This window comes from Mangifera indica, chromosome 20 (genome assembly GCF_011075055.1).
Source record: "Mangifera indica cultivar Alphonso chromosome 20, CATAS_Mindica_2.1, whole genome shotgun sequence".
NCBI classification, from domain to species: Eukaryota; Viridiplantae; Streptophyta; class Magnoliopsida; order Sapindales; family Anacardiaceae; genus Mangifera; species Mangifera indica.
The window spans coordinates 11,481,161-11,552,664 of NC_058156.1; the positions used below are offsets into that span (position 1 = coordinate 11,481,161).

A 71,504-nucleotide genomic window follows, 5' to 3' on the forward strand; every position below is an offset into this window, starting at 1 on the left:
AAACATATCCAGAAAAGGGTTAAAAGCAATCATATGCAACTTTAAACTTAAATGGTCGGTCTACAAATACGGTCAGTTTAGGGAAATCATGCTTTAATACAATTATTTTGAAACTGAAATGTACAAACCAATTCAACCGGAAACTAGTCTATGGCTTAATCTGATTCTTACTAAAAACTGGCTTAGTATAAGACTTAATCAAACTCGGGTTAACCAGTGAATTAATTAAAAACAGATTGGGCTTGACTAAGTTTTATTGTCGTGAGTCGTGACTCTTAATTTTAATTCCTATTCTATTTTTTAAGTTTTCTTCTGTTTTAATGAATTGACATTTATGTTTCAAAAAGTACATTTATTTTATTGGTATTAATAATTGTATAAATTTGATTCCAATGAATTTTATATAGTTTATATTTAAAATAATTGTTAAATATTCGATATTATTTAATAAATTTATTATAATTTGATGATAAATTAAATTGATCGAATCATGAACTAATAAGATAATCGATTTGATCATCAATCCGATTTTAAAAACATAACTTTAATATTAACTAGCAACTACCCTGACAAAGTTGCCCTCGGAAGGAAAATGTTATTACACTTCACTAGCTAAATAAAACATAAGAACACTTAAATCTTTCGGAAATTAAAAAACCGTCATTAAATGACCATAATACCTTTAATCACATACACTAATGAATCGTCAAAAGACGATTATATATACGAGTCCATTAAATATATTCAGAGAGTTGTTGTAACATCTCAAGCAATTACAAAACATAAACAAGTGGCAGAAAAAATATATAAATTCAATATTACTATTTACAGCTGATTTCGCATCTTAGGTTGTTCAAAGCTTCCCAAACGTAGGTTCCTCCGGCGGCCATTCCGCGCGAGCTTCGAATGTTGCAAATCTAAGAACCATGGGATATAATATGCTGCAAGCCCACTTACAAACAGAAAAAAGATAAACAAGGAGTGTGGAAAGGAACTTCCGTTGTAGTCAAAAGTTTCAAGAATAGAAATATAATAAGAAAATTGCATCAAAAATATCAGTGCGTTAATGTTCATGTAAAATGGGAGGCCAGCTACAAGAGTGGAAATAAAGCACACAGACGTAAAAAAGCCAAAGAATTAAATGCCAAAAATGATAATTGGAATGAAGACCCCAGAATCATCATCCCTGCTTCATGTTCGTGGTCATCTTGCCAATATCCTCCGGGGGGCTCAGTGCTGCTTGATAGGTGGCTGTGGCTATCAATATAGCCACCACAAGTAGTACGTTCCGGACTTCAAGGGGAATTTCATCAACTCTTCGGTAACCTAGCGAGAATCTTTTCAGAATTTTTTCTGAAAACGGTAAGCCACCAGAGAAGTACTCGACTAGTAAAGGTTTTTTTGAATCTCTTAAGGACGGACGATGGAGTTGACAAGCAGTTTTAGCATTAGCAGCAAGTAGAATGTCCCCAACTGCTGCATCTACCAAACCTTGACATCGGCGAACGTAGAAGATGTCCAAAGCTGTCAAACCTTTACTGTTGTTTATATTCACTTTCAGATATCCAATCAACAGCTTCACCATCTTCACAATTGAGTAGAAAATGAAATTTTAGAAGCTTATATAAAGAAAATGACAAGGCAAATCGGATGCTTACCTCAGGTTGATCTGCAGACACTGCAGTATGCAATGGATTGTTTCCTTCCTCGTCCTTCCACTTCAGGATCTCCTCTTTGTTGAAGCGTCGAAGCCATCCTAGCAAGACTTTAAAGGCTTTGAAACTCCCGTTTTTTACAGCCACATGTACAACAGTTTCAGATTTAACAGTCAACTCTTCGATTGATAATGGACAAACATACAAAAAGTCAGCCACACTGGATTCATCGTCTAGTTGAGCTGCATAGTGCAGAGGAGTAACCATCCCCTTTGCTTTAACACGGACAACCTCACTGTCATGTTTTATCAACCATGTTACAAGTTCCTGGTACTTCTCTTCCAAATCCAAATCACGGGGACTAAGCCCTTCCTGCAGGCGCTTTCCCTCCAAAGCCAAGTGGAGGGGGCTACGCCCAAGATGGTCTCGCTTCCAAGCAAATGAAGGCTTTAAGTTTAGTATCTCCTTGGCGAAATGGATCTTTCCCTCCCTTGCAGCTGTATGCAAGGGAGTAGTCACAAATGGTACTTGATCAATACGCTCTAAAACGTAAGGATCCTCTGCAAGTACTGAATATAATGCATCCACATTTCCTTCTATGGCAGCATTCTGCAACCTCTCATCCATGTCTGTGTGGGTGTTTAAAGAAATCTTTTGCAAATTTTCTTTCAACTACAGGAGTAACAATGGTAGTTTGGGTTATAAGATTGAAAATTAGGAGTCACTGTTTGCCTTGTGAACAAGAAAGGAGAAATAAGCACCACACAGATTCCTATCTCTGGATAAGAAGCAACGAAGAAGCATCAAAACAGTGAGTCTTGGTCAATGTTTTGGACAGCTTCTAGAGTATTCCTTTCTCATTTTCCCAAATATCATAGCCATGGAAGACTAACGTCCCAATTATATGGTCCATCATCCAGGAATTTCGAGGCTCTCAACTCATACTGTCAAGATTTGTGAACGAATCATTCTTCAGTATCATTCCCTTCAATTTTGCAGGCAATTTTGCCTAGGCTCACGCGAAATAACTATCCCTTATGCGTGATACCACTTTGTACTTTAAATCCTAAATCTTAAAATCACACCTAATAAAAAATATCCCTTATAGATATTACCTCTAATGAAATTAAAGGTTTGGTTCAAAATAAATTGGTTTGGTTGGATAAAAAAGGAGGTATGATAAGGTGGAGTGGAAATTGTGAACGTGAGGTCATGAAAATACAGTGGTGGGCCCTCCATGCCAATAATTTCAGAGAAAAAAATATAAAACTTGTATCTTGATCCTTAAGACTTCATTGCAATAAAAAAGTTGTATTTTGATCCTTTTGTCGGTTCATAACAATTAAAAAATAGTCAAACAATCCAAAACAGTTCAAGTCTAAAAGTGACAAGACAAAGAAATTTGAAAGTCATCTCTTTGTTCTTCAGGGCAATAAAATGAAAGAGCTCCAAAATAAGCATGAAAGTAGACCATCCAGCAACTTAATACAATGGAATTAGAGATGACATCCTCAACATAGAGATAATAAGGAATCTCCATCCCCTTCCCCCTAAGAAAAAAATTCTCTCTCCTTCTCCTTCTTTATCTCCACTAAAAAAAAATTAAAATTTTATTATGTGTTAACATATATTTATAATTATTCAAAAGATATGTAGAGTAAGAGACAAATTGAAAAGAGGATGGGTCAAAGATATTTCTATTATAGTCCTTAATTACAGATATTTTAGTCATTTTCATCTTTGTCTCATCCTCATTCCTATTGAAGAATTAAGAAAGATAGGCCACAGATCCAGTTTAATAGATCAAACTGTCAATTCTAAATGAAACTTGAGGAACTTAAAACTATCTTCATTGAACTTGACCACATTAACAAAAAACAAGAGAAACAAGAGCATATCACTTAACAATCATATACTTGTTTTTTTCAGGGATTAATTCTAATCTCAATTTCACTCCTTTACGCATCCAACCAATATTGTAAAGGATGTTGTATACACTTGACAAACTCTCTGTTATCTTCCATAATCTTCTTCATGGCGTTCTTAGTGTTTTGGTTTCTATTCTCTTTACTCCAGTGGTGAGTTTTGTTACAATTTGTTGTTTCTAGTTTGGTCAATCAATGATTGAGATTTGATAGTCTTTTGTAAAGATATCTAAGATGTCTTGTATTTTAGAATCAATAAAAGAATTCATATATTTTTGAAGATCATTTGATTGGTTTATTGATATGTCCACCTCCATTTTGTCACCTTCAATTCGATGAACCACACTCTAATTCAGGTAAAATTAAAAAACCAGATCCCAATCATAATTATGTGTTTTGGAAAAGAATTGATATGATAATATTTTTTATAATATTATAAAATACATTTGTAGGCCGTCTTTTTATGGGTCAACCTATTCAATTATAATTTATAATATTTATTAATATTTAATTAATTTTTAAAAATATAATTTATTAATATTTTTAAAAAACCCACCCACAGGTTTTACCTGTTAAGCTTGCAAGCCTAACACAGCCTACTAAGCTTGTAGGCCTGACACAGTTCGCTTTGATCTATTCCGAGCCAACACAGGCTTTTTCAAAATTGCAGGGCCAAAGCAAGCTGGGGTTGGCGACTTTGACAGCCCTAAATTATCATTTGCAAAAGTGAAAGAAACAACTTTATTAGGTTTTTTCGGAGCAGATGTAACATTTCAAACAATGTTTACTCCAAAAATAAAACATAAACAAGTGACACAGAAAAATAAATTCACTAGCTGAATTCACATCTTGGGTTGTTCAAAGCTTCCCAGACATAGGTTCCTCCGGCGGCCATGCCATGTGAGCTTCAGTTGTTGGTAATTTAAAAATACTGGAATATAATATGCTGCAAGAAAACTTACAAGCAGAAAAATGAGAAGCAAAGGCCCTACAGAGGTCCTTTCGTTGTAGTCAAAAGTTTCAAGAATAGAAACATAATACGAAAATACCATCAAAGATATCAATCGGATAATGATTCTGTAAAATGGGAGCCCGTCACGAGGGTGGCAATTAAGCACACAGACGTAAAAAAGGCTGAAGAATTAAATGTCAAAAATAATAACTGGCCTAAAGACCCCAGAATCATGTTCCCTGCAAGGTGATCAAAAGGCTTTGTAGTACAGATGGTGCTGGCCGTGGTGTTACTGATAGCGCTGGTGGTGGCTGGAGGCTGCAGATTGCTGTCCTCTTGCCAAAATCCTCCAGGGGGGCTTAATGCAGCTTGATAGGTGGCTGTGGCTATCAATATGGCCACCACAAGTAGAACATTTCGGACTTCAAGTGGAACTTTATCAACGCTTCGGTAACCCAGACCAAAGCTTTTCGGAATTCTTGCAGAAAATGATAAGCCCCTGGAAGAGTTCTCAAATAGTGAAGCTTCTTCTGAACCTCTTAAAGACGGACAATGGAGTTGAGATGCACTTTTAGCTTTCGCAGCAAGTAGAATGTCCCCAACTGCTGCATCTACCAAATCTTGACCTTGGCGATCATTGAAGATGTCCAAAGCTGTTAAACCTTTACCGTTCTTTTTATTCACTTTCACAGAACCAATCAACAGTTTCACCGCCTTTATTATTGACCAGATAATGAAATATTAGAAGCTTATGCAAAGAAAATTACAAGGCAAATTGAGCTAGCAGTAAAAAACATATGGGATGCTTACCTCAGGTTGATTTGCAGAAACTGCAGTATGCAATGCATTGTTTCCTTCTTCATCCTCCCAGTTCAGGATCTCCTCTTTTTTGAAGTATTGGAGTCATCCTAACAGGACTTTAAAGGCTTTCAAACTCCCGTTTTTGAGGGCGACATGGACAGCAGTTTCAGATCTAACAGTCAAATCTTTGACTGATAATGGACAAACATACAAAAAGTCTGTCAAATTGGATTCATCGTCTAGTTGAGCTGCATAATTGGATTCATCGCCAAATTGACAAAAACTCAGGTTGCTAACCATAAGCCTATCAATCGGGCCTATTGAACCGAATCTAACTTGTTCAAGCCTAGATTAGAGATAAAATTTTGGGTTTGGGCTTAAGGTAACTATTTCGGTTAGAAATTAAATTTTTTTCGAGGTTCAGTCTTTGAGCTTATTACTGTATGAACCTACCACTTTAAAAACCTGCAAAAAAAAAAAAACATAGAACTTGTAACTTGATTCTTGAGTCCTTGGTGCAACTTCGGTGATGGTAAGGACTTGTTTTCAGAAAATGGAAATCATTTTTATTTCATGTTAGCTTCACCTAAATTTCCTAACTATTTCCTTTTGTTATTTCATAACAATTAAATAGTCAAAAAATCCAAAACATTTCAAGTTTAAAAGTAACAAGACCAAGAGAGAAATTTAGAAGTCATCTCTTTTTTCTCAAGGCAGTAGATATGAAGGAGTTCCAAAACTAAGCATGAAGGTAGACTATTAACTTAACACAATGGAACTAGCAATGGCCACCGGACGGGGAGAGGCCAAATCCCTAATCTCGATCCCCCTCCTTGATACATAAAAGATGAGAAATCTCCATCCTCTTACCTACAAGGAAAATTTCTTTCCTTTTTCCTTCCATTCCTACTAGAAAATTATTAGAATATATATTATGTGTTAAGGTGTATTTATAATAATTTGAAACTTTTAATGGGTTATCAATATTTAAGGATTTAGAGGATATGCGTGGTAGGAGACAAATCGGAGAAAGGATGAGTCAGAGAGGAGATGAGTCAAAGATATATCTATCTCTATCTTCACTTTTAAGGATTTTAGTCATTCATATCCTCATTCTCATCTATGTTCAATCGGCAAATCCTCTCTCCATTTGGAAAGGAGCAAACTAGAGATTTGGTTTGATGGATTGAATTGCCATCTTTAGATGGACCTTGAGGAGCTTAAAATTATCTTCAAAGAACTTAGCCACATTAACGAGAAACAAGTTTGTTTCTATGAAATGAGAGCATATCACATAACAATCATGTCCTTTTTTTTTTTTTCCAAAGATTGACTCTAATCTCAGTTTCACTACTTTCTACATCCAACCAATACTGCAAAGGTTGGTGGATACACTTGACAATCTCTCTATAACCAATATTGTAAAGTTGGTGGGTACTCTTGACAATCTCTACCGTCTTCCATATCTTCTTCATGACTTTCTTAGAAGTTGCAATCCCCTACGACAATACTCATTATCAACTCGGTAAGAACAACCAGAAGCAGCAAATCATCAACGAACAGATACAAATAAGCATAAGCACCTAGTGCTCTATAAGAATCATAGAATCTTCCAACACTAAGACCAGGCCAGTCCATGAAATCGTACAGATCTTATAAAGTTTCAGGTTTGAATTGTCTAAATTCGATAATTTAATGGATAAATTTTTTGCTAGTCTGAATAGTCCTTTGGCCTTAGAAAAATGAGTATCTTGTTAAATAATTGGTTAGGTGATTTTAAATTAAAATAAAATGATAATCAAGCTTATAATAACATATTATTTATATATTTAATTAAATAATTAAAAGTATGTAAATATAGAATTGCTTGACTTTATAATATATTTTCCATCTCTTTGCCAAACTACCACGCTCTTTGCACATACTCTTCCATTTCCCTTTTCCTTTACATATATTTATTATAATTAAGAGAAATTCATTAGCTTATTAATAATAAATTACCTTAGCTACCACAATTGACTATTAAGGTTTTTGTAATTGAATCAAATACGCTAGCTTTATAACTTTTTCAAAAATACATAATTATGATTTTTTTTTTTTTTAAACTGAAATGGAGTTTGGTTCATCTGATTAAACATAACAAAATGGAGGTGGACATATCAACAAACCAGCCAAGTGATCTTCAGGATCATGAGCTCCGATTGCAGACAAAACCTGTGACTTCTAGAAAGGATAGTTACTCCATATAAGTTCGGGTGAAATAGCTTGAAATTCACGTTTCGACCTAGTGTTTCAAATGACTCAATAACTTATAATTTAAAATCGATTGCAATGAAGCCAGAACGTTTCTTAATTCAAGTCCGTTTCGAATAAAAACTAGTTTAATTTGATGTTCATTTAAGTTTGTTGAACCAATATTAACAATGACTCATGTTTGTTTGAATAAATAATTATTTGGTTTAATTTAGTTCGAGTTTAGTTTAAATTCATGGTTCGAAAGAGTGTCCAAATTCTTAGCTCAATTTTGCTCGAATCAATAGTTTGAATTTATGGCTTATTAATAAAATACATCGTTTTACTCAAATAATAGGTAAAACCACTTATTCGAGTTATAGATTTGAGTTAAATCGAACCATAAATTTGAATTATGAAATCGAAACAAGCCATAAATTTAAATCACTAATTTAAATCATGAATTTGAATTGAATTTGAGTCGATTCAAGTTGAACACATCCTAACTTGAGTTTGACTTAGTTTCAATAATGAGCCAAATCCTTTTATTCGAATTCAATCCAAGCTAAGCAAGTTAAGTTAACTATTGAGACCGAGCGGCTCGGTTTAGATCTAAACGTACCTTCATGGCTCCACCATTGTTCATTAGTCAAATAGTGAAAACTTAAAAAATAAAAATCACCAATCCATGAGTAAAAGAAACAAGAGAAAAGAAAAAATATAACAACATAAAGCAATATTTTAGGTGGAATAAACCTTTTCAATGTAAACAGGAAAAAAAAAACATAGAAATCTAACGATAAACTTAAATCTAATATAATTAAATGTTTTTATATAAGTTATAATCCATGAAAAAGATTCTATACAAATTTAGAGTTCAATCACAATTTCAATACAAGTAAAAGACACAAAGGTTTATAAAAAGATTGATTAAATTTACTAGAAAATTAATTGATATTTAAGTTTTATAACTTTGAATCTAGTTGTTAAATCAAAACTTAATTATCTAGATTGAAAACCCATATGTCTCGTTATATATTGATAAACAAAACAAGTTAAAATAATATATTTAAATATTTGAATATCAATTATTTAGTTTAACACTATTTTTTCAAAAGATTGAAACTCTATCTCTGGAAATTAAATTCTGAGGAATGGTTGCCAAAATAAAGTTGAAGATCTAGAGGAAGAAATTCAGTTTTTGAAATTAACCTTCTTGATTTTAATTGACATATGCTTTGGTTTTTCTAATAAAAATGTGGTGTTTGGGTAATAACCTAAGCCAATTCTACAATAGGTTTAAAGTTTTGTTTTGTATTAAGACAAACATGTCCTTTAATTCTAATTTCAGACTCATTTGAGAGTGAGTCTAATAATATATCTTTAAATTTATTTGTTCAAACATATTTACCATTAAGGGTGGACGCAAGTAACTTATTTTCAAACTTTTTTTTTTTTAATATGAAGATGAATTTAAATAATATTTCTTCAATTTTGTCAAATTCAAGTGTGGGTGTAGGCCTACTCTAACAAAGTTCAAATCCGCCGCCGGGTGTGATTGGATGGAGTAGCGGAAGTTGTGAACATTTTTAATTCTAATTTCAGACTCATTTGAGAGTGAGTCGTGAATGTACGATGGTGGGGATTCCATGGCAATAATTCTAGAGAAAAAGCATTAGACTTTGTATCTTGATTCTTATGTTTTCACTGCATAATGACTCTTTTTCAAGAAGTGCAACTCATTTTTATTTCTTGGTAGCTTCACCTAAATTTCCTGGCAACTTCCTTTTGTCATTTTCATAGAATTAAATAGTCATATAATAAAAAACTTTTCAAGCGACTAGACTGAAAGAAGGATCCAGAAATAAGCATAAAGGTAGACTATCAATTTAACACAATGGAACTAGGGATGACAATGGGACACATAACAATATTGTATTAAATCTGAAATTGTTGAAACAATTTTGTATCTTCTATTATGGAGTTACCCTTGTTACTATTTAAAAGTTTATAATAGACAAAGTCACTAACTAATCTGGATTACTTAACGAAAAATAGTAATAATAAATTTATCTCTTAAGTTATTTTTTTCAAACAAATTGTTGGACCATCTCTTTCAAACAGATTGTTTCTCCCATGGAACAATCTTAGGTAATCTCTTTTGTGTATTATCTCTTAAGAAAATTACATTGGAATTGACTTGATTCAATAAAGAATGAGGTGTGATAGGGTGGAGTAGCGACGCAGAGCGGAAGTTGTAAATTTGAGGTCATAAAGCTACGGCGGTGGAGTTTCCACGCCAATAATTTCAGAGTAAAAACAAAAAATTTGTATCTAGATTCTTGTGTTTACACTGCAACATTTTTATTTAGTGGTGGCTTCACCTAAATTTCCTACCAACTTCTTTTCGTCATTTTCATAACAATTAAGAGCAATGCTATATTTATTTAAGCGAGTTGCATCCTTACAATACAATAATTATTCACCAAGTGCCTTCCACGAACCCAGTTGAGTTGGTGACTCTGGTGCCTATTCGGCTCTCTCAAAAGATGACTGAGCTGTCGTGCTACACCGCATTTGGTTTCCACGTCATCAGCCTTCGACCAAAAACTATTGTTCTTTTGCGCAGAAAAAACAAAAAAAGGCAAAAATATATGAAAAGCATTTTAATAATAAAGACAAGGATTTTGAGTAAAAGTTATTTGAGTAAAACTATTGTTCGGATTCATATACAATAAGTTTGTTTCAAATTTATTTGAGTAAAAGTTAATTTAAACCCGAACAAGCTCACGAATCAACTCTAGAGTCAAGTCAATTGGACATAGTCTACATCATATTTTTTAGTAGATAAATGATGTGTTATATACTAAAAAATATGATGTAGACTATGTTCCCTGCAAGGTGATCAAAAGGCTTTGTATTATAGATGGTACTGGCCGTCGTGTTACTGATAGCGCTGATGGTGGCTGGAGGCTGCAGATTGCTGTCCTCTTGCCAAAATCCTCCACGAGGGCTTAATGCAGCTTGATAGGTGGCTGTGGCTATCAATATAGCCACCACAAGTAGAACATTTCGGACTTCAAGTGGAACTTTATCAACGCTTCGGTAACCCAGACCAAAGCTTTTCAGAATTCTTGCAGAAAATGATAAGCCCCTGGAAGAGTTCTCAAATAGTGAAGCTTCTTCTGAACCTCTTAAAGACGGACAATGGAGTTGAGATGCACTTTTAGCTTTAGCAGCAAGTAGAATGTCCCCAACTGCTGCATCTACCAAATCTTGACCTTGGCGATCATTGAAGATGTCCAAAGCTGTTAAACCTTTACCGTTCTTTTTATTCACTTTCATACATCCAATCAACAGTTTCACCGCCTTTATTATTGACCAGATAATGAAATATTAGAAGCTTATGCAAAGAAAATTGCAAGGCAAACTGAGCTAGCAGTAAAAAACATCTGGGATGCTTACCTCTGGTTGATTTGCAGAAACTGCAGTATGCAATGCATTGTTTCCTTCTTCATCCTCCCAGTTCAGGATCTCCTCTTTGTTGACGTATTGGAGCCATCCTAACAGGACTTTAAAGGCTTTCAAACTCCCGTTTATGAGGGCGAGATGGACAGCAGTTTCAGATCTAACAGTCAAATCTTCGACTGATAATGGACAAACATACAAAAAGTCTGTCAAATTGGATTCATCGTCTAGTTGAGCTGCATAATGCAAAGGAGTAACCATCCCCCTTGCTTTAACATGGACAAGCCCACTGTCATGTTTTATCAACCACGTAACAACTTCCTGGTACTTCCCCTCCAAATTCAAATCATGAGGACTAAGCCGTTCCTGCAAGTGCTTCCCCTCCAAAGCCAAATGGAGAGGGCTACGCCCAATATGATCTCGCTTCCAAGCAAATGAAGGCCTTAAGTTTAGTATTTCCTTGGCAAAATAGGTCATTCCCTCCCTTGCAGCTGTGTGTAAGGGAGTAGTCACAAATGGTACTTGATCAATACGCTCCAAAACATAAGGATCCTCTGCAACCACTAAATATAATGCATCCACATTTCCTTCCATGGCAGCATTCTGCAACCTCTCATCCATGTCTGTGTGGGTGTTTAAAGAAATCTTTTACAAATTTTCTTTCAACTACAAGAGTAACAATGGTAGTTTGGGTAATAAGAATGAAAATTAGGAGTCACTGTTTGCCTTGTGCACAGGACAGGAGAAATGAGCACCTTAGATTCCTCTTTTTGGATAGGAAGCAACGAAGAAGCACCGAAACAGTGAGTCTTGGTCAATGTTTTGGACAGCTTCTGGAGTTTTCCTTTCTCATTTCCCAAATATCATAGCCATGGAAGACTAACGTCCAATTATATGGTCCATCATCCAGGAATTTCGAGGCTCTCAACTCATACTGTCAAGATTAGTAAAACCCTAGATGATAGATGCTTGTGAACGAATCATTCTTCAGTATCATTACCTTCAATTTTGCAAGCAATTTTGCCTAGGCTCACACGAACTCTAAATTTTAAATCTTAAAATCACACATAATAAATAATAATCCTTATATGTAATTCCTTTAATTAAGTTAAGAGTTTGATTCAAACTGAATCAGTTCGATAAGAAAAGAGGTACGATAAAGTGGAGTGGCAATCGAGAGCAGAAATTGTGAACGTGAGGTCATGAAAATATGGTGGTGGGGCTTCCATGCCAACAATTTCAGAGAAAAAAACATAAAACTTGTATCTTGATTCTTAAGACTTCACTGCAATAAGGAAGCTGTTAATGACGCGTTTTCAAAAAAGGGAAACTTAATTTTATTTCATGGTAGCCTCACGAAATTTCCTAAGAACTTCCTTTTGTCGGTTCATAACAATTTAAAAATAATCAAACAATTCAAGGTTAAAAGTGACAAGACAAAAAGAAATTTAAAAATCATCTCCTTTTTTTCAAGGCAGTAAATGAAGGAGTTCCAAAAATAAGCATGGAAGTAGACCATCCAACAACTTAACACAATGGAATTAGAGATGGCATCCTCAACATAGGGATAACAAGAATCCTCCATCCCCTTCCCTCTAGGAAAAAATTTTCTCTCCTTCTCCTCCTCATTTCCATTAGAAAAATATTAAAATATTTATTATACGTTATAATATATTTATAATAAATATTTATAATATTTATTATATATCAAAAATATTTTCATTTTTATCTCCACTGACAAAAATTTAAATCATCTTCGTTACTATCCTTATTTTTATTCTTATCAGAAAGTCACCTTTTTTCATTTGAGAAAAGATGGAGCACAAAATTGATTTTTAATATTTGATTGGTCATCAGATTGTTTAATTATTAAAAATAATATTTTAAATAATTTATTATTAAATTTATTTTCTAAATTATTTTAATATCAAAATAATGTAATGTATTAATAAAATGATAGATAAAATTTGGACTTAAGTCTTAAAAATTAAATTTAAAAAAATTGAATTTTTAATATTGATGTGATCAAACCCCCCCACCCCACCCCCCCCCCCCCCCCCCCCCCCCTTATTTTTTTCAGGTATATCCGTTGCAACCACTTAATTTAATTTGATTCAAATTAATTTACGCAGGTTTAACTCAAAAACTAGTTTTCAAGTGAACCACAACTATTTTTGTTTGCGGGTGACAGTCTAATCAATTTGATTAGCTAGTCTCATTTGGTTACCATTATAAATTACAATGGAACTTCAACTCAGTCACCTTAAATTATACACATTACACGTAGTTTTAACTTTTTAATTGAGTATTCATATAATGTATTATCATGAAATTTAGATGTTATTTTATTTTTAATTCAAAATTATCAAATCACATGATCACATATTATTTGAATATCTAATTAAATATTCAAAACTAGATATAAATAACATTTCTTATAATATTTTTCTTCAAGGGAAACTGCAATAATACTTATCTGATGGATTTTTTTTATATGACAAATATTAAAGTGAATTATGTAATATTATCGTTAGAATTATGGATAAATATAATATTTTACAATTAACCTATTTTTTTAACATTATTGTATTATTTTCCACCACGTCTAAGCATTATCCATGCTTTATATTCTTATACCAGTCAATTAAATCAGTTTGCTCAGAATTTGATGATCGGTATGATTCAAACAAATGTTCAAACTTATACTAATTATTAAATAGTACCGATTCATAATTGAACTCAATTAAACGATGATTATGAATAATTTTAAATCAAAAATAAAATTTTAACCAAATAATGACATATCTCAAAACAAGTTGCAAGTAACATTGCTAAGTGGCCAGTGTACGAGCACGATGAGCGTACATAAATCATGTTGTAATACCAACTAGAAACAACTTCTCTAGAATTGTTGCCCTCCAAACAAAAATGTTGCTGCACTTTACCAAATAAAGTTTTAGCTAATTGATCTTTCTGATTGGGTGTTGTTTTGATTCGGTTCAAATCAAATCTAGTTAAATCTAATTGTAATTATATATAGTTAACGATATGTTGACTATTAGATTATTTGACATGTAGTAATATTGTTGTTTTATATAGGTTTGGATTTGATTTAAACTATTCAACCTTAAATTTAAATTGCAATTGAATGAGCCAAGTTTAATTGAAAAATTAATTACATTTTTATAATACGAGTTAACTTTAAATTAATCTAAATATTTAAGTTTGAATTGATTTAAATCAAATTTAAAATTAAATTGATTTTTTCTAACCAAGTTTAAACTTTAGTATAATGATCTCATTCAATTGTTATTTAAAGTTAACGTGGACTCGATTTACCGTTAGTTATATACAGCTGTGATATTTTAAGATTGAGTTATTAGATATTGGTATGATAGATTAGTCATGTGAATAATATTTGAGTTATTATTTTAATAACAATAAAATTATATATATTTAAATATTAATTTTTCTATTAACGGTGTAACAGAATATTTTCAATAATCGGCAAGGAGGTACTGTTACTGGCACGGTGGGAATTATCGTATTTGAAATCGTAGATTCCATCGCTTGCCTGCTGCAGAGTTACTTCTGATTTCTTCCCAGTGACCTTTCTTTTTCTAACTGCACTCACAAATTTTTCTACTCTGCACGCGCCCATAAACCAGCGTAATCCCCACTCGCTTCCTGCCAATTTGCAAACCGGACCGGCTAATTCGACGGAGAATGGGCAAATACCCTGATCTTCCAGAACCGGAACACTTAAAAACCGTCATTAAATGACCATAACACCTTTAAACACATACACTAATGAATCGTCAAAAGACGATCGTATATACATAGGTAATAAACATTTTAACTCCCTTGTCTTAAAATTTATTACTGTAACATGTCAAATATCTAAAAACTTGAAATATTTATGCGCATAGTTGGGAGTTGAGATCCCATTTGAATGGTGAAAGAGACGAGTCCATTAAATATATCCAGAGAGTTGTTGTAACATTACAAGCAATTACAAAACATAAACAAGTGGCAGAAGCACTCTATAAATTCACTATTACTATTTACAGCTGATTTCCCATCTTCGGTTGTTCAAAGCTTCCCAAACGTAGGTTTTTCCAGCGGCCATGCTGTGTGAGCTTCGAATTTTTGTCAACTAAGACCAATGGGATACAATATGTTGCCTGAAAACCCCAAGGATAGGAATTAAACCCATCCAGATGATCGACCAACTATAAATACTCTAAAGACACCTTCTTTCGCCGATCATTCCCTAACAAAACTATGTGAAGAACATACAATAAGGCCATCTTTATTGCATCAATGTCGTCATCCCCCCACGGCCTCGATAAGAAAACACGCTCTAGGTCATGATACTGTACCTTCGGACAACCTCGAAAGTACGTATCTCTGATCCTATGACTGGAGGAGCGAGGAATATATGAAGAAATATCAATGCGTCGACTAAACGAAAGACCCGTCACCAAAGCAAACTCAAACGGGCTAAAACGAACATCAACCCCGCTAATCCAAAACCAAAACTCATCTCTGGCAGAGAATCGATGTAGTTGTCGTAGTATAAATGAATGAACTAATATACCAGAGAATTTGGTCTCGGGTAAACGAAGAAGATACCCGAAACATGTCCTCTTGAATAGTCGTAACTGCTCCGGGGTCAGTATAGACATAATCCTAGATAATGTTGTGCGTTGTGCACGACATATCAGATCTGTCCGGAAGTGTCTGGACTCATCGGGGATTCGCAGCTCGCTTTCAACACGTCTTCTTTTGCGAGAAATATCCTGCGAAAATTTACAAAATTCATTAGCCATTCATAAATAGCAAATATATAAACAAATGTCTTCATGGAAAATCATAAAAAGAAAAAAAATACAAAACAATAAAAGAGGCGATTGAAAAATTTTAAAAATAAGATTTCAAGATTGTAAAACGGTGAAATTCAAAAAAAAAGAACTGAAATTCGAATTTTAAAAGTTGAAAAACCCTAAAATGGCAACAATCGAGAAATTCTTCGAAAATCTGAAAAGTACAAGTCGATATATCGTTAAACGATGAAATTCAAAAAAACGAAACTGAAATTCGAATTCTAAAGATTGAAAAACCCTATAATGGCAACAATCGAGAAATTCTTCAGAAATCTGAAAAATACGAATCGATATATCGTAAAACGATAAAATTTGAAAAAACAGAACTGAAATTCGAATTCTAAAGGTTGAAAAACCTTAGAATGACAACAATCGAGAAATTATTTAGAAATCTGAAAAATACGAGTCGATATATCGTAAAATGATAAAATTTTAAAAAAACGGAACTGAAATTCGAATTCTAAAGGTTGAAAAACCCTAGAATGGCAACAATCCAGAAATTTTTCAAAAATCTGAAAAATACGAATCGATATATAGTAAAACGGTAACATTCGAAAAAACGAAACTGAAATTCGAATTCTAAAGGTTGAAAAACCCTATAATGGCAACAATCTAGAAATTTTTCAGAAATCTGAAAAATACGTATCGATATATCGTAAAACGATAAAATTTGAAAAAACGGAACTGAAATTCGAATTCTAAAGGTTGAAAAACCTTAGAATGGCAACAATCGAGAAATTTTTCAGAAATTTGAAAAATACGAATCGATATATCGTAAAATGATAAAATTCGAAAAAACGGAACTGAAATTCGAATGCTAAAGGTTGAAAAACCCTAGAACGGCAACAATCGAAAAATTTTTCGGAAATTTTAAAAATACGAAGTCATTATATCGTAAAATGTGTCCAAGAGGCACAAAAATCGAGAAACTTAATCTAAAATTCTAAAACTACATATTGAAAAATCTTAAAATAGAAAAAACGGATATAAAATTCGAAAACTACGCGTCCAGAAACCCTAGATGTGAAAAATATCAATTTACCCCCTGAAAAAATATCTATTACAAACAAGTCCAATATTTATCCCTTGCCCCTCAGTAATTCTCGAAGTTCTACCGCCCCTGCAGTTTCAAAATTGTTAATTTTCCCCCCAATCCACTGTGATATGGCAAATTTCAGAAACGCCTGCAGTGGACTAAAAATAACCACCAGATCCCTAATATTTTTAAAAAGCCACTTAACCCCCCTAACCACTATCACAGTGGGTTGTTCTTCTGCGACGGTGGAAAACACTGTTCCACTGTCGCACTGCCGATGAACACCAATGCGATTTTCGGCCAAAAATTGCTCATTTCGGCCTCCAATTTCAACATAAATCGAATCTAGATATGCTTTAACACAAAACCCCTCAACCAATTTAACAAAAACAACCAAAAATCAACACATATTAAGCATTGTTCAAACCGCAAACCCTAATATTTCAAACCGCAAATTCTCACTCAAATCTCAATAATATGGACAATAAGTTGATTCAAACAAGATCACGGAAGATATACTAACCTTTTTGACCATTTTCGGTCGCCGGAGAGCAAGAAAATCGTAGGAAATGGCTTCACAGTGGGACGCCGGTTCACAGTGGGAGAAAAGTCTATTTTTTTTTATTTGCACAGTGATTATGGGCATTTAACAGTGGGAATTATGAAATTTTGGCTTGTTTATATATAGGGGTAGTTTAGACATTTCACAAATGTTGGGTATTTTTGTTAAATATGTATTTTTTGGGTATTTTCGCTTAAGCCCCTTTACTTTTGTCTATTTTTAATAATTTCCCAAAAATTTATTACTGTAATATTTCAAATATCTGAAAACTTAAAATATTTATGTGCATAGTTGGGAGTTGAGATCCCATTTGAATGGTGAAAGAGATAAGTTCATCAAATATATTCAGAGAGTTGTTGTAACATTACAAGCAATTACAAAACATAAATTCACTATTACTATTTACAGCTGATTTCCCATCTTCGGTTGTTCAAAGCTTCCCAAACGCAGGTTCTTCCGGCGGCCATGCCGTGTGAGCTCCGAATGTTGGCCAGTTAAGAAAACTGGGATCCAATATGTTGCCTGCCAACATACAAACAGAAAAAAGAGAAACAAGGCTGCGCTGTCGCCTATAGTTTCAAGAATAGAAAACAAATAAGAAGCTTCCATCCAATTTGTCATAAGGAAACTGAAATTGAACAATGGGAGGTCAGCTACAAGAATGGAAATAATGCGCAAAGACGTAAAAAAGGCCAAAGAATTAAATGTAAAAAATGAAAATTGTCGGAAAGACTGCCGAATCATCTTCCCTGCAGCATGTTGTTCTGTATTAAAGATGGTGCTGGTGGTGTTACTGATACCAGTGTTGTTGGCTGCAGGCTGCAGATTGCCGTCATCTTGCCAATATCCTCCGGGGGGCTTAATGCTGCTTGATAGGTGGCTGTGGCTATCAATATAGCCACCACAAGCAGTACGTTCCGGACTTCAAGAGGAACTTGATCAACTCTTTGGTAACCCTGCGAGAATCCTTTCAGAATTTTTTCTGAACACGTTAAGCCACCAGAAAAGTACTCGGCTAGTAAAGTTTTTTTCGAATCTCTTAAAGACGGAAGATGGAGTTGAGATGCAGTTTCAGCTTTAGCAGCAAGTAGAATGTTACCAACAGCTGCATCTACCAAACCTTGACATTGGCGAAGGTAGAAGATGTCCAAAGCTGTCAAACCTTTACTGTTCTTTATATTCACTTTCAGATATTCAATCAACAGCTTCACCATCTTCATAATTGAGGAGAAAATGAAATATTAGAAGCTTATATAAAGAAAATGACAAGGCAAATCGGATGCTTACCTCAGGTTGATCTGCAGACACTGCAGTATGCAATGGATTGTTTCCTTCCTCGTCCTTCCACTTCAGGATCTCCTCTTTGTTGAAGCGTCGAAGCCATCCTAACAAGACTTTAAAGGCTTTCAAACTCCCCTTTTTTACAGCCACATGTACAACAGTTTCAGATTTAACAGTCAAGTCTTCGATTGATAATGGACAAACATACAAAAAGTCGGCCACACTGGATTCATCGTCTAGTTGAGCTGCATAGTGCAGAGGAGTAACCATCCCCTTTGCTTTAACACGGACAACCTCACTGTCATGTTTTATCAACCATGTTACAAGTTCCTGGTACTTCTCTTCCAAATCCAAATCACGGGGACTAAGCTCTTTCTGCTGGTGTTTTCCCTCCAAAGCCAAGTGGAGGGGGCTACGCCCAAGATGGTCTCGCTTCCAAGCGAATGAAGGCTTTAAGTTTAGTATCTCCTTGGCGAAATGGATCTTTCCCTCCCTTGCAGCTGTATGCAAGGGAGTAGTCACAAATGATACTTGATCAATACGCTCTAAAACGTTGGGATCCTCTTCAAGTATTGAAAATAATGCTTCCACATCTCCTTCCATGGCAGCATTCTGCAATTTCTCATCCATGTCTGTGTGGGTGTTTAAAGAAATCTTTTTGCAAATTTTCTTTCAACTACAGGAGTAACAATGGTAGTTTGAGTTATAAGATGAAAATTAGGAGTCACTGTTTGCCTTGTGCACAGGACAGGAGAAATGAGCACCACAGATTCCTCTCTTTGGATAAGAAGGAACGAAGAAACATCGAAACTGAGAGTCTTGGTCAATGTTTTGAACAGCTTCTAGAGGATTCCGTCTTATTTTCCCAAATATCAGAACCATAGAAGACTATCGTCGCTATTATTTGATCAATCTTCCATGAATTTCGATGCTCCCTAGTCATATTGTCACTTTTATGTTGTCACATTATTATCAATTTATTTTTTCTAATAATAAAATTATGTATATATATTTTAAACATATAAAATGAATGCATAAATAATATATAAATTTTTTAATAATAATTTTGAATAAAAAATAAAATAAAATTTAATTACATATTGTTTCTTTAACAGATATAAAAAAGTTGGTTTCTCTCGAACAAATTGTTGGACCATTTCTTTCAAACGGATTGTTTCTCACATGGAACAATTATCCCTTTTGTGTATTATCTCTTAAGAGGATTAAATTGGAATTTAGTTGATTCGATAAAGTATGAGGTGTGACAGGGTGGAGTGGCGATAGAGGGCGGAAGTTGTAAATGCGAGGTCATGAAGCTACGGTGGTGGGGTCATTTTATTTCGTGGTAGCTTCACCTAAATTTCCTACCAACTTCTTTTCGTCATTTTCATAACAATTTAGAGCAATGCTATATTTATTGAAGCGAGTTGCATCCTTACAACACAATAATTATTCACCAAGTGCCTTTTACGAACCCAGTTGATTTGGTGACTCTGATGCCTATTCGGCTCTCTCAAACGATGGCTTATCCCATCAGAACTGTCGTGCTACACCTCATTTGGTTTCCACGTCATCAGCTTTCGACCAAAACTATTGTTGTTTTGCGCAGAAAAAAAAAAAAGAAGCAAAAAAATACGAAAAGCATTTTAATAATAAAGACAAGGATTTTGAGTCTGAAAAACAATAATATAATCTTGATTCATTGCGACATCTGCATCAAAATGCCTCAGAAGCCGCTTCATCATACCGACATAGGCTGCTGATGTGTGAAGCTGTCAACAGGGCCAGAACATGAGCCGAGGTGGACTGTAGATAATGTTGTTAAGTTGCAAATGAAGAATGAGTCTGCAGAGAAAAGATGAAGCTTTTAGGAAGTTAGTTGTTTCTTTTTTAACAGCTTATAACCTGATGTCAAGAGTTGTTAGTCATGTCTTTATTTATCTTGCAATCAACATATTTTTTAAAGTTTTTTTTATTAAACATTTTCTATAATTAAGATTGTTGCATTGAATGTGGCTCCGATTTGTCTTTGTTTTCCCTCCTTTTGTAGCCCGATCATCAACATTCCACACTGAGCCACGAATTGACATGGCTTGACACTTCGATAAACCGCTACATTTTTCCCTTGTTTGCAAAAACCCCCAAGTGTGCATTTGGTATAATAAATTTTTATATTTTTTATTACTTATATTTATATTATTTATATTTAATATGTTAGATAATTATTTATAAATATTCATTACATAAACATATTATTAATTTATCTTCATTAACATATAAAGTAATTTATTTTTATAATAATCTTTTAATTTTTTATAATAAAATATTTTCTAACTAAACCGGCCCTAATTGGAGTCCCATCTACAGTATACATGCAGTTCAATTGAAGTATTACATCATAATTTACTTCTGAATGAAGATTTATATGATGTTTTACAAATTACAACTGAAGGATGTCTCATGGAACATTTCACATCTAAGGGGACTCATGTAATATTTTACATCAAATAGAACTCATGTGATATTTTACGTCTAATGGTAGATTCATGAAGAATGTTAAATCAAATGATGTACTTATTTGATAATTTACATCCTCGGAAGGCTGCAATTTTCTCATTGGGGAAGGATTTTTTTCATATGATACATATTAAAGTGAATTATGTCATGTTATAGTTAGAATTGTGGATATATTTGATATTTTACTATTAACCCAATTTTTTAACCTAATTAATTTCCTTTTACGGGTATTTGGTTGAGGTATTAAAAGGTTATTACTCCCTTTATTTTGTTTAGTTTATCAAGTAATAAAAGATTTTAATAATTTTTTATTAATATATGTGTAATAGATAATATAAAAGGTTTTTTAATTATAACTTCTATTTTAAATATTAAAATATTATCAAAACAATTTTTTTTTAATAAGGGAAACTATGCAAACGCTCATCCGTGTCTTGTGGCTAGACATGTCAATTGGGCCCGGCCCGAAGCACAAAAAAAGGCTCGGGCACGATAAAGCCCGGCCCGACACTGTGGAGTGTCGGGCCGAGCCCATGGGACTATCGGGCCGGGCCTAAGACTTTAATATTAGGCTAATAGGCTAGCCCGGCCCGGTACGACACTGTTTATATATATTTTCCTGGCAGCAGAAGCAAATTTTGGTTTTTGCTGCCTTGCGGTAGAAGCAAACGGCAGCAGAAGCTGCCTTGCTTCTGCTTCTGCTTCTGCATAATTTAAAAAAAAAAAAATTTAAATAAATCTATTTTATTTCTATTTATTTTCACTTTTATTTATAAATATTTTAATCACTCAATTTCAATTATTTCATTATATTTTCAATTTCATTAACTCTCTTTCAAAACATATCTAAATTCATAAATAATAATTATTTATTTTTAAAGAATTCAGAGATTTAAGTATAAAAGATGAGTAGATAAATATTATATAGTAGATATATTTTATTTATGTTTTGGAAAAAAAAAAAAACTAACTTGAAGTTAGAGATGGGCGCGAATGCCTTAATCCCCATTCACTTTTCTGTAGGAAACCTTTCTTCTCCGATGTGGAGATGACAGAGAATCACTGTCCCTTCCCTCTTCATCAAGGAAAATTTCCCCATGTTTTTCTCTCTTCATTTGAAAAAAAAAAAGAACATTTATTAGGATTTAAGAGTTTTGTGAATATGTAAGAGAGGGCTTAAATTGGTGAGGTGACGGGACTGGTCGGAGAGTATATATCCCTGTCTCGACTACTGGGATTTTAGTCATCTACGGTCTCTAGTCTTGTCTTTTCTGGGGCGTTCTCTACTTTACGGGGGAGACTGACCGAAAACCAGTTTCGCGAACTGAATTACTATCTCTATTTAAAATGGTTGATGTGTTAGTCCTTCAGTTAAAAACCATTTTTGTCAGAAGTGCTTCCTTAAAAAACGTTTCCAAGGAGTCGTTTGTTCTTTTTATTCATGGCTGCTTCGCTGTTGTACTTGTTTATGAAGCTCTATGTTACCATGTATGTTGATTCATTGTGAAATTGTTCTGCAAATAGAGCTTAAAAGGAGAATAGACAAGTTCTTTGAGGGAGATGAAGAGGCAATCCCATCAATCTTTGAAGCCATATTGAGAAGGAAGTTAGCAGGAAAGCATGAAGAGAGTGATGATGAATTGATGGAAGAAATTCGACACAAAAATTCAGATGAAGCTGATACCAAAGATGCAGAAGAAGACTCTGATTCTGAGCAAGATTGAAAAGAAGAGTTATCCAGCAATCTGTACTGTATAATCCATTATTGTTTTGTTCATTTTTATGACCACCAACATTTTTGTTAGATTTTGATGCATACTCATCTTGTTTTTAATTTATAAATGTAAAATCATTAGGAAAAATTTTTCATATTTATAAACAGTATGTTGAAAGCAATGATTTAAAAATTTTTCATATTTATAAACAGTATGTTGAAAAAAATACTTTGCTCCTGTTGCCAAATTTTCTGGTATTGTGTTCAAATGAGTCCTTTCCTTGAGAAAGATTGGCCTATTTTTTTTTTTTTTTTAATTTTACAATATAATACTTCACAAAATGACACTCTGCCCTACTGCAGCTTTAACAAAAATAATACTTCCCAAATAAACTTGGTGGCAGCATCTTATGCATTGTGTGCAGTTGAAAATATATCTATGAAATGGTATCTTTTGCAGGTTTGAACACCGAGAGGAAAACCGAAAAGATTGCCTTAGGACTCTCTTTCCCTGATAGAGGAAGCTGGGAAAGCAAACAAGATGGCGGAGGATGCTCGAACTTCTTATGTGAAGGACAGACTCAGAGCTAATCCAGCATTTATGGAAAGGTTGTGTGCCAAGAAGATGAGATCACAAGGATCTAACTCTGTGAATGCATGAGATTTTTTTTATATGACAAATATTAAAGTGAATTATGTAATATTATAGTTAGAATTATGGATAAATATAATATTTTACAATTAACCTATTTTTTAACATTATTGTATTATTTTCCACCACGTCTAAGCATTATCCATGCTTTATATTCTTATACCAGTCAATTAAATCAGTTTGCTCAAAATTTGATAATCGGTATGATTCAAACAAATGTTCAAACTTATACTAATTATTAGATAGAATCGATTTATAATTGAACTCAATTAAATGATGATTGTGAATAATTTCGAATGAAAAATAAAAATTTAACCAAATAATAACATATGTCAAAACAAGTTGCAAGTAACATTGCTAAGTGGCCAGTGTACGAGCACGATCAGTTTAGATAAATTATGTTGTAATACCAACTAGAAACAACTTCTCTAGAATTGTTGCCCTCCAAACAAAAATGTTGCTGCACTTTACCAAATAAAGTTTTAGCTAATTGATCTTTCTGATTGGGTGTTGTTTTGATTCGGTTCAAATCAAATCTAGTTAAATCTAATTATAATTATATATAGTTAATGATATGTTGACTATTAGATTATTTGACATGTAGTAATGTTGTTGTTTTATATAGGGTTAGATTTGATTTAAACTATTCGACCTCAAATTTAAATTGCAATAGAATGAGTCAAGTTTTAGTGAAAAATTGATTACATTTTTATAATACGAGTTAACTTTAAATTGATCTAAATATTTAAGTTTGAATTGATTTAGATTAAATTTAAAATTAAATTAATTTTTTCTAACCAAGTTTAAACTTTAATTTATTGATCTCATTCAACCATTATTTAAAGTTAACGCGAACTCGATTTACAGTTAGTTATATACTGCCGTGATAAACATTTTATTTTAACTCCCTTGTCTTAAAATTTATTACTGTAACATGTCAAATATCTAAAAACTTGAAATATTTATGCGCATAGTTGGGAGTTGAGATCCCATTTGAATGGTGAAAGAGACGAGTCCATTAAATATATCCAGAGAGTTGTTGTAACATTACAAGCAATTACAAAACATAAACAAGTGGCAGAGCAATATATAAATTCACTATTACTATTTACAGCTGATTTCATATCTTAGTTTGCTCAAAGCTTCCCAAACGTAGGTTCTTCCGGAGGCCATGCCGTGTGAGCTTCGAATGTTGGCTAGCTAAGAAAGATGGGATACAATATGTTGCAAGAAAACTTACAACCAGAAAAAAGATAAAGAAGCCTACAAAGAAACTTCCGCTGTCGCCTATAGTTTCACGAATAGAAGAATAATAAGAAAATTCCATCCAAGACGTCATTGCGATAATGATACTGTAAAATGGGAGGCCAACTACAAGAGTGGAAATAAAGCACACAGACGTAAAAAAGGCCAAAGAATTAAATGTCAAAAATGATAATTGTTCTGAAGACCCCAGAATCATCTCCCCTGCAGCATGTTGTTCAGAAGGTTCTGTATTAAAGCTGGTGCTGGTGGTGTTACTGATAGTGGCGGCGGTGGTGTTGCTGATACCAGTATTGTTGGCTGCAGGCTGCGGATTGCCGTTATCTTGCCAATATCCTCCGGGGGGACTTAGTGCTGCTTGATAGGTGGCTGTGGCTATCAATATAGCCACCACAAGCAATACGTTTCGGACTTCAAGAGGAACTTCATCAACTCTTCGGTAACCAAGCGAGAATCTTTTCAGAATTTTTTCTGAAAACGGTAAGCCACCAGAAAAGTACTCGACTAGTAAAGTTCTTTTTGCATCTCTTAAAGACGGACGATGGAGTTGACGAGCAGTTTTAGCATTAGCAGCAAGTAGAATGTCCCCAACTGCTGCATCTACCAAACCTTGACATCGGCGAACGTAGAAGATGTCCAAAGCTGTCAAACCTTTACTGTTCTTTATATTCACTTTCAGATATCCAATCAACAGCTTCACCATCTTCATAATTGAGGAGAAAATGAAATATTAGAAGCTTATATAAAGAAAATGACAAGGCAAATCGGATGCTTACCTCAGGTTGATCTGCAGACACTGCAGTGTGCAATGGATTGTTTCCTTCCTCGTCCTTCCACTTCAGGATCTCCTCTTTGTTGAAGCGTCGAAGCCATCCTAACAAGACTTTAAAGGCTTTCAAACTCCCGTTTTTTACAGCGACATGTAAAACAGTTTCAGATTTAACAGTCAACTCTTCGATTGATAATGGAGAAACATACAAAAAGTCAGCCAAACTGGATTCATCATCTAGTTGAGCTGCATAGTGCAGAGGAGTAACCATCCCCTTTGCTTTAACACGGACAACCTCACTGTCATGTTTTATCAACCATGTTACGAGTTCCTGGTACTTCTCCTCCAAATCCAAATCCCGGGGACTAAGCCCTTCCTGCAGGTGCTTTCCCTCCAAAGCCAAGTGGAGGGGGCTACGCCCAAGATGGTCTCGCTTCCAAGCAAATGAAGGCTTTAAGTTTAGTATCTCCTTGGCGAAATGGATCTTTCCCTCCCTTGCAGCTGTGTGCAAGGGAGTAGTCACAAATGGTACTTGATCAATACGCTCTAAAACATAAGGATCCTCTGCAAGTGCTGAATATAATGCATCCACATTTCCTTCCATGGCAACATTCTGCAACCTCTCATCCATGTCTGTGTGGGTGTTTAGAGAAATCTTTTGCAAATTTTATTTCAATTACAGGACTAACAATGGTAGTTTGAGTAATAAAAATGAAAATTATTAGTCACTGTTTGCCTTGTGCACAAGAAAGGAGAAATAAGCACCACACAGATTCCTACCTTTGGATAAGAAGCAACGAAGAAGCATCAAAACAGTGAGTCTTGGTCAATGTTTTAGAAGACTAGCTTCTCTATTATATGGTCAATCTTCCAAGAATTTCGATGCTCTGCCAATATGAATAAAACCTACATTACAGATGCTCGTGAATGAATCAGTCTTCAGTACCACTCTCTTTAGATTTGCAAGTGATTTTGCCTACGCTCACACGTTACAACCATCCCTTTCGTATATCAACTCCCTCTAGAGAACTAGATTCAAACTGAGTTGTTTCGATAGGGTGGGGTGGCGACCGCGAGTGTGAGTTGTGAATGTGAGGTCACGAATGTATTGTGGTGGGGCTAGCATGCCAATAATTTCAAAATAAAAAATGAAGTTTGCATCTTGATTCTTGCGTTTTCACTGTGACATGGAAGTCGGTAATGACTCGTTTTCAAAAGGACAACTCAATTTTATGGCCGCTTCGCTTGAATTTCCTGACTTCTTTTTGTCTTTTCATAACAATTAAAAAATAGTCAAACAATCCAAAACATTTCAAGTTTTGTTATAAAATAATAATCAAGTATGTAAGGATAATGAGATAAAAGTAAAAATGAGAAGAGAGGAGAAGAAGAGCAGAAGCTATTCAAGGAAAATGCTTTCCCGGATGAAGATAAGAAAGAAAAGTAATCCGCAATTAATTGAGAAAAGGCATCTGTACAAATGAGAGGAGAAGACTTTATATAGAAAGTCTGCTGCCCCCCTTTCTTGACTTTAATGCATGCTTAATTTCTTGCATTCACACTATTTTGTCAGCTTGCCTACGTGGTGGAAAATCCACCATATATATAACACTTATCCTTGGATTTCCACTACTTACAGATAATTATATTAACCTTGTTAAGGAAAAACTCAATGGGATAAAAATCAAAGCAAAAGAACATAATTATTAAATTCCCTGTAAGTTGGCGTTAGACGTGTTTAAACTGCCTCATTAAAAACCTTATTAAGAAAATCTAGTGGGACAAAATCTAGTGAAGGAAAAAAGAGTACAGTGCACCTTTTGTCCAATATTTGATAAACTTCATACTTTTGCCTGATGAATGCTCCCCCTGATGAACGTTTCCCCTCTTTGTAGTAGGATTAACTTGGTTGGGTTTTGAGCCGTCGCATACCGATGTTATACACTAACTTCTCAAATGTTGATGTCGGTAGTGTCTTAGTGAACAAATCTGCAAGATTCTCACTGGATCTGATTTGTTTGACATCAATCTTTTTACTCTGCTGGAGCTCATGAGTGTAAAAGAACTTCGGTGAGATATGTTTGGTTTTGTCTCCTTTGATGTATCCACCTTTAATCTGGGCTATACATGTTGCATTGTCTTTATATAATATGGAATGAGTGTTTGTTGTAGAAGGAAGATTGCATGCATTCCGGATATAATGGATGACAGACCGTAACCATATACATTCTCAACTGGCTTCATGGAGAGCTAAAATTTCTGAATGATTTGAAGAAGTTGCAACCAAGGTCTGCTTAGTGGAACGCCATGATATAGCTATGTCATTATAAGTGAAAACATATATTGTCTGTGAATGGGCCTTATGGGGGTCAGAAAGATAACCAGCATCTGCATATCCAACCAAACTAGAATTTTTAGGGGATTTGACAGAATAGAATAATCTCAAATATCTAGTTCTACATAGGTAACGAAGTATATGTTTGATTCCGTTCCAGTGGCGACGGGTTGGTGCAGAGCTAAATCGGGCCAATAAATTAACTGCAAAGGATATATCCGGTCTCGTGCATTGGGCCAAATATAATAAGGCTCCAATGACATTAAAATATGGTACTTCAGGACCAAGTATCTTTTCATCTTCTTTTTTAGGACGAAATGAATCCTTTTTTTGGATCAGGAGACCGAACAACCATTGGGGTGCTCAAAGGATAAGTCTTATCCATATTAAAGCGTTTTAATAATTTTTTAATATACGCTGATTGATGGATAAGTATTCCATTTGAATTATGCTCGATCTGCAAGCCAAGACAATATTTTGTTTTCCCCAAATCTTTCATTTCAAATTTTTTTTTCAGATATTCAGCAGTTTTTGAGAGCTCTTCAGGAGTCCCAATTAAATTCATGTCATCAATATAAACTGCTACAATAGCAAATCCCGATTCTGACCTTTTGATAAAGACACATGGGCATATAGGGTCATTCACATAGCCTTCTTTTTTCAAATATTCACTAAGGCGATTATACCACATACGTCTGGATTGTTTTAATCTATACAATGATCGTTGTAATTTAATTGAGTACAAGCCTCTTGAATTGACCTTTCTACTTCAAGCAATTTGTATCCTTCAGAGAGTTTCATATAAATTTCAGTATCCAAATTTTCATACAAATAAGCAGTAACTGCGTCCATTAGACGCATATCCAGTCTTTCAGAGACTGTTAAACTGATTAAATATCTGAATGTGATTATATCCATTACATGTGCATATGTTTCATCAAAGTCTATACCGAGCCTTTGGGAAAAGCCTTGGGCTACAAGCTTGGCTTTATATCTAGCAATTTCATTTTTCTCATTTCTTTTTCTCACAAATACCCATTTATATCGAACGGGTTGTACATCTTGAGGTGTTGGAACTACAGGCCCAAACACTTGACGTTTTGCTGGAGAAGCTAATTCTGTTTGAATTGCTTCTTCCCATTTAGGCCAATCATGTCTTTGTTTGCACTCAGCCATAGTACGTGGCTCAAAATCATCATCATTTAGAATTTCAATAGCTACTGCAAATGAGAATATATCATCAACTATAATTGTTTCACGATTCCATATTTCTTGTGTATGAACATAATTTAAAGATATTTCAATATTCTCATTTTTCTGTTCTTCAGAATGTTGTACCACTTCAGGGGTTTGTGCCACTTCAGGGACTATAACCTCTTCTGGAGGAATATTTGTTTGATTATTTGTCTTTCTTTTTCGAGGAACAGTATCCTTTGATCCAACAAGTCTACCACGCTTCTGGCGTGAGATAGATGGATCAGTCAAGGCTCAAATAGACTGTTCAACAGTCACATTGATTCTTGTTGGTGTATTAGCAGCTGGAACATGTGATCTTGTCACTTTTGCCATATCTACAAATGCATCAGGCATTTGGTTGACAATAATTTGTAATTGCACTATCATTTGCACTTTAGTTTCACTTTGGGATGTGCGAGGATCTAAATGAGACATGGTAAGTACATACCAAGTAAGTTCATGCCTAACTTCAGGAAGCATTTTCTTTTCCCCTAAAGATGGGAAAGTTATCTCATCAAAGTGACAATTTGTAAATCGTGCAGTAAAAAGATCACTTGTTAATGGTTCTAGATACCTGATAATGGATGGTGAATTATATCCAACATATATTCCCAAACGACGTTAGGGTCCCATTTTTGTACGTTGAGGAGATGCGATAGGGACATATAAAGCACAACCAAATATTCTCAAATGAGATACATCAGGTTAGTAACCAAGAACCAATTGTAGGGGAGAATATTGATGATAAGAAGAAGGTTGCAAGCGAATTAATGCTGCAGCATGTAATATAGCATGTCCCTACATAAAAATAGGTAATTGACTTTTCAGTAATAAAGTTTGTGTAATTATCTGGAGTCGTTTGATAAGAGACTCAGCTAATCCATTCTGTGTATGGACATGCGGAACTGGATGTTCAACCTCAATCCCTATAGACATGCAATAATCATCAAATGTTTTGGATGTAAATTCACCAGCATTATCTAGCCGTATTGACTTGATTGAATAATCTACGAAATGTGCTTTTAATTTGATAATTTGTGCTAATAGTTTAGCAAATGCAACATTTCGGGTAGACAATAAACAAACATGAGACCATCGTGCAGATGCATCAATTAAAACCATAAAATAACGAAATGACCCACTTAGTGGATGAATGGGTCCACATATATCCCCTTGAATCCTTTACAGAAATGATGGGGATTCACCTCCAATTTTGGAGGGGGATGGTCTTATTACTAATTTGTCTTGAGAACAGACAATGCAGAATTATTCACTAGACAATAAAATTTTATGATTCTGTAATGTATGTCCATGTGAATTTTCAATAATCCTACGCATTATTGTAGATCCTGGGTGGCCTAAACGATTATGCCAAAGCATAAATGCTTTTGGATCAACGAACTTCTGGTTCGATACTGCTTAGGTTTCAATTGCCTTTATAATTGTATAATACAATCCAGATGATAAAGCAGACAATTTTTCTAGTATAAGTCTTCTTCCGGAGGCATTACTAGTTATACAGATGAATTTTGCACCATTTTCACTCATGGTTTCAAGATGATAACCATTTTTTCTTATATATTTAAAACTCAGTAGATTTCTTCTAGATCTACTTGAATATAATGCATCATTGATGTTTAATTTGGTCTCATTGTTTCACATAATTGTGGCTCTTTCGGAGCCTTCTATCAGATCAATTGATCTTGATATGTTAGTTACTTTAGCTTCAATTAATGCTAAAGATAAGAAAATTTTCTTTTCCTTAAGAATTGTGTGCATTGTTGCACTATCCACCAAACACATATCTCCTTCATCAGCCTTTGAAGTCAATGCTTTAATTTTGGAGTCCATTTCCTTTCATTTAAAAATTACGTTAGTTATAACGTACACAAAATATTGAAAGAAAGAGAACATGACAATAAAATACAAAATAATATGCATTATTCTAAAATAAATATATATAATGGATTTAATTATAAAAATTTTGGGCATTTCATACTCATAATAACTACTTCTGGTAGTTGCGTTCACTTCAGAGAACGATGTATAACGAAAAAATAGTAATTCAGAATTTCTTTTCTGATATTGCTACTACAAGAGCAAAAATAAAATGTGAAAAATATTTTATTTTCCACATTCAACAAAAGATTCTGAATATTACAAAGTTATACTAAATATAGAGTCATTGAGAGTATTATTGAATCTGATGTTCAAATCTATCTTTTAAATTTCTCCACAAATTTAATGGATTTATTATTATATCAATATTTCGGCTTGCAATCCTTCAGGGATATGATGCCGAAAAAAAATAGTCTTGTATTTGTCCTTCTGGGACATTATATTTAGTTAGTTTTTCAAGGCTCACAAATTTTAAATGGTGACTCATGTAAAAAGCCCATTTAATATTATCCATCCAATTTTAGGAACTTCAGGTTCAATTATTGTCATATTTACAAAACTTCTGATTTTGTATACAATATATATGAGTTAATCTTTGAAACTTTAGGTTCAAATATTATTTCATATTTACAAAGCAGTTGATTTTGTAGGAGAAATATTGAGATTAATTTTGGAAGCTTCAGGTCCATATATTATCCCATATATACAAAACTTCTGGTTTTGTAATTAGTTTTCAAAATATTATAATACGTATTCTGATTATGTTTTGGACTTCAAGTCCATATTTTTCACACTTTATGCAAACTTCAGGTTACAAAGGTGATATTATTATTCTAAAATAAAGACTTTGATGAAACTTGGGACTTCTGACCCATATATATGTATTCTCTTGATTTTACAAACTTCAAGTTGTAAATTGTAAAATTCGGGACTTCGGGCCCATACATATGATTTTCTCACGATTTTACAAACTTCAGGTTGTAAATCGAATATAAATAAAAATAAAGATTCAAATAAATAAAGATGCGAATAAATAACTATTCAAATAAATGAAATACAATAAAAATAAATATTTAAATAATATTATGACTTCTGGTCCAGATTCTTGGTTTTGTAAGCTTCAGGTTACAAATAATATTTATTTATAATTTCGTAAACTTCGGGTTACGAATGATATTCAGGGTTTTAGATCCAAATTCATGATATTCAGGACTGCAGGTCTAGATTCATAATTTTGTAAACTTCAAGTTACAAATAGGATTTAGAACTTCAGGTTCAGATTTATGATATTCCATACTTCAAGTTTAGATTCATAATTTTGTAAACTTCAGGTTACAAATAATATTCAGGACTTCAGGTTCAGATTTATAGTATTCCAGACTTCAGGTCTAGATTCAAGAGTTTTAAGACTTCAGGTCTAGATTTACAATTTTACAAACTTCGGGTTGCAAATAGAGTACAATTATAATAAAATTAAGCAGAAATATAACATAAATTACTGGGATATCCGTATTTATAATATATAAATAGCATAACGATATAATAAAAAGATAAAATATACCTGAGTTGATGGTGCTGATAACATGTTATAAAATAATAATCAAATATGTAAGGATAATGAGATAAAAGTAAAAATGAGAAGAGAGGAGAAGAAAAGCAGAAGCTATTCAAGGAAAATGCTTTCCCGGATGAAGATAAGAAAGAAAAGTAATCTGCAATTAATTGAGAAAAGACATCTGTACAAATGAGAGGAGAAGACTTTATATAGAAAGTTTGCTGCCCCCGTTTTTTGACTTTAATGTATGCTTAATTTCTTGCATTCACACTATTTTGTCAACTTGCCTACGTGGTGGAAAATCCACCATATATATAACAAGTTTAAAATTGACGAGGCAGAGAAATTTGAAAGCCACCACTTTTTTCTCAGGGAAGTATTTGTATGGAGTGCCAGAAATAACAGGAAATATCCGTCGCTTCCCCCTAACAAAAAATTCTCTCATTTTCAACTTCCCACTCTCACATAAAAAAATATTAAAATATTCATTAATAGTTATAATGTATTTATACTAATTTAACAACTTTTAAAGGTATTTTAATATTTTAGAATTCAAATAATACATAAGATACAAAGCAAATAAAAAAGGTGATAGATTGAAAATATTTTTATTTTTATCTCCGGTCACAAAGATTTTAATTATCCTCATTACTATCTCTATCCTTATTCTTATCAAAAAATCATCTTTCCATTTGAGAAAATACAGGGCACAAATCTGGTTGATTCTTAATATTTGACTGGTCAACAGATTGTTTAACTATTAAAAATAATATTTTAAATAATTTATTATTAAATTTATTTGCTAAATTATTTTAATATCAAAATAATGTAATGTATTAATAAAATGATAGATAAAATTTGAATTTAAGTCTTCAAAATTAATTTTTAAAAAATTGAATTTTTAATATAATTATCAAACCCCCTTTTTTTTTTAAACTCTAACCATTCCAACCACCTAATTTAATTCAATTCAAATTAGTTCAATCTAATCAGTTTGATTTGGTTACCATTATAAATTACAATGGGACTTCAACTCAATCACCTTAAATTATACACATTACACGTAGTTTTAACTATTCAATTAGGTGTTTATATAATGTATTATCATATGATTAGATGTTATTTTATTTTTAATTTAAAATTATCACATCATTTAAATATCCGATTAGATATTCAAAACTAAATAAATATAACATTTCTCATAATATTTTTCATCGAGGAAAACTGCAATATTACATATCTGATGGACTTTTTTGATATGATAAATATTAAAGTGAATTATGTGATAGTATAGTTAGAATTATGTATAAATATGAAATTTTACAATTAACCTATTTTTTAACATTATTGAATTATTTTCCACCGTGTCTAAGCATAATCCACACTTTATATTCTAGACTAGTCAGTTAAACCAGTTTGATCTAAATTTGATGGTCGATATGATTCAAATAAATGTTTAAACTTATACTAATTATTAAATAGAATCGATTCATAGTTGAACTCAATCAAATGATGATTTTAAATGATTTTAAATCAAAGATAAAATAATACTCAATTAAATGATAACATATCTCAAAACAAGTTGCAAGTAACATTGTTAATTGACCAGTGTACGAGCATGATCAGCGCAGATAAATCATGTTGTAATACCAACTAGAAACAACTTCTCTAGAATTGTTGCCCTCCAAATAAAAATGATACTGCACTTTGCTAAATGAAGTATGAGAACACTTAAATCTTGCGGAAATTAAAACAACTATTAAATGACCATAATTCTTTTAATCATAATAGTAGGCCAAAGGACTTATTCCCACAACCAAACCAACCCCCACCCCACCCACACACACCCCCCCCCCCCCCCCCCCCCCCCCCCCACAAAGTATATTGTTTTCCCAAGTTTTTTCCTTTTTAACTTTGAAAATCCGAAATACTTACTTATAATTAATTAAAATTAACAGTTCTAGAGGTAAAACCATTATTTTATCTATAATATTAAAAATAAATTAAAATATAATCTACTTTTCCTCCTCTAAACTTTAAAAACTAAAAATTTTCTCCTAACCCAAGTTTTAAAAAATAATAGTTCCTCTCAGAGTTTAGTTTCCAGATTTTCGGTGTCATCTCTGACATCATTGCTGGCGACCTCTCCCTCTCAAAGCTTTCTCTTCCTCCAACAATCTCTCTCCACTTAGTTGGACATCTGATCAACATCCAACGAAGCTTTGGATCGATGAAGCTTTTCGTCTTTTTAGACATCTCTTAAGCTTCCTGTCTTCGTTTGGGAAGATGAAGAGACGAAGCTCTTCATCTTTCTAGGCTAGATTCGCGTTGACTAGCATTCTAAAGGAGGGAAGAGAGACCGCTAGAGTATGGTGATGCATTAGGAAGCTTCTTCGAAAGCAATGGCACCGGGGATTGTAAACTAAACCCTAAGGGGAGATAACATTTTTTAAAACTTGGCTTAGGAGAGAAATAGTTAGTTTTTAAGGTTTGGGGGGAAAAAAGATAAAGTTTTAAGGGGTTAGAGTTTTGTTAAGTTTAACTGTCTATAAATAGGTAAATAAGATTTTCAAAGTTAACGAAGAGAAATTGAGATAACAGTATACTTTGGGTGGGAAATAGTCCTTTGGCCTAAATACTAATGGCAACCTCAAAAGATAACAATAAATACATAAGTAATAAACTTTTTAACTCCCATTTGAATGGTGAAAGAAACAATTCCCTTAAATATATTCAGAGAGGAGTAATTGTTGGATTATGTTTTGTTTTCAGTTCTATCCTAGAGGTTTTTTGCTATCCTCCTGGTGGGTTGGATGTGCTTGGGCTGTTCTCGAGTCATTTCATTGGGGCCTCTTTGCCTTTTTGTTTATATATACATTTATTCACCAAAAAACAAAATTACAAACAATGCTGACTCTAACAACAAAACATAAACAATTGGCAGCAAAAATATATGAATTCACTATTACAAATTGAAGGCACATAAGAAGTTTTTGGAGCAATTTTCATTCATTTATTCTTTACACAAGGATTACACCATATATATACACACACACACACAAAAGAGGTTAACTAAATCAAGAAAAAATCTTTATCTTAAGCTAGTAATTAGGCTAACTATATGGCAGCTAAATATTCTTACACAATGAAACAAAATACAACTAGTTATTCCTATACAAAAAATATAACTCATGCTGCACTATTATTTCCTATATAGAAAATACAGCTCAGTCAACACTAATCACAGCTGAGTTCACATCTTAGGTTGTTCAAAGCTTCCCCAACGAAGGTTCTTCCGGCGGCCATGCAGTGTGAGCTTCGAATGTTGGTGATCTAAGAAAAATGGGATATAATTTATTGCAAGAAAACTTGCAGGCAGGAAAAAGATAAACAAAAAGCCTAAAAAGCCACATTCGGTGTCGTTAAAAGTTTCACGAATAGAAAAATAATACGAAAATACCATCCAGGATGTCATTGTGATAATGATTCTGTCAAATGGGAGGCCAGTTACGAGAGTGGAAATAAAGCACACAGACGTAAAAAAAGCCAAAGAATTAAATGTAAAAAATAATAATTGTTCTTGAGACCACAGAATCATCTCCCCTGCAGCATGTTGTTCAGAATGTTCTTGGATCCAGGTGGAGTTACTGATACCAGTGTTGTTGGCTGCAGGCTGCAGATTGCTGTCATCTTGCCAATAACCTCCCGGGGGACTTAGTGCTGCTTGATAGGTGGCTGTGGCTATCAATATAGCAACCACAAGTAGTACATTTCGGACTTCAAGGGGAACTTCATCAACTCTTCGGTAACCTAGCGAGAATCTTTTCAGAATTCTTCCTGAAAACGATAAGCCACCAGAAAAGTGCTCTACTAGTGAAGTTTTTTCTGAACCTAATAGATGAATAAATATTTTTTTAAGTATTGTAGGCCCACGATAGATTAGTTCAGATGCTTTTTTAGCTTTAGCAGCAAGTAGAATGTCCCCAACAGCTGCATCTAGCGAACCTTGGCGATCATAGAACATATCCAAAGCTGTCAAACCTTTACTGTTCTTTATATTCACTTTCATATATCCAATCAACAGCTTCACCATCTTCTTAATTGAGGAGATAAGGAAATATTAGAAGCTTATGTAAAGAAAATAACAAGGCAAAAGGAGCTATCTGTGAAAAGCATATCGTATGCTTACCTGAGGTTGATTTGTAGATACTGCAGTATGCAATGCATTGTTTCCTTCCTCGTCCTTCCACTTCAGGATCTCCTCTTTGTTGAAGCGTCGAAGCCATCCTAACAATACTTTAAAGGCTTTCAAACTCCCGTTTTTTACAGCGACATGTATAACAGTTTCAGATTTAACAGTCAAGTCTTCGATTGATAATGGACAAACATACAAAAAGTCAGCCAAACTGGTTTAATCGTTTAGTTGAGCTGCATAGTGCAGAGGAGTAACCATCCCCTTTGCTTTAACACGGACAACCTCACTGTCATGTTTTATCAACCATGTTACAAGTTCCTGGTACTTCTCCTCCAAATTTAAATCACGGAGACTAAGCCCTTCCTGCTGGTGCTTTCCCTCCAAAGCCAAGTGGAGGGGACTGCGCCCAAGGTGGTCTCGCTTCCAAGCAAATGAAGGCTTTAAGTTTAGTATCTCCTTGGCGAAATGGATCTTTCCCTCCCTTGCAGCTGTGTGCAAGGGAGTAGTCACAAATGGTACTTGATCAATACGCTCTAAAACATAAGGATCCTCTGCAAGTGCTGAATATAATGCATCCACATTTCCTTCCATGGCAACATTCTGCAACCTCTCATCCATGTCTGTGTGGGTGTTTAGAGAAATCTTTTGCAAATTTTCTTTCAATTACAGGACTAACAATGGTAGTTTGAGTTATAAGAATGAAAATTAGGAGTCACTGTTTGCCTTGTGCACAGGACAGGAGAAATGAGCACCACAGATTCCTCTCTTTGGATAAGAAGCAACGAAGAAACATCGAAACAGAGAGTTTTGGTCAATGTTTTGAACAGCTTCTAGAGTATTCCTTCTCATTTTCTCAAATATCAGAGCCATAGAAGACTATTGTCGCTATTATATGATCAATCTTCCATGAATTTCGATGCTCTCCACTCATACTGTCAATATGAATAAAACCCTAGATAAGAGATGCTTGTGAACGAATCAGTCTTTAACATTATTCCTCTCAGATTTGTGAGCAGTTTTGCCTAAGCTCACACGTAACACCTAAGCTTATGTGTATCACCTTTCTCCAAAGGACTAGATTCGAATTGAGTTGATTTAGTAAATAATGAGGTGTGATAGGGTGAAGTAGTGACCGAGAGTTGAAGTTGTGAACGAGAGGTCATGAAGGTACGGTGGTGGGGCTTCCATGCCAGTAATTTCATAGAAAAAACATAGAACTTGTATGATAATTCTTGTGTTTTCACTGAGATGGGGGAGTTGGTAATGACTCGTTTTCAAAAAGAGCAACTCATTTTCAGCGCAGCTTCACCTAAATTTCCTAGCAATTAAAAAATAGTTAAACAATGCAAAATATTTCAAGTTTGAAAGTGACAAGATAGAGAGAAATTTAAACGTTAAAAGACTTATTCTCACCTAATGTTTAGTTTATTCCCAAACTCCCGCACATTAAATTTAAACGTCAAAATACTTATCTGTTATCTAACTTTTATTAAATTTTATTGTTAGCATAAAAAGTAAAAATATCATTTAATCATTCTATTTGAAAAATAAAAAATTATCTTCTCTTTTCACCTTAGTTTTAAAAGTTAATAATTTTTTTTAAACTTAATTTTTAAAAAGTTACTTTTTCTCTCACCATCAAAGGTCTCTATCTTTTTCCTATTTACAGTTGCCCTTAGACTTTTGAAAAGTTTAGTTTAATCCCACCTCTTCAACTTTAGATTACTTGAAAATTTGGCATCCTTTCCCTCCATCTTTGATGTCCTCTTTGGCCTAAGACTAAGCCAACGTTGGCTTTACCTTCTCTCGGATGCTCAAGCTATCTTCTAGCAATGACTTGATGTGATTATGTTTTTTTGGTGGGTAAAAACATAAAACTTGTACCTTGATTCTTGTGTTTTCAGTGTGATATGGGAGTTGATAATGACTCATTTTAAAATAGGGCAACTCATTTTTATTTCATGATAGTTTCACCTGAATTTCAAAACTATTTCATTTTTTAGTTTTTTATTGAGTACACAAATAGATACATAATTGTGTGTCATCATGTGATTATGTGTTTCTTTATCTTTAACTCAAAATCACTTAAATACATAATAACATATATATATTTATTTATTTATGTATTCAAAATAGATACATATGATTTTATTGAATAATTAAATATTGAAATAATAAAAAACATTTCAAGTTTGAAAGTGACAAGACTGAGGGAGAATTTTAGGAGTCTATCTTTTTTTTTAATAAAAAATTTTATTCAAATTAGATTTTTTGTTGAAAGTAAAATTTTTTATTTATAAGCTGGCCTTAAAACTATTATACCGAATAATTTAAAAGTCTAATGTTGATCTAATATCATAAGTTTTAAATCCAAACCCTCCCCTTTAGGAAATCCCATACTTTGGACATTCAATCAGCCCGTTAGGGCAAGTCATCTCTTTTTTCTCTGGGCAGTATATATGAGTGGGTAATGTTACCGGCACGTAGGATACATTGAGCCTAAAAATGAAAATAGTATTTTGTAGATTCATTTCCAGTCAATGCTTGCTTGCTGCAGTGAGCTTCTGATTCTTACAGCGACCTTTCTTTTTCTATCTGCATGGGCCAATTAGCCAGCGTATTCACCACTCGCTTTCTTTCAATTTACAAATTGGTCAATGTCGGCAGTGCGCATTTAAAACTCACCGAACTAACATGTGACAAAATTTCTTTAAACCATTAACTTTCAATTGTTTTTCATTTTCGTCCTTTCTCCTTAGTGCCAAGCTTGTGTTTGACGATCAAGGCTTTGGAAGTTAATTGTTTCTTTTTGGCCAAAACACTTATTCCCACCCCAAAGTTTGGTAAAATTCTAAACTCTCACATATAAAATTTTAAAAATCTAAATATCTACCGTTCTTAAAATTGATTACATTTTTATAATACGAATTAACTTTAAATTAATCTAAATATTTAAGTTTGAATTAATTTAAATTAAATTTAAAATTAAATTATTTTTTTCTAATCAAGTTTAAACTTTAGTTTATTTATCTCATTCAACTGTTATTTAAAGTTAATATGGATTGGATTTACCGTTAGTTATATACAGCCGTGACATTTTAAGATTGAGTTATTAGATATTAGTATGATAGATCAGTCATGTGAATAATATTTGAGTTGTTATTTCAATAACAATAAAATTATATATATTTAAATATTAATTTTTCTATTAACGGTGCAATAGAATATTTTCAATAATCGGCAAGGAGGTACTGTTACTGGCACGGTAGGAATTATCGTATTTAAAATTTGAAATCGTAGATTCCATCGCTTGCTTGCTGCAGAGTTACTTCTGATTTCTTCTCAGGGACCCTTCTTTTTCTAACTGCACTCACAAATTTTTCTACTCTGCACGCGCCAATATAAGCCAGCGTAATCACCACTCTCTTCCTGCCAATTTGCAAACCGGACCAGCCAATTTGACGGAGAATGGGCAAATACCGTAATCTAATTTTCACTAAGAACTGTTTTGATATAAGATTTGATCAAATTCAATAAAAACAGTAAATTGATCCAAATTAGTAGAATTGGGTTGGATTAACTTTTATTGCTTTAAGCTCTAATTTTAATTTTTATTCTATTTTCCTCGGTTTTTTTGTATTAATGAAATAAAATTTATGTTTCAAAAAAGTAAATATGTTTTATTGTTGTTAATAATTGTACAAATTTATTTTTAATGAACTTAATATAGTTTATATAGTTTATGTTTAAAACATATATTAAATATATAATATTATTTAATAAATTTATTATAATTTAATAATAAATTAAATTGATTAAATCAATCAAATTATGAAACAGTAAAATAATAGATTTGATCATCAATAAAATTACGTTTATTTATTTTATATATATATATATATATATATTTAATATGTATTGTCAAATGATTTGAAAAGATATACACAACGTTATAGCATGGGTGAGAGGTAGTTCTCCTTTTTTATAATTAAGACCCATATAGATGATATAATAAAACTTTATTTATTATTTTATTTATGAATTGAAATAAAAAGTAAGTTTGTTTTTTCTTACCATTATTATATTGTGTTGTATTTTTGGTGCAAAAAACTCTATTTGAATTAAATGACTCTTTCAGATCAAATAGATAAGCTCTATGTTTAATCTTATAAGAAATATTATATGTATATATTTTTAATACATAATTTGAATATATTAATGATGTGTCATCATATGATTAGACATTATTTTATCTTTAATTTAAAATCATTTAGTCATACAATAATATATCATTTATATATTTAATTACATACTATTAACTCGAACTTACACACACATAGAGAGAGAGAGAGAGAAAAGTGCCATTGAAATTTGTAACAGTGAACAAACAACAGCATTACATATATTAAAAACAGTTATAGCATTACAAACGAAATAATGCTGCCACTAATAACAAAATATAAACAAGTGGCAGCTTAAAATAAATTCACTTTTCTACGGAGCTTCCTAAGTTTGCATCCAAGGTTGATGGCCTTTGTTTAAAAAAAATGGAATAGAATATGCTGCCGAAGTACTTACACCCAGAAAAATTATAAACAGAAACCTTACAAAATTACTTTCGGCGTAGTCAAAAGTTTCAAGAATAGAAAAATAATACGAAAATACCATCAAAGATATCATTGTAATAATGATTCTGTAAAATGGGAGGCCAGTTATGAGAATTGAAATTAAGCACAAAGATGTGAAAAAGGCCAAGGAATTAAATGTCAAAAATAATAATTGGAATGGAGACCCCCCCAGAATCATTTTCCCTGCACGTTGTTGAGAAGGCAATGTATTAAAGACGGTGGTGGTGGCGGTGGTGTTATTGAGACTGATATCGGTGGTGGTGGAGTTACCGATGCCAGTGTTGTTGGCTGTAGGCTGCAGATTGCCGTTATCTTGCCAATATCCTCCGGGGGGGCTTAATGCAGCTTGATAGGTGGCTGTGGCTATCAATATAGCCACTACAAGTAGTACGTCTCGGACTTCAAGAGGAACTTCATCAACGCGTCGGTAACCTAGCGAGAATCTTTTCTTGATTCTTTCTGAAAATGATAAGCCACCAGAAAAGTTCCGGACTGGTGAAGTTTGTTGTGAATCTCTTAAAGAAAGACGATGGAGTTGACATGCAGTTTTAGCTTTAGCTGCAAGTAGAATGTCACCAACAGTTGCATCTACCAAACCTTGACATTGGCGAAGGTAGAATATGTCCAAAGCTGTCAAACCTTTACTGTTCCTTTTATTCACTTTCATGTATCCAGTCAACAGCCTCACCATCTTCATGATTGAGGGAAAAAGGGAAATATTAGAAGCTTGTGTAAAGAAAATGAGAAGGCAAATCGGATACTTACCTCAGGTTGATTTGCAGATACTGCAGTATGCAATGCATTGTTTCCTTCTTCGTCCTCCCACTTCATGATCTCCTCTTCGTTGAAGCGTCGTAGCCATCCTAACAAGACTTTAAAGGCTTTCAAACTCCCGTTTTTTATGGCGACATGGACAACAGTTTCAGATTTAACAGTCAAATCTTCGATCGATAATGGACAAACAAACAAAAAGTCAGACAAACTGCATTCATCGTCTAGTTGAGCTACATAGTGCAGAGGAGTAACCATCCCCTTTGCTTTAACACGGACAAGCTCACTGTCATGTTTTATGAACCATGTTACAACTTCCTGGTACTTCTCCTCCAAATCCAAATCACGGGGACGAAGCCGTTCCTGCTGCTGCTTCCCCTCCAAAGCCAAATGGAGGGGAATACGCCCAAGATGGTCTCGCTTCCAAGCAAATGATGGCATTAAGTTTAGTATCTCCTTGGCGAAATAGATCTTTCCCTTCCTTGCAGCTTTGTGTAAGGGAGTTGTCACAAATGGTACTTGATCAATACGCTCCAAAACATAAGGATCCTCTGCAACCACTGAATATAATGCATCCACATCTCCTTCCTTCGCAAAATTCTGCAGCCTCTGCAACCTCTCAACGTCCATGGTGTAGGTGGCCATTCTACAATTTTTCTTCAGCTTATGGTCGTGAACAATATTGCAAATCTTTGAGTACGGGAGAATAAGGAACTCATTCTTCATTTTTATAGAAAACTTGGTAAGCGTTAGGTCAGATCAATCATACCCTAAAATTATTAAAAAAAAAAAAGTGTTGCAGACTTTAATGTCGGAGTCTTTAAAAAATATTTAGTATATAAAATAACAAAAAATGATGTTAATAATCTACGTCCAAATCCAATTGCCTTCACTTTATCTAAATAAATGGTCTGGCGCACATGGTTAGGCTATATAAAAATGAGTATAGTCATTTGTCTTTTATTTTGATTTCTCAATAAATAAAAAATTTCGAGAATTTTATATCATAATGATAATGCAACTTGGGTAATATTTTATAATAATTATACTTATGTATAATAAGTAAAATAAACTCTTAATATTTTTTTTATTACCACAAATCATACACCACCGAAACTTTTTATATTTTCATATTATATTTCTTTTATTGATCCTTTTTACTACACCGAAAGTTACATTGTTGGGCCTTTGTTTATCAATATTTTTGGTTGTAAGTTTTTCCTGCAGCACATTGTATTCCTTTTTCGTTTTTTAAATCACCAACGTTGGAAGCTCACCTGGCATGGCCGCCGGAGAAACCTGCGTTTGGGAAGCTTTAAACAACCTAAGATGTGAACTCAGCTGTTGCTGTTACTTTTTATGTTATGCTGATAGAGTCAGCATTGTTTATGATATTCTCCTTCGTATCGAACTAAAGTATAATCCGTCATTTCAATCGATCTTACAATAACCAATATTAATAATAAAATTTATTATAAAATTTCATATTAAACTATACCAATATGTTCACCTTTATTTCATAAGCAAAAATTCAATTTATTATTTTTTTGGGTAATAGAAGTTGTAATGTTATACAGTTTCAGACTTTGAAAGGGTTTGAATTATATGATTTACATAGTTTTAGAGATTTACAGTTTCATGGTAAAATATTTATCTATTATACAGTATTATGGTTACATGTATTTCAAAATTTTACTTGAAATCATATATAATAATACAATCTGAATAATTCGATATGAATTTTATACAATATTAATTTACCCTTACAACATTAAATATCACTTTACCACATATCGTTAAATATTAATCCATCCCCTTCTTTATATCCAGTATACTCATTATATTGACTCTATATGTTTCATAATTAATAATATCTCACCTAAAAAAACAAACTAAATTTATCAAATATCAATTTAGGCCCTCTATTTTTAAGTAAAATTTTATATACATCTTACATTGGCAAATATCATTTAACCACACATTGTAAATTATCCCTTCACCCCATGCATAGTCTAATGTTTGTAACACCCTTATTATAAAGGGAGAAGGACTATTTCCCACCCAACTTTAGATGCATTCTCAGATTACAGCCCACGGCAGATGAAAATCCAGTTTTCCCACCCGTGACCAAACTGCCGTCCAATTTTTCAGTTAGGGATAGGGGCAAAATCGTCATTTGCTATTTACAACCTTAAAACTTTTAAATCTTACCGTTTCCCCCCTCCAGGTTTTAAAAAATAATAACTAACCCATCCTAAAAGTTTGAAAAGTTTAGATTTCACCCCTGGGGTTTGCTTCCTTCTCCGGCCACCGTCGACGGTCGACGCATTCGACCGATCTCCCATCTCCAACTACAAAGGACGACGAAGGACGACCCTTCGTCGCCCAGATCTGGACGCGAAGCGTCGTCCAGATCTGGAAGAACAGATCGTCGTCGCGTCTTCCAGATCCGACGAGCGACGAAGAGAGAAGAAGAGAGACCTCCGTCAAAGAGAGAAGAAGAGCGACGAGCGACGATCCGATGATCTCCCAGATCTGGATGACAAGCGACGAAGAGAAGTCTCTTCGTCGCATCGTGCGACGAAAAGATCTCCGTCTCTTCGTCGCACCGTGCGACGAGGAGATGAAGATCTCTTCGTCGTACCACCGCCGTCGCACCAGGAGAAGGAGGAGGCCGGTGACGACGCCGGAGAAGACGTCGGGAGATGAAGATGAAGAATGGGGGTGAAACTGCTAGTTTTGAAAGTTATGGGGGGCGGCTGTTTTTTGAAAAATTTGGAAACCCTAGGTTTGGGGGGTGAAAATGTTAGTTTTCAAAGTTTAAAAACTTTAGGTAAGGTGAAATTTAGTTTCTAAAACCTAAGGGGGGTGAAGGAAAACCCTCACATCAAATTTGGGATGAATTTTGCAAAGGGGTATTTTTGTCATTTCATCTAACAAGGGTAAAATGGACATTTTACCCTTATGCAAACAGAAACCATCCATGTTAACGGCTCATAGGTGGGAAAACTGGATTTTCATCTGCCGTGGGTATCATTTTGAGAACGCGTCTAAAGTTGGGTGGGAAATAGTCCTTCTCCCTATTATAAAATATCATCTCACGTCAACATAACCCACCCCCCCCCCCCCCCCTCCCACACACATTGTCTAATATCTATAATACCCCGCTTTGTAAAATAACATTTCACCCTATAATTATAATATTGAAATACCTTTATATTTTTCTAACATTATCAATTTTAGGTGTAACTCTAAGCAAGTATTTAAAAACCTCATAATTAAAGAGTAAATAAAATTTTGAGTTAAGATTTGTATAAATATTTTGCTATCACAAATTGATTTCCTCCATATTGAACTCAAAAACACGAACTTATCTCTTTCTAATTGAAATCACAATGTCATATATTGAGGGAAATTGAAAATTTGAATGCATTGGTTCTTATGAAAGGTTAAGGTTTATATAGAAGTATGAAGGGTGTTTTGGATATTATATGAAAATATTTGGATATTTTGGGGTTAAATAGTTTCAATTTGGGGTAATTGCATGTAAATCCTTCAGAAGCGGACAATTTTCTTTGGTTTTTGCAAATTTGAGTATTCAATTTAATTTTTTTAAATTTAATTTGATGATATATATACTTAGAGTAATACTATATGTACGTACTTTAGATACACAAATATATACACATTCATATATATCATCATATGATTGATTATTGTTTTATTCTTAATTCAAAATCATCCAATCACATAATGACACATATAAATGTGTACATATTTATGTACCCAAAATAGATACACATAATTTTATTGTTTTGCAATTGGGTGGCAATTCAATTGGTTGACAGCCTGTCTGATCACATTTTTAAAATCATGAATTCTTTCACCATCACAAATTACAATGGGATTTCAATTCAAATCACTTCCAAATTATACACATTGAGAGGGGAGAGGCCAAAAGATTATGTCCCTGGCAAGATTTGAAGTCATAAATTCTTGCCTTTGAAGTTTTAAAAATCATGATAATTTTATTTTATTTTATTTTTTTACTTTTTAATATTTATGGATGCAAAACAGTTATTTACAAGAAAATTTTACTAATTCATTAACCAATTAGATAATATCTGATAATTAGTTTTTTAAAATTCAATGTGAGAATTTATGATTTCATGAAACCTTGAGTGGGATCTAATCATTTGACCTTCACTTGAATCAGGTTGATGATTTCGATCCAACCGGTATTAATAGGATCTATCAAAGCTCGAACTGATCTTTGGACCGGGTTGAACCGGCCTAGGGGTGTAACTATAGATTACCAAACTCAAAAGAGAAAAAACAAGTGCTCGAGAGTTGGCAGGACGTTTGAGACGATGAGATCATGAGAGGAAATAATCAAGCTCTTCATTCACTTACATTTTCACCACCACTAATCTTCTCAATCCCAACAAACATTTCACACCAATCTTGAACCCTTTTTGAAGCGGCACCCGAGAGCCCACCTCAGTGTTGCTTGCTGTTCAACTTTCCTCTCACAGTTACAGCCACCAAGAGAGACAGCCGCAAGCATCAATAAGAACAACAATAGGAGACGCCGCGCAAATAGTCATGGTAATAATGATGATGATAATGGGGATTTCCCGGTGCTGAATTTTTACAGGTTTGTGTTTGTTAAAGACCCTGAAGAGGAAGTTGCTAAACACCTCGCGTTCTTGGAGGGTCGTTATAAGATTCTAAGTTCCCGTTTGCATTTTATGTTCTTATTGAAGGTTTCATAATTATTTTATTTTTTTTGCGGATTTTGCTTTCGGGTTGTTTTGATTTATTCTTTTGGTGGCTAAAGATAAGATTTTAAGCTAAATTTTGTTCTGGGGATGGCTGTGGTGTTGGGATTCCAATACCAGTAATGTTTCCGGGATGAATTGGTTTAAAATTCGATTTGTGACTGGCTTTGTATTCGAATTCCAGTAATGTAACTGGAAGAATTTGATTCAACATCAAGCAATTGTTAGCATACCAAGGTTGCAGAGACAACTTTTTTTCCATTTTTATTAAAATTTTTTCAATAATTTTTTTAGAACTTTGCCTTCATTAGTGAATCATCTTGTAATTGCATCATGAGTCCTCTCTCCCCTCTCTTTTTCACCCATTTCATTGATTGATCACAAGTAATTATGTCGTAATTGCATCGTGGTTTTGCTTCTCCTCACAAAATATATAACAAATTAAATCTTTTTATTTTTAACTGATGTAGGATAGACATATAGACCCAACTTGTTTCTTATACTCTACCAATTTAGGCTTTGTCTAAAGATATCACAAATTGGCTTAAAAGACCTCATAATCATTTCCCCTGCAAGGTGTTCAAAAAGCTCTATATTAAAGATTGTGCTGGTGGCGTTAGTGATAGCGGTGGTATTTCCTAACCACTCCCTTTTGCCATTTTCATAACAACTAAAATAGTCAAACAATCCAAAATATTTCAAATTTATAAATGACGAACTTGGCGAAGTGGGACTTTCCCTCCCTTGCAGCTGTGTTCAAGGGAGTAGTCACAAACGGTACCTGATCAATACGCTCCAAAACATAAGGGTCCTCTGCAAGTACTGAAAAAAATGCGTCCACATTTCCTTCCATGGCAAAATTCTGCAACCTCTCATCCATGTCTTTGTGGCTGTTTCAAGAAATCTTTTGCAAATTTTGTTTCAATAATAGGAGTAACAATAGTGGCATGTATAAGAATGAAAATTATGAGTTACTGTTTGCCTTGCGCACCGCAGATTCCTTATCTTTGAATAAGAAGCATCAAAACATTGAGTCTTGGTCAATGTTTTGGACAGCGTCTGGAGTATTCCTTCTCATTTTCCAAAATATCAGAGCCATAGAAGACTAACGTCAATATTATATGGTCAGTCTTCCACGAAATGCTCTCTATTCATTCTGTCAATATGAATAAAAACCTAGATGAGAGATACCAGTGAACGAATCAGCCTTCAGTAGCACTTCCATTTCATCATATTTGCGAGCAATTTGCTTAAGCTCACTTGTATCGAGTTGGTTCGCCAAGGAATGAAGTGTGATAAGATGAAGTGGGGACCGCGAGTGGAAGTTGTGAAGGTGAGGTCATGAATCATGATGGTGTGGAGGTGGGGCTTCCAGGGCAATAATTTCAGAGAAAAAAACATAAGACTTGTATCTTGATTCTTGAGTCTTCACTGCAATATGGTGGTGGGGCTTCTATGCCAATAATTTCAGAGAAAAAATATAAGACTTGCGTCGTCATTTTTTTGTCTTCATTGCAACGTTGGAGTTGGTACCAGAGGTGTCAATGGGCCGGCCGGATTGAGCTGGGCTGACTCTAGCTTAGCCCATTGGACTAATGGGTTGAATTGGGTCTGATGCTCAAACAGTAATAAGTCTTTGGACTAGGTTAGCCTATTGATATATAAAGGCCTAAGACTCAACTCATATAATAATGGGTCTTAATTAAACTGGGTCGGGTCGGCCCATTTAATCAATATTTTAAAAAAAAATTTTGACTAAAATTTTTAAACACAAATTATTTTTCAATTATTAAAACCGAGAACAGTATCCCAAATATTTTATTTATGATTTCTCACTTGTAAAGGAGGAATATTTTAGTTACGTGATGAAAAATATTATAAATTGATAACCTAATACAAATAAATTAATTTACATATTGTATAAATTACAAAACATAAATAAAATACACCTACTATATAACATTTATCTACTCACCTTCTATATCCAAATCTTTGAATTCTTCAAAGAAAGAATTATTATTGCGAATTCAAATATTTTGTAATATTTTGTAATGATAAAATTAAAATAAAAATGAAATTATAAACACAAAGAATTATTATTTACGAATTTAAATATTTTTTGAAAGGGAGTTAATAGGATAAAATGAGATTAAAAATATAATAAAATAATTGAGATTGAGAGATTTATAAATAAAAGTGAAAATGAAGAAAATTGAATAGGTTTATATATAAAAAAATAAATTAATTAAAAAGTTTTGAAAAAATATTAAGTAGAGGCCAACAGCTTCTGCCTTTGCTTTTGCCACTCAACAGAAGCAGCTTCTACCAAGTGGCAAAAGCAAATTCTGCCTCTGCCTTGGCAGAAGCAAAGCTACTGTAAGATAGAAGGAATTTTTACTTTGTATACACAATATCGGGCAGGGGTCGATAGCCCATGGGCGTAATATTAAAACTCCAAACCTAGCCCAACAGACCTATAAGTCTAACTTGGCACACTACAATGTCTAACTGGGTCTTCTCATACCGAGTTTTTTTTTTCATGTTTCAAGCTATGCCTTCACTTGCCCAGTGTAATTAACGTGTCTGGTAATGACTCATTTTAAAAAAGAGCAACTAATTTTTATTTCAAGGTACTTCTACTGAACAACTTTGTTTTTTTGGTGGGTAATTCCTTAACAACTTCCTTTTGTCATTTTAATAAGGCCAAATAACGGTTTCCCACCCAAGGTGTGGTGTAAACCCCATTTTTTTATCAAATTTTTTATTAGTTAATTATCAAAAATTTAAATTCCTATTTATATGTTAAATTTTATTGTAACTATTAGGGGTAAAAAATTTATTTAAATAAAAATATTTGAAAAAAATAATAAATCCATCACATTCCCCCATTTAAAAATTAATAATTTTTTTCTCACTTTTCCTTCATTTAAAGTTTAAAAAATAATTATTTCCACTTTAGGGTTTGTATTTTCTCTCTTGTCGCTTCTCCAATGACTAGAGTCAATCAACCTTTACCCTCTCATCTCCCGAACGAGAATGAATCATCGGTCAACAAAAGATCAACCAATGATTCGTCAATGAGAATTTGCGAAATAACTGATTTAACTACAATTAAGTTTTAAAATATTGACCCCTAACATTATTGTAAGACTTATCAAGTGGTAAAAATACTGTATTAAATCAAATTTGTTGAAACAATTTTGTCTCTTCCATGTTGGAGTTGCCCTTATTACTATTTAAAAGTTTACAGTGGACAGAGTTACTAACCAATCTGAATCACTTAAACGAAAAATATTAATAATAAATTTATTAGACAATAAGAGATAGTTGAACGATTTGAATAATTATGAACATAAATTTATAATGTGTTCTACAAGGTCTTAACATGTAATTTTTGGGTAAATGTTTTAATAATGGTAGATTGAGGTAGTTTTAGAAAAAAAATGTTAAAATCACTGGAAGAGTGATAACATTTGATAATTTTGAATCAATTCAAATTATATCAAATTAGGATTAGAAAACTTGATACAATTCTAATTTAAATTAGGTTAGGAGTGAGAGTTTGATATGAAATTCAAACTTCAAAATATAAAGTAAATTAATTTAGATTATAAATAATTATTATATTTTGTTGAAGGTAATAAAAATATATTAATATGTTATTTTATTTAAATATAATTTTTATAAAATATTTTTAAAATTATTTATTATATTAATAAAAATAATAGTATACAGAATTATATAAATAAAAATAAATAAATTACCTGAGTAATGCTGGTTTAAGCAAGTGATGTCAATTGGATGTAAATTATTAATACATTTTTTATTACTTAAAGACTCCAAGGTTAAAGTCTACAACACTTTACCTGAGTAATAAATTATTAATAGATTAAGAGAAAAACCAGTGGATTTATGCATTTCCTAGAAACCATAGCAAAGAGAACACAAGGGAAATGAAAAGCAAAGCTTCCAGATTTGTCTACTGCTCCTGCTACACGTTTAATAATCTGTTTTTTATTAAAACTAAACTCCACCTAAAAGACTCTACTGCCCTTTCGTATGTGTAATGTCTAAAAACTCCCCAAGACTCTGCTATATTACTAAAAAACCCAATAAGTTTAAGTCAACATATTTCACAGTTTGGTTCAACTCAAATTCGTTACTCAGATTCAGACTCTATTAACAAAATGATATCATTTAACCTAACAATTGACACAGCTTCGTTTTAAAAATTATTTGACATAATTTGAATTTTTAACCAACATTTGAATTTTGTCAAAACATTCTAAGCTTTGCTTCATTTCAATTCTCACCCATTAACTTTGAAAATTTTAAATGGCCACCCATCATCCAATTATATTAATGGCTTCTTTTAATTCGATTATAAATTACCGAATTACTTTTTCATTAAATAAGTGTAATAACAAAACATTTATTATAATAAAAATAAGAGTGGTATGTGGACAAACAATGACTCATTGATTTATTTTCATATGATTGAATAGTTTTAAATTAAAAATAAAATAACACATAATTATATAATTATATATTTTTATTTATATATAAAATTAATCACATTATTTATGACATAATTTTATTGTAAAAACAAACATAAATCGACAATCGACAATCGTATCTTCTCCCACCATACACCAACGCTCATCTCCCTCAACCGGCTCAAACTTCATACCCACATCAAAGAAACTCATAAGACTAGCCTTCCCTTCATTAAGATCATCATCTAGGATCCCATCCCTTCCTGTTCGAGGCCAACCTTGCTCCATTAAAATATTATCCAGGACACTAAATATCCCCGTCGTAGAAAAACCCAGAATAATTCTCCCTGGGCCGCCCCTCCACCACCTTCCAAGTTATCGACTGATAATTTGAAACAGAAACCAAATCTCGCGAGATAAGCTTTTGGGTTCCCTCATTATTCTCCTGTATCTGCATCTTTAACTATAACTACAACAAACCGACTAAGAGTCGTAATAGTAACATTCTGTACACGGACTTCCACACGGCTTCTTACACGACTTCCACCCTTAGAGTTATTGCTCGGTTTCGTCAACACCTTGGTAAAAATCCCGGAAATCGGGGGGGCATCGAGCTTGTTTAACATCGTCTAGGGTTCCATGTGATGGTAACACCCCGCAGGTTCCTAACCATGCCATGTTGGCGACCTTCTCTCTTCGTTATGAAGTAAAAAGATAAAGGAGTTTTGGGCTGAATGGAAAAGGAAATGATAAGCAGTAGCAGTTGTGCTTTCTTTATTTATACAGAGCTGGTTTCTTGTAAATGGGGAGAAGTTTAGGATGCAGGGTCCTTTCGTTTAGGTAGGTGTGGAGCAAGATAAGGATATATGGAATTAAAAAAGGGGAGTCTTATTATTATTATTTTTTAATACGAAAGCACAAATTTTTTTCTCTTGGCAAGAAATTAAATGAAAATGAAAATACCGAGTAATAAAGATTATAAAAGCTAATAGTAACAGGAAAACAAGGGTAAGAATTTAAATTTTTTCAAATTAATGTTTGAAAATTTATTAATGAATTAAATCTTAGGTAGGAATCAGTCATTTGACCTTTAAACTTTGACAAAAGATATAAAAATGTAGTTAAATATAACAGTGAGTAGTGCTACGCCAACTTGGCTTTGGCACGCCCTGTCAAACTTATGGGTCATGTTGGGTGTAGGCTAACACAATAGTGGATTTTATATCCGGCTGACCTATTAAAAATTATTAGACTTGTGACACGACCTTATATATAACACCCGTATCATGTTGAGTCCTTAACTAGTAATCCATTCATTTTAATAAAAAAATATTTTTAATTATATTTTTTAATATAAAAAATATGTTACAATTTTGAATTATGATTTAAAATAAGATAAATTTATTTATAATAATTAAGTTGAGTTCTTATGATCAATTTCATTAATATGAAATCCAAAATTTAGATTTAGTTAAAACTTATATTTTGTTTAACTTGTATTTATAATGGGTGATTGTATTTTTTAAAATATTAAATATTTTTGTACTTACACTTTTGTACTTTGAACTTTTACAAAAGTGTTACAAATTAAAAAAAATATATAATCACTCAATTGTTTCACTTACTATAAATAAATAATTAATATCATGCGCTAATCAAATTTAAATTTTGATTGTCTTATATATGCTAGATTAATCCAAAAAACTACACTTATTTTTTAAGTCTAAAATTTACATTTCTTAAAAAAAAAAAAAATTATATTATAATTATTATTTTATTTATTTATTTTTTATTTTTTATAAATATTATTGGACTCAATATCATATCGGGCCAAGTTAATCTACGGGCGTAACATGATCTATTACATTAACGAGGCATACTTGCTATGCTAACGAGACATACTTGCTACGTTGGGTTAAAATAAAGGGGTTTGGGTTTAAGTGTAGTTTTAAAACAATGAAAATGATTACTGTTAGAAAAAGGGTAAAAACTAGTTGATCTCCCCTTTATACACTCAGACCCACATATATGACATAATAAAACTTTTATTTAATTATTTTAGTTATGAATTGAAATAAAAAGTAATTAACTTTTTAAATTTCCCTCTCTTACCATTATTATTATATCGTAATATATCAAATATTAAATATTAAATATATTATATAATAGTGTGTATAATTTAAAGGTGATTGAGTATACATCTCATTATAATTTTTGTTTTGGTAACAAAAAAATTCATCTGAATTAGATTATTTTTTTAGAGTTAGATAGATAAAACTTTATATTTAATCATGAAAAATCGTGGAACAAAATTTGAACCGACGCTATTTTGTACATTTAACCCCTCATGTATCACTGGAACAACTCAATTGTAATTTGTACGGATGAAAGAAACAACTTCATTAAATATATTAAAAGGAGACATAACATTACAAGTAACAACAAAATATAAACAAGTAGCAGCTAAAAATAAGTTCACTTTCCTACGTTTACATCTTAGGTTGTAGGGTCTTTGTAGGCATTTAATTTATTTAAAAAATTGGGAATAAAATGTGCCGTAAGAACACTTACAGCCATAAAAATGATAAACAAACTCCTTACAAAGGCACTATCGGTGAAGTAAAAAGTTTCAAGAATAGAAGTATAATACGATAATGCCATCAAAGAAATCAATATGAGAATGATTCTGCATAATGGGAGGCCAGTTACGAGAATCGAAATTAGGCACACAGACGTAAAAAAAGCCAATGAATTCCAGATCAGAAAAAGTAATTGTTGTGGAGACCCCAGAATCATATTCCCTGCACGGTGTTGTTCAGAAGGCTCTGTACTAGAGATGGTGGTGGTGGTGTTACTGATAGCGGTAGTGGTGGTGTTACTGATAGCGGTAGTGGTGTTGGTGTTACTGATAGCGGAGGTGGTGGTGTTACTGATACCAGTGTTGTTCGCTGCAGGCTGCAGTTTGCCGTCATCTTGCCAATATCCTCCGGGGGGAGCTAGTGCAGCTTGGTATGTGGCTGTGGCGGTCAAAATTACCACTACAAGTAGTATATTTCGGACTTTAAGAGGAACTTCATTTACGCTTCGGTGAAACAGCCATAATTCTCTCCTAATTCTGTCTGAACACGATAAGACATCAGAAAACTTCTTGAATTTCGAATTTTTTTCTGAATCTCTTAAGGGCGGATGGAGTTCAGATGCAGTTTTAGCTTTAGCAGTAAGTAGAATGTCCCCAACTGCTGCATCTACCGAACCTTGAGCTTGGCGTTCGTAGAACATGTCCAAAGCTGTCAAACCATTACTGTTCTTTATATTCACTTTCATACATCCAATCAACAGCTTCACCACCTTTATTATTGAGGAGATAAGGAAATATTAGAAGTTTATGTAAAGAAAATGACAAGTCAAATCGGATGCTTACCTCAGGTTGATTTGCAGATACTGCAGTATGCAATGCATTGTTTCCGTCCTCGTCCTTACTGTACAGCATCTCTTCTTTGTTGAAGTATCGAAACCATCCCAACAACACTTTAAAGGCATTCAAACTCGCGTTTTTTATGGCGACATGGACGGCAGTTTCAGATTTAACAGTCAAATCTTCTATTGATGATGGACAAACATGCAAAAACTCAGCCAAACTGGATTCATCATCTAGTTGAGCTGCATAGTGCAAAGGAGTAACCATTCCCTTTGCTTTAACACGGACAAGCTCACTGTCATGTTTTATCAACCATGATACAATTTTCTGGTACTTCAACTCCAAATCCGGATCACAAGGATTCAGCCGTTTCTGCAGGTGCTTCCCTTCCAAAGCCAAATGGAGGGGAATACGCCCAAGATGGTCTCGCTTCCAAGCAAATGATGGCATTAAGTTTAGTATTTCCTTGGCGAAATGGATCTTTCCTTGGCTTACAGCTGTGTGTAAGGGAGTAGTCACAAATAGTATCTTATCAATATCCGCCAAAACATATAGATCCTTCATAAGTTCTGAAAATAATTTATCGACATCTCCTACCGCCGCCAGATCCTGCAGCCCCTTCAACCTCTGATCTTCCAAGCTGTTGATGCCCATTCTACAATTTTTCTTCAGATTGGGTGGTTAACAATATTGCAAATATTGTAGTGTCAGAGAATAAGTAACGCATTCTTCATTTTTATAGAGAACTTGGTTCGTGTTATCTTACTGTCAAAAAAAAAATTACATAACATGTTCTCACAAAGGTTTGGATTCAAAATATTTTTTCACTCCTATTTAACATAAATAATATTTTCTCACATAAAATAACACTGTTTGAAAAAATTAGCGGTATAATGTTGAAATAATAATTTTAACACCCAATAATTTTGAAAAAAAATAATTTTCTAATTAATTTCAAATGTTTTAAATATGATAATTTAATCCTTAAAAATGTTTAAAAACTCACATATCAATTTTTGAAATGTTTTTAAACCTCTATATATTTTGAAACTTCAATAATTATAATTCGACATTTACATTCATAATTCGTTATATTTTGTTCAATTTTTTAGCATAAATCTGTGTGCCTATCAACACACAAATTGTTGCATGGATCTATATGTTACATAGATTTGTTCGCTAAAATCCAACTATTTTGATTGAATTTTCAATGACTTTCACATCGAGAAACCACTAGGGGAGAGATACTACCAGAGAGGAATGTTGAAAAGATGGAATAAAATTTTTGGGGTATAAATACAATGTTTCAAAGTTTGAGAGGGTAGTTGTTTATTATAAAATATCAAACCCTAAAAACTATACATGGAAGGGGTGAAAGATTAATTTTTTAAAATTATGCTAGAAGAGAAATGATTAGTTTTTAAAATTAAGGAGAAAAATAACTTTTTGTTTATTTAAATAAAAATTTGAAATAATGATTTTTTCTCAGAATGTGACAATCAAAACTAATAAACAGATAAGTATTTAAATTTTTAAAAATTAATAAACTCATTTTGGTTTTCATTGAACCTTAGAGTGAGAACAAGTCATTTTGGCAAAAAAAAAAAAAAAAACAATTGAAAGAGTTCCAATTAAATAGCCATTCAACATGGACAGCATACATTAAACTATGAGTCTATGACTTTAATCTTGCAGCCTTAAAAAATATTTAGTATTTAAAATAATAATACATCCATGTCTCTCTCGTTGACAAGATATCCTTGTTATAATAAAATATTTAGTATTTAAAATAATAATAATACATCCAATTGGCTTGACTGTAATGTTCAGCGTATAATCTAAATTAACTAATCATGGAATTTGCAGTTTGGATTTTCACATTATATTTGTGTCATATAAATTTGAATTTCAAATTGGAGACTTTCAATCTTAGCTCAATATGAACTAAAATTATTAAAAAATTTGTAACTCTAATCTAATCTAAACTATGGTTCGGGTTAACTTGACATACTTGAATTGACCTTAAATTACTCTTTAAGTGTTTCTAATATTTTAATTTTTTTTTCTAAATTACCACCCCCTACTATAATCAAAACACATTATATAAAAACTGTCTTGTTTGCAAAGTGTTCAAAAAATTACATGCTAAGAACCTTTAAAACATGAAATAAAAATTTAATTAAAATCAAGAATGATAGAAGTAACTACAACTTTATGGAGATGCAATTATCTGCGATATCTTAGGATTTTAACTATTGCTTATACATGTTCCTGAACATTTATTCGGTATATACTTAACAAATTTTGCCACAGTAATATTTCTTTTAACATTTAGGTTAATTCAAAATAGTTCAAGTTATTTTCATGTTAATTTAAATATGATTTGATTTAGTTTTAAATCGACAAAGACACCCTTATCTATATTAAAAAAATAAAATAAAACTATATATACCCATTTTTTGTCACAATTTATGTACACAGATGAGGTGTTATCATATGATTGAATGTTTCTTTATCATATAATGACACATGTTTTAAAATCATCTAATTATACGATGACACATCACTGTATACATGAATTGTGTATCAAAAATAGATACACATAGCATTGCTCTAAAAAAAAAAGTGAGTGTGGGTGAAAAAGAAAATGAAATAAGATACTTTTTTATATAATTTGAGTATTTAAAACTTTCTTTTTAATTTTTGTCCATTTAGAGCTATATGGTAATTTTAAAAAATAAAATAATAAAGATGAAATTGTAATTTTATTTTTTCATGATGTTGTTTAATTTCGAGTGAAAATATATTATTTATGTTTAATTTTTGATAGAAAAGTGTTTTGAGGCTTAACCTTGTACAACAATGTAATTCACTCTAAAAAGAAAAAAAAAAATAGAAAAGGGAGTTCCATTTAAATAGTCATCCAACATGCCAGTATATATAAAACAAAGACTTTAATCTTGGAGTCCTAAAAAATATTTAGTATTTAAAATAAGATTAATATTATGTGTACGATTTCTATGCGTAAATAATAATGTGTCATTATATAATTAGATAGTTGACAATTAAAGGTAAATCAGTACCCAATGATAATTTGCATATAATTGCATCTTCGTCATTTTAATAATCTCTTTCATTGCATATAATTGGAGTAATTTCATTGCATCATGTGATTCTATAACTTTGCATATAATCAATAAAATTTTAAATAGAATCAACAATAATCAGGGTAATTACAATAATACAAAGATACAAACAGATATAATATATAAGAATTTTAATTGTTATTAATATTTATTCTTAACTATTGTTGATATTTATTCTTTAACGTTTCTTTAATATATCTCTAATAAATTTTACTATATTAACATTTTTTTGAATATTTAGGTCAGTTATGTCAATTTGAATACAATCTGATTCAATTTTAAATTGTACTAGATTATCCTAAATTAAATCTTATGTAAAAAATTCAACTCTGACCTATTTTTTCTTGTGTCATATTGTTGAAAATTACAAGATGAATATGAAGCTAAATATTAGGGTGCTCCATATTAAAATCAATGTTCACCAATTATTCAAATTGGTCAACTGTCTCTTATTGTTTAATAAATTTATTATTAATATTTTTTCGTTGAATTTATCCATATTAGTTAGTGACCTAGTCCATTATAAACTTCTAAATAGTAACAAGGGTAAATCCAAGATGGAACTTGGGAGAGACAACATTGTTTCAACAATTTTAGATTTAATACAATATTTTACCACTTGATAAGTCTTACAATAATATTATAAGAACCCTAGCCCGACAGAAACCTCGAATGGCAAAGGTTGGGGTGTCAAGCATGGAGTATAGGTTCAAAACTAATCAGTATTATATAAAAATTAAACTTTTGATTTATTTAATATAATAGTTATGAGATTGGTATTTTATTATTAACTTTGTTTGATTTACATGTTTTTGATAAATGTTGATGTGGTGAATGTTGAAAAGATGGTGATTTGGTAGAGATGATGGTTTTCTCTATTGTTCTTCTACTGTGATGTTATGGTGAATGTTGAAATAATGATGATGTGGTTAAAAAATGTCAAGATAATGACAATTTTAGTTTGAATAAAATTATTTGTATAAATAAATTATACAAACTTATTTATATAAATTGAAATAATAATTTGTAATTAAGTGATATAATTATTTATTTTTCTCTCATTTTAAAATCACCAAATCATATGTTACTATATCAGTTTATACAATTTATTTATATATATAGTATTACTCTTTTTGTTTTAGTGAAAATATCAATAAAAAAATTTAGAGTAAGGGAAAATGATTTTGGGGTCTCGATCCATTACAATTATATATTTTTTTACATTTAATACATTGGCTTTTTCACGTTTGTGTGCTTAATTTCAATTTTTATAATTGGGTTCTCCCATTTGCTCTACGTAAGAATTATATATCACATGACACATTAAAAGTTTATTTTATCAAAATATATTAGTATTTATTTGAAAAAATAATATATATTTAATAAGATTTTTTATATCTAAATTCTACTGGCTATAATGAAAAGAAGTGACTCTTTATAATGAAAAAAGAAGTGACTCTTTCTAATGAAAAGAGATGACTCCATATAATGAAAAGATGTAACTTTTGTGAGTATACGATTTTTTATAAGAAGTCACAATTAACACTATAAATAGAAATTAATCATCTCTCTATCCATAACAATATATTAGTACATAACACAATTAATAACAACAACTTATAGATAGATAAACCTTAAGTTGTTTTTATCCATCATTCAAACAATATGTCAAGTAAGGAAAATTAACATCCTTTAAATTCTTTATGAATTCTCTTTATGTTGGATGCATTTCAAAATATAATAGATCAATGTATGTTTTTCTATCTTTAGTTTATGTGTAAACATGAAATTTTAGGATTTATGTGCATAATAGTTTAATGTTTAATTGTTTCTCCTTGAATATAATTATGATTTATATGAATGATAGTTTGATGTCTAATTATTTCTACTCTAATATAATTATTATGACTTACATGTGGTATTATAACATGATTTAGAAACTCACGTTCTTCTTCTTCTTCTTATGTGATACAATGAATGTATTATACGATACGATAGGTATGTTACGATATGATACATATTATTGATATAGATCAACATATATTTTTTAGAGAAAATAAAGATGTAATGGAGATGTATATAAGAAATTATAAAATTTTTAGAACTGTTTGTGATATTTTTTAAACTGATAACATTTAATTGAAATTTTTTATTATTTTATTATATTATTTTTTTCAAAGGTGTCTTATACAATACAATATACAATACTTAATATGAAAATTTTGATTTTTGATACACAATATTATACGCCATCAACTACCATGTTTAGGAGATATGATTTGTCTTTGTGCATTGATAGAAAGAGAGAGCGAATGAAGATTTAGGGTGACAAGAGAAAGTCGTTAGAGACGGAGATGGTGGCCAGACAGGAAGAAAAAAAAAACCCTAGGGATGGGGGGAAGAAGTCATTTTTCAAAGCTGAAAAAGTTGAGGCAGGGTAAAATTGTCAATTTTAAAAATCAGAGAGAAAATAAAATAAAATTATATAGTTTTATCCTTACAACTAGAAGAGAATTTCATTTAGAGGACGGGTGGATATTTAAATTTTTGAAATTTAATAAGTAGAAGTTTGAGAATAGACTAAACCTTGGATGGAAATAAGTGTTTTGGCCTTTTTAAAATTCCCCATAAATGGAGCTCATATGACAAGGCGGAGGAATCAACGTCTAGGAAACTTTCAAAATGCTAGGGGTATTTGATTTGAGTAAGTTTTATTACTAAAATTGATATATTACTTTGAAGATAAATTACTTTGAAAATTATTGAATATAAATTATTAATGTATATGATAAAATTTGATAAAATGGATAGATATAAATAATTATTGCGTTTGATTAGAGATAATAAAAGAACACTAGTATATTATTTTACTTAAATACTCTTAAATATAATTATTTTAAATTATTTTTAAATTATTTATTATATTGATTGAAAATAAAATTATTTTTACCCAAAAAAATTAATAAATAAGGATATAATTATATTTACTTTAGTAATATTTTAATGTTTAAGCTGAAAGTGATAATCAGATTACTACCTATATTATCTATCACATCAATATTGATAATAAAATATTATTATAATATTTTATTACTGATAAATCAAATAAAATAATAAAAATAATAAAAAATAGCTCACCACAATAATATTTATAAAACTCCGACCAAACCACCCCTAAGTTGTGAAGTCAGCTGGTGAATTTATAAATTTTTGCTGCCACTTCTTGATGTTTTGTTGCTAGAGTCAGCATTGATTGTAATGTTATACCTGATACCTGATACCTGCTTCGAAAATATTTAATGAAGTTGTTTCTTTCCCCGTTGCAGCATGACCAATATTTTAAGTTATCTTGATTTCTTGATACTACATTATCTCCTTGTCAATGACCCGTCTCAATTTGGGTTTTTGGATCAAAACCCTTAGTCCCAACCCAATTTAAATTAAAATCATGTTAAAATTTTCAACTTTAATTTAACTTGAACTATGATTGGATTAACTTAACATCACCGAAATGATCTGAAATCACTCTCAGAGAGTTTTTAGCTTTTAATTTTTTTGTCTACATCCAATGCTTGACTCTTACAAGATGTTCAGTGTATAACATAAATTAATTTATTCTAGAGATGTAATTGATGAGGTGTTCTGCCCAAAATTAATTCCGAGAAATGGAGGTCAGACACAAAGGCGGGCGGGGGAATCCATGTCTGGGAAGCTTTGAAAAACCTAGTATGTGAAGTCAGCTGTTTTTAAGTTGCCATTGTTAGTCAGCATTGTTTTTAGTATTATAATTTTATAGCTGCGGTGAGTATATGTATTGAAGTTGTTTCCTTCACCGTTACAATGGGATCTAAGCTCCATATTGTCCAAATTCTTAATCATATGCATTCAGTATGAGTAGTTAAGTTATAATATAATATATTATTATATAATTAGATTAGACTGTTCAATTTAATCCAATTCAATCCAATATAATTTCAAAAACCATTTTCTTGTAAACAGTAACCATTTTTTCTCACGAGTGACAACTAGATTGATCCGATTTTTAATATTTTAATGATAAGAAGTTCACTTCAACAAGCAAGCAAGCAAGCAATAGGTGAAGAGTACTATTTCAAATTTTAAACACAACAATTCCTACCAGTAACATTACCCCTCAACCCAATTATTGATATAATAATTGTAACTTTACTTTGTATCACCCCTTTTAAAATTATTACCTTTCAAATGATAAAAACATATATCTTTATAATAAATAAATAAGAAGAAATTAAACCATAACTAAATTTTGTTAAAAACCAAAATATCCTTATTTAAAATATTGCAGAAAACGTTTCAATGATGTCTCTACTACACATAATAATAAAATTCAAATCCCAATTACAATATTCAATTGATAAAAACAGATAATAGTAATAGAGTCAAAAATATGGGAAACATGGAAATGACATAAATGCCCCTCTATCGCTCATGTCTGTCGAGACCTCACACTACAACCATCACTAAGTTCTATCTCCTACAAAATAGATAAAATAGGACAATATAAGTGATAAACACTTTATAAGAAAAAACATAGTTTAAAATTTTTCATAATCTCTGTTTTACCCTTTGACTCTAAACTGGTCATTGAAGGCATATTTTTTACTCTAACCGTATGACGCAAACTCATATGTAACTATCTATTACTCAGGATCTACTAGGCCCCTCAAGTCTGTCTCATGAGCTCTAATCCTCATGTCAAGCATCTATCAATCTCTCGAGATCCTAACCAAACTGATATGCTATAAGTGAAAACTTACTTAACATAATTAAACTGTAACTGACTTATCAATCGGACTAAGTTGATATAAGAATTTGATATCTTGACCACGTGAGTCTGTTACTATGCAGTCCATTCCATGCACCATTATCAGATTGTAGTCTAACTCAAGCCTATTGTGGCTCACCATACCTTACTATAAATGATTGGATTTTACTATAAACCAAATGTTCTACTGTAGATAGTGTCTTACTATAGACAGTATAGGAGTATTTCACAAGTATCCTCTTGTAATGACCCTAAAACTCATAGTACTAACTAAGGTATGATCACACTGCACAGGCATGTTGAGCTATTTGCCTATGAGCTTATAACACTTACACCTTTATTGATCTTACATCTTAGACTCTTTAGGTAGTATTTTATATTGTACTCAAGATTCATGCCTTAGCTTTCTCATATTTTTTCTATCAAGCACAAACATTCACTTATCAGGTATACAGTTGTCCCTTTATGAAATGTGATGCACAAGCGTGTATGGTTTTATGCACGAGCGTGCATCACTCTTTGATGCACGAGCGTGCATCACTCTTTGATGCACGACCATCCTTCTCCATCATGTTCTTCCCTAAACCCTAAGGGTATTTCTATTATCGTACGTAAATGCACACTTAGGTAACCTAGTCCAAAATTTTTCAGAATTTTTCCTGAAAACGATAAGCCCCATAAAAGTACTTAACTAAGGAATTTTGTAAACCTAATAAATTAATTTTTTTTTTTTTGGAAGTCTTATAGGCGAACAATAGAGTTGAGATGCTGTTTTAGTTTTAGCAGTAAGTAGAATGTCCCTATATAACTGTTGCATCTAGCGAACCTTGGTGATCATAGAAGATGTACAAAGCTGTCAAATCTTTACTGTTTTTTTATTCACTTTCATACATCAAATCAACAGCTTCACCGCCTCTATTATTGAGGAGATAAGGAAATATTAGAAGCTTGTGTAAAGAAAATGGCAGGCAAAAGGAGGTGCAAGGGATGGATATGAACTAGGTTGAGTCCAAACACTTTTTGGTTTGAGTTTGATTTGAATAAAAAAAAGTTAAGTTCAAGATTGTTAGGCCAAATTTAAGATTTGAGTTTGACTTAAATAAAAAATAGTTTGATTCAATTTAACTCAAATTTGATTTGAATTTATAGTTAAAATTTAATGTTTAAATTTGTGATTCAAGTTTGTGATTTGTTGACAAATCGATACCATTTTACCTAAATAGTCCAAGGATGCATGCAACTAGTGCCTCCAAGTTTTTTCAACCTTGATAACCTTTCTAACTAGCCCTAAAATTGCCCACAAGAAACCTGCATAAACTCAAATTTTCTTCCTTTCTCTCTTTTACACTTGTCAATTTCATTAGTGCCCTCGAGTGTTTCAGGGGTAAATACCCAGCCTTTGTTAAATTTTGTTGTTACTATCAGAGATAAAATTATTATTTATCAAAATATTTTAAAAAAACTAAAAATTTTTCACATTTCCCCCTCCTAAGTTCAAAAATTTTAAAAATTTTCCCCCATCCCAACTTTGAAAACTCAACATTTTTCCCCTAGGGTTTGCATTTTCCCTTACTGTTGCTCCTTCAGTGACTGGAGTTGGCCAATCTCCATACCGACACTCCTCCCTCTCTCGAAAGGTGACGATTTTGCCTGTAAGAAGTTTTCACTTGCTGCTTGCTCCTCTAGTGAGTCGATGAAGATGAAACAAATCTAAATTGGGGACTGGCACAATAGTAGAAGTAGAAGAGGGTGACGAGACATCACAAGGTGGGGGGAAGAAGCAATGTCGCTGCACAAAGGAAAGAGTGCACCAAGTTGCCGAGGAATAGTGTGACGCACAAAGATTCCTTTTTTAGGGACTTTGTGTCGACAGTTCGTCATCTTTTGGGAGATAGAGGAGCACCGGTATGTAGGTTGACCGACTCTAGTCACGGTAGGAGCAATAGCTAGGGAAAATATAAATTCTATAGGGGAAATGTTGATTTTTTAAAGTTTGGGTGGGAAAATTTTGTTAGATTTTTAAATTTAATGAGGAAATGTGATAAATTTTTAGTTTTTTTAAATATTTTGATAAATGATAATTTTATCTCTGACAGTAATAATAAAAGCAAAATTTAACAAACGGATGGGTACTTGGATTTTTGATAATTAACGGGTGAGAAATTGGGTTTGCATTGAACCTTGGGTGGGACATAGTCATTTGGTCTAATAATAATTCTATAAGAAATGAATTATAAACTTGAACACAAATTCTAACAACAAATTTGAATTATAAATTCGAACTAAACCTATGTCATTATTTATTTGGGCCACTCAAGTCCAAACAAGAACCAATTAGAAGATTAACAAATTAAAACTCACACTTGACTAAAGAATAATTTAATTTTAGATTTTATGTATACTAATTCGAACTCAAATACTTAAATTAACTTAAAAGTTTGGCTCATTTCATAAAAAATAAGTCCGGTATGCAAGACTAAACCTTTTCAACCATAAGCATTGTTCAATCACGATAAAAATCATTCCCTTGTGAATCTTGCTAGAATATTTTCTAATATAATATAAAATGTTGTCAATTTTCACACCAAATATTCATAATCGACATAAGATAATTAAAATAAATATTGAAAAAATAAAACAAAATTGGCAGCTACAAATAATTTGTTATCAACACTTAGACATGATAATTGTAGGCGCGACCCAAAAACTGAATTTTCCCACTTCGAAAAGGCTAGGCCCAATATTGCAGCATGTCAGACCAGGCCTATTAGCTTGATGGGTCAAACTGAAGTCAGCCGACCCATTGACATGTCTATCAACACTCATTCAACCCAAAAAAAAAAAATGAGGGGGGTGTGATGGAAAGATTCAAACCCTTCATTTAATTAGACATTGACATCTGCAAAATTTCTCCCGTGCAAAAGGAAACAGTAACTCATAATTTTCATTCTTATCACTCAAGCTATCACTGTAACTTCTGTAATTGAAAGATAATTTACAAAAAGATTTCTTAAAACAGCCAAAAAGACATGGAGGAAAGGTTGCAGAGGATCCTCGTGTTTTGGAGCGTATTGATCAAGTGCCATTTGTGACTACTCCCACTTCGCCAAGGAAATACTATACTTAAAGCCGTCATTTGCTTGGAAGTGAGACCATCTTGGGCGTAGCCCCCTCCATTTGGCTTTGGAGGGGAAGCACCTGCAGGAAGGGCTTAGGCCTCGACATACAGATTTGGAGGGAAAGTTACAGGAACTTGCAACATGGTTGATAAAACATGACGGTGGGCTTGTCCGTGTTAAAGCAAGGGGGGTGGTTACTCCTTTGCATTATGCAGCTCAACTAGACGATTAATCCAGTTTGGCTGGGTTTTTGCATGTTTGTCCATCATTAATCCAAGATTTGACTGTTGAGTCTGAAACTGCTGTCCATCTCGCCCTCAAAAACAGGAATTTTAAACTCTTAAGAGTCTTGTTAAAATGGCTTCGACGCTTCAACAAAGAAGAGATCCTGGACTGGGAGGACGAAGAAGGAAACAGTGCATTGCATACTCCAGTATCTGCAAATTAACCTGCTGTAGGCATCCGATTAGTGTCAATAAAGATTTTGTCTTGTAGCTCATTAATAAAATAATACCGTTTTAAAAAATAAATTTATTTTATAAATGAGTTACAAAGATAAAATACAAATCCAAGCCACAAATTGGAGGCAAATCTAAACTACTGATTTTGAATCATGAATTTGAATCTAACCGAATTGAACGCCCTTAACTCGAATCCAATTTGGTTTAAAAAATGAGCCGTTTCTTCATAATTGAAGTTGGTTTAAATTCGAACTTAACAAATTAGAACTAAGTTAAGCAGGTTCAGCTCGGATTCGGCCCTAAAAGCATCTAGTAGTTGAAAGCATATCGAATGCTAACCTCACGTTGATTTGCAGATACGGCATTATGCAATGCACTGTTTCCTTCTTCGTCCTTCCGGTACAGCATCTCTTCTTTGTTGAAGCGTCGAAGCCATTCTAACAAGACTTTAAAGGCTTTGAAACTCCCGTTTTTAAGAGCGACATGTACAGCGGTTTCAGATTTAACAGTCACATCGTGGATTGAAGATGGACAAACATACAAAAAATCAGCCAAATTGAATTCATCGTCTAGTTGAGCTGCTAGTGATAAGGAGTAACCATCTCCTTCGCTTTAACACGGACAAGCTCACTGTCATGTTTTATCAACCATGTTACAACTTCGTGGAACTTTCCCTCCATGTCCGGATCTCGAGGACTAAGCCCATCCTGCAGGTGCTTCCCCTCCAAAGCCAAATGGAGGCTTTAACTTTAGAATTTCCTTGACGAAATTTCTCTCAAATGGTACCTGATCAATACGCTCCATAACATAAGGATCCTCTGTAAGTACTGAAAAAAAATGCTTCTACATTTCCTTTTTTGACAAAATTCTGCAACCTCTCGTCCATGTGGGTGTTTAAAGGAATCTTTTGCCAATTTTCTTTGAATTATAGGAGTAACAGTAGTGGCAGTTTAAGGTAGAAGAATGAAAATTATGAGTTACTGTTTGCCTTTTGCAGCACGGGAGAAATCAGCACCGCCGATTCCTATCTTCCGATAAGAACTGCAGCATAGTCTGGTCAATGTTTGATTAAACCAACTAGTCTTTTATACAAAACAAAAGTGATGGAGCATCAAACCACAGTATATACAGTAAAACGATTATCTTGTTAAATAATTGGTTAGGTGATTTTTATTTAAAATAAGATAATAATCAAACTCATAATAACATATTATTTATATATCTAATTAAATAATTAAAGTATGCAAATATATATTTTCCATCTCTTGGCCAACTACCACACTCTTTGCACATACTCTTCAATTTCCCTTTTTCTTTTACATATATTTATTATAATTAAGAAAAATCCATTAGCTTATTAATAATAAATTACCTTAGCTACCACAATTGACTACTAAGGTTTTTGTAATTGAATCAAATACTCTAGCTTTATAACTTTTTCAAAAACACATAATTATGATTGATTTTTTTTTTTTAAACTGAAATGGAGTTTGGTTCATCTTATTAAACATAACAAAATGGAGATGGACATATCAACAAACCAGTCAAGTGGTCTTCAAGATCATGAGCTCCAATTGCAAACAAAACTGGTGACTACTAGAAAGGATAGTTACTCCATAAAAGTTCGGGTGAAATAGCTTGAAATTCATGGTCCCGCCCAGTGTTTCAAATGACTCAATAACTCATAATTTGAAATCGATTGCAAATTAAGTTAGAATGTTTCTTGATTCAAGTTCATCTCGAACATAAAGTTTTATTCATAGAATTAAATAGTCACCTGAATTAAATAGTCATATAGTAAAACAAAACTGGTGACTATTAGAAAGACTGTTTTTTGGTAACTTCATCTGAATTTCCTAGCAACTTCCTTTTGTCATTTTCATAGAATTAAACAGTCATATAATAAAAAACTTTTCAAGTAACAAGACTGAGAGAAGGATCCAGAAATAAGCATGAAGGTAGACTATCAACTTAACACAATGGAACTAGGGATGACAATGGGATACATAACAATATTGTATTAAATCTGAAATTGTCGAAACAATTTTGTATCTTCCATTATGGAGTTGCCCTTGTTACTATTTAAAAGTTTGTAATGGACAAGATCACTAACTAATCTGGATCACTTAACGGAAAATAATAATAATAAATTTATCAAACAATAAGAGATAGTTGAACAATTTGAACAATTTTGAATGTAAATTTTTTTAATTTAATGATGAGTTTAAAATTTATGTTTCAAAGAAGTAAATATATTTTATTGTTGTTGATAATTGTACAAATTTGATTTTAATGAACTTAATATGGTTTATGTTTAAAACATGTGTTAAATGTAAGATATTATTTAATAAATTTGATATTAAATTGAATTGATTGAACCAGTCAAACCCTAAACCAGTGAGATAATCGGTTTGATCATCGATCCAATTTTAAAAACATTGTTTTGATATTAACTAGTAACTGCCCTTCCAAAATTGCCCTCCAAAAAGGAAAATGTTATTTCACTTCACTAACTAAATTGAAGCATGAGAACACTTAAAATCTTGCGGAAATTAAAAACAGTCAATAAATGACCATAATACCTTTAATCATAAACACCAATGAAACGTCAGAAGATGATCATATATACATAGGTAATAAACATTTTAATTCCCTTGTCTTAAAATTTATTACTGTAATATGTCGAATATCTAAAAACTTGAAATATTTATGTGCATAGTTGGGAGTTGACATCCCATTTGAATGGTTAAAGAGACAAGTCCATTAAATATATTCAGAGAGTTGTTGTAACATTACAAGCAGTTACAAAACATAAATTCACTATTACTATTTACAGCTGATTTCCCATCTTCGGTTGTTCAAAGCTTCCCAAACGTAGGTTCTTCCGGCGGCCATGCCGTGTGAGCTTCGAATGTTGGCGAGCTAAGAAAGATGGGATATAATATGTTGCAACACTTACAAGCAGAAAATAGAAAAACAAGAGGCCTTGAGAGAAACTTCCGCTGTAGTCTATAGTTTCAAGAATAGAAGAAAAATAAGAAAATTCCATCCAAGATGTCATTGCGAGAATGATTCCGCAAAATGGGAAGCCAGCTACAAGAGTGCAAATAAAGCACACAGACGTAAAAAAAGCCAAAGAATTAAATGTCAAAAATAATAATTGTCCTGAAGACTGCAGAATCATCTCCCCTGCAGCATGTTGTTCTGTATTAAAGATGGTGCTGGTGGTGTTACTGATACCAGTGTTGTTGGCTGCAGGCTGCAGATTGCCGTCATCTTGCCAATATCCTCCAGGGAGGCTCAGTGCTGCTTGATAGGTGGCTGTGGCTATCAATATAGCCACCACAAGTAGTACGTTCCGGACTTCAAGAGGAACTTCCTCAACTCTTCGGTAACCTAGCGAGAATCTTTTCAGAATTTTTTCTGAAAACGGTAAGCCACCAGAGAAGTACTCGACTAGTAAAGCTTTTTTTGAATCTCTTAAAGACGGACGATGGAGTTGACAGGCAGTTTTAGCATTAGCAGCAAGTAGAATGTCCCCAACTGCTGCATCTACGGAACCTTGACATCGGCGAACGTAGAAGATGTCCAAAGCTGTCAAACCTTTACTGTTGTTTATATTCACTTTCAGATATCCAATCAACAGCTTCACCATCTTCACAATTAAGTAGAAAATGAAATTTTAGAAGCTTATATAAAGAAAATGACAAGGCAGATCGGATGCTTACCTGAGGTTGATCTGCAGACACTGCAGTATGCAATGGATTGTTTCCTTCCTCGTCCTTCCACTTCAGGATCTCCTCTTTGTTGAAGCTGTTAGAATTGTGAAGCCTGAAAGGATTTGAATTCTAGAAGAATTCGGATTCAAAAACAGGATTAAACTTTATCTGTCCCGAAAGCATACCAAACGAAGTCCGTTTTAAACAAATAAGGTATCGCTGGAAATCTTGTTTCGATACGAATCAAACACCGCAAAAATCGCAGCCAAAGACGGTCAGACACGCCCTCACGCGCCCCAACAACGTCCGGTGGTCAGTTTTACACGGATTCTTAATTCTTTAAGGTTTTTGAGTCCGAATCAGTTGTGGGTTGTTCCTATCCTATAAATACACATGTTGAACGTCTTATTTGGGTATTACATGATGTATTAAGGGTCTCTAAGGGTTTAGGCTTAGATTGACAAGTTTAGGAAGGTGAGAGAGATTTGTGAGGGAGAAATTCGTGATTGAGAGTGAGAGAGACAAAAGTGTCAGTTTGTAATTATCAATTTGATAGTGGAAGAAGTGCTGGTGCACTCCGTGGACGTAGGGAATTTCCTGAACGACGTAAAATTCTTGTGTCTATTTTATTTATTCGTTTGGTGTGTGCTTGATTGTGTTTTACGACTTTCTTTTTTTTTCTCTTTCGGGGTTAATTTATCCCAACAACTGGTATCAGAGCCTGGTTCATTAGTAGTTGGTTTTGTCGTTTGAGTGGAAGAATATGGGTTAAGAGAAAGACCATTACAAGGTTGAAAAGTTCGATGGGACGAACTTTAGTTTCTAGAAGATGCAGATGGAGGATTATCTGTACCAGAAAGACTTGTACTTACCGCTCAAAGAAAAGCCAACAGACATGAAAGATGAAGATTGGAAAGTTTTAGATCGTAAAGCTCTAGGTGCGATTCGATTGAGTCTATCGAGATCAGTAGCCTTTAATGTGAAGAATCAAGACACAACAGCGTCTCTCATGAAATCCTTATCAAATCTCTACGAACAACCTTCTGCGGCAAATAAGGTACATCTGATAAAGAAACTCTTTTCTCTCCGAATGACAGAAAATAAAAACTTCAAAGAACATCTGAATGCGTTTAATGAGATTACGGATCAACTAACGTCCGTAAAGATCGAGTTTGATGATGAAGTACAAGCCTTACTCATTCTCGGTCAGTTGCCTGAAAGTTGGAAG

At 32.7% G+C, this 71,504-nt stretch overlaps 9 protein-coding genes across 9 annotated transcripts in view; all 9 read right to left on the reverse strand.

Annotated features, from left to right (window-relative positions):
* Positions 1–649: 649 nt before the first annotated feature.
* On the reverse strand, positions 650–2,403 carry LOC123204264 (ankyrin repeat-containing protein BDA1-like). Its single transcript, XM_044620868.1, has 2 exons — positions 1,659–2,403; positions 650–1,585 (listed from the first exon to the last, which is right to left on the reverse strand). The coding sequence occupies exons 1-2, from the start codon at positions 2,280–2,282 to the stop codon at positions 1,181–1,183; spliced, it is 1,029 nt and encodes a 342-aa protein (XP_044476803.1). The 5' UTR covers positions 2,283–2,403; the 3' UTR covers positions 650–1,180.
* A 1,845-nt stretch (positions 2,404–4,248) lies between these two features.
* LOC123204365 lies at positions 4,249–6,971 on the reverse strand. The gene is made up of 3 exons (XM_044620968.1): positions 6,845–6,971; positions 5,343–5,416; positions 4,249–5,246 (listed from the first exon to the last, which is right to left on the reverse strand). The coding sequence occupies exons 1-3, from the start codon at positions 6,969–6,971 to the stop codon at positions 4,641–4,643; spliced, it is 807 nt and encodes a 268-aa protein (XP_044476903.1). The 3' UTR covers positions 4,249–4,640.
* Positions 6,972–10,250: 3,279 nt separating this feature from the next.
* On the reverse strand, positions 10,251–11,897 carry LOC123204856 (ankyrin repeat-containing protein BDA1-like). The gene is made up of 2 exons (XM_044621661.1): positions 11,031–11,897; positions 10,251–10,934 (listed from the first exon to the last, which is right to left on the reverse strand). The coding sequence occupies exons 1-2, from the start codon at positions 11,652–11,654 to the stop codon at positions 10,425–10,427; spliced, it is 1,134 nt and encodes a 377-aa protein (XP_044477596.1). The 5' UTR covers positions 11,655–11,897; the 3' UTR covers positions 10,251–10,424.
* Positions 11,898–17,826: 5,929 nt separating this feature from the next.
* LOC123204255 (ankyrin repeat-containing protein BDA1-like) lies at positions 17,827–19,588 on the reverse strand. The gene is made up of 2 exons (XM_044620856.1): positions 18,805–19,588; positions 17,827–18,731 (listed from the first exon to the last, which is right to left on the reverse strand). The coding sequence occupies exons 1-2, from the start codon at positions 19,426–19,428 to the stop codon at positions 18,258–18,260; spliced, it is 1,098 nt and encodes a 365-aa protein (XP_044476791.1). The 5' UTR covers positions 19,429–19,588; the 3' UTR covers positions 17,827–18,257.
* A 5,080-nt stretch (positions 19,589–24,668) lies between these two features.
* LOC123204144 (ankyrin repeat-containing protein BDA1-like) lies at positions 24,669–27,167 on the reverse strand. The gene is made up of 2 exons (XM_044620720.1): positions 25,721–27,167; positions 24,669–25,647 (listed from the first exon to the last, which is right to left on the reverse strand). The coding sequence occupies exons 1-2, from the start codon at positions 26,342–26,344 to the stop codon at positions 24,802–24,804; spliced, it is 1,470 nt and encodes a 489-aa protein (XP_044476655.1). The 5' UTR covers positions 26,345–27,167; the 3' UTR covers positions 24,669–24,801.
* An 8,824-nt stretch (positions 27,168–35,991) lies between these two features.
* On the reverse strand, positions 35,992–37,138 carry LOC123204857. Its single transcript, XM_044621662.1, has 2 exons — positions 36,928–37,138; positions 35,992–36,831 (listed from the first exon to the last, which is right to left on the reverse strand). Exon 2 carries the CDS (start codon positions 36,829–36,831, stop codon positions 35,992–35,994), a length of 840 nt encoding a protein of 279 aa, XP_044477597.1. The 5' UTR covers positions 36,928–37,138.
* A 3,076-nt stretch (positions 37,139–40,214) lies between these two features.
* On the reverse strand, positions 40,215–43,136 carry LOC123204366 (ankyrin repeat-containing protein BDA1-like). The gene is made up of 3 exons (XM_044620969.1): positions 42,327–43,136; positions 41,726–42,252; positions 40,215–40,362 (listed from the first exon to the last, which is right to left on the reverse strand). Exons 1-3 carry the CDS (start codon positions 43,056–43,058, stop codon positions 40,215–40,217), a joined length of 1,407 nt encoding a protein of 468 aa, XP_044476904.1. The 5' UTR covers positions 43,059–43,136.
* A 4,521-nt stretch (positions 43,137–47,657) lies between these two features.
* LOC123204367 (ankyrin repeat-containing protein BDA1-like) lies at positions 47,658–55,681 on the reverse strand. Its single transcript, XM_044620971.1, has 4 exons — positions 55,031–55,681; positions 54,395–54,957; positions 47,833–48,003; positions 47,658–47,682 (listed from the first exon to the last, which is right to left on the reverse strand). Exons 1-4 carry the CDS (start codon positions 55,679–55,681, stop codon positions 47,658–47,660), a joined length of 1,410 nt encoding a protein of 469 aa, XP_044476906.1.
* Positions 55,682–69,300: 13,619 nt separating this feature from the next.
* Positions 69,301–71,504, reverse strand: part of LOC123204368 (ankyrin repeat-containing protein BDA1-like) — a 16,819-nt gene continuing 14,615 nt past the window's right edge. The window contains exon 2 of the mRNA XM_044620972.1: positions 69,301–70,212. Within this exon, the coding sequence (XP_044476907.1) occupies positions 69,388–70,212 (825 nt within the window). The 3' untranslated portion in view covers positions 69,301–69,387. The remainder of the gene's footprint in view (positions 70,213–71,504) is intronic.

Excerpts from the sequence above, each read along its gene's own strand:
- LOC123204264 (XM_044620868.1), bottom strand. The coding sequence starts at position 2,282 with ATGGATGAGAGGTTGCAGAATGCTGCCATAGAAGGAAATGTGGATGCA. Across the intron at positions 1,586-1,658 it reads TGTCTGCAGATCAACCTGAG|ATGGTGAAGCTGTTGATTGG; the intron begins GTAAGCATCCGA and ends TCAATTGTGAAG.
- LOC123204365 (XM_044620968.1), bottom strand. The coding sequence starts at position 6,971 with ATGGACTGGCCTGGTCTTAGTGTTGGAAGATTCTATGATTCTTATAGA. Across the intron at positions 5,417-6,844 it reads TCTTACCGAGTTGATAATGA|AGGAGATCCTGAACTGGGAG; the intron begins GTATTGTCGTAG and ends ACTTCAAAAAAG. Across the intron at positions 5,247-5,342 it reads TTTCTGCAAATCAACCTGAG|GCGGTGAAACTGTTGATTGG; the intron begins GTAAGCATCCCA and ends TCAATAATAAAG.
- LOC123204856 (XM_044621661.1), bottom strand. The coding sequence starts at position 11,654 with ATGGATGAGAGGTTGCAGAATGCTGCCATGGAAGGAAATGTGGATGCA. Across the intron at positions 10,935-11,030 it reads TTTCTGCAAATCAACCAGAG|GCGGTGAAACTGTTGATTGG; the intron begins GTAAGCATCCCA and ends TCAATAATAAAG.
- LOC123204255 (XM_044620856.1), bottom strand. The coding sequence starts at position 19,428 with ATGGATGAGAAATTGCAGAATGCTGCCATGGAAGGAGATGTGGAAGCA. Across the intron at positions 18,732-18,804 it reads TGTCTGCAGATCAACCTGAG|ATGGTGAAGCTGTTGATTGA; the intron begins GTAAGCATCCGA and ends TCAATTATGAAG.
- LOC123204144 (XM_044620720.1), bottom strand. The coding sequence starts at position 26,344 with ATGGATGAGAGGTTGCAGAATGTTGCCATGGAAGGAAATGTGGATGCA. Across the intron at positions 25,648-25,720 it reads TGTCTGCAGATCAACCTGAG|ATGGTGAAGCTGTTGATTGG; the intron begins GTAAGCATCCGA and ends TCAATTATGAAG.
- LOC123204857 (XM_044621662.1), bottom strand. The coding sequence starts at position 36,831 with ATGGTGAAGCTGTTGATTGGATATATGAAAGTGAATATAAAGAACAGT.
- LOC123204366 (XM_044620969.1), bottom strand. The coding sequence starts at position 43,058 with ATGAAGAATGAGTTCCTTATTCTCCCGTACTCAAAGATTTGCAATATT. Across the intron at positions 42,253-42,326 it reads TATCTGCAAATCAACCTGAG|ATGGTGAGGCTGTTGACTGG; the intron begins GTAAGTATCCGA and ends TCAATCATGAAG. Across the intron at positions 40,363-41,725 it reads GGGAAAATGATTCTGGGGGG|GAAGAGAGTGGTGATTACGC; the intron begins GTCTCCATTCCA and ends GCAAATTGGCAG.
- LOC123204367 (XM_044620971.1), bottom strand. The coding sequence starts at position 55,681 with ATGGGCATCAACAGCTTGGAAGATCAGAGGTTGAAGGGGCTGCAGGAT. Across the intron at positions 54,958-55,030 it reads TATCTGCAAATCAACCTGAG|GTGGTGAAGCTGTTGATTGG; the intron begins GTAAGCATCCGA and ends TCAATAATAAAG. Across the intron at positions 48,004-54,394 it reads GCAGGGAATATGATTCTGGG|CCACAAAGACATGGATGAGA; the intron begins GTCTCCACAACA and ends TTCTTGAAACAG.